The sequence below is a fragment of the Macaca thibetana genome, chromosome 8 (genome assembly GCF_024542745.1).
Source record: "Macaca thibetana thibetana isolate TM-01 chromosome 8, ASM2454274v1, whole genome shotgun sequence".
NCBI classification, from domain to species: domain Eukaryota; kingdom Metazoa; phylum Chordata; class Mammalia; order Primates; family Cercopithecidae; genus Macaca; species Macaca thibetana.
In genome coordinates, this window is record NC_065585.1 from 64,616,365 (window position 1) to 64,688,453 (window position 72,089).

A 72,089-nucleotide genomic window follows, 5' to 3' on the forward strand; every position below is an offset into this window, starting at 1 on the left:
AGAGTGTAAAATTACTTCGTTCCTTTAGTGACAGTTACACTCCTTACAAGCTGGCTGATATATACTGAATTCACTGAGTGTGAAACGGGCCTCTGTGGGTCAGTGGGGCAAAGGAAAACCGCAGAGTGATTTATTGCCCTGAACACTCTATTCACAGATAACAGAGAGGAGGGTGCTTGTTCCAGACCCAGGAGGGGTGGCCTTCTGTCTCACGACTAGGTAGTGCGAAACCAAGATGACTTAACCAGTCCTTCTATGACATTTATATTTCTTGTTAATACCTATGAAGCAAATTTCTGTCTGGAATTTAAAAATTGTGTCCTGTCAAAAGATGCAAAATATGAGTATAGTGGTCAGTGATGTGGAATTTGGAGTCAAACATTCATACCCTGGCCGACTCTGTCATTTGCTTTCTGTGTGACCACGGAAAAATGACTTAGATGTGGCTTCCTCCTCCATAAAGTTAGGATAACAATAGTATCCATTTCGCAGGGTTATTGTGAGGATCAAATGAAATATTGCTTGCAGCTCATACACACAATCTATCTGTAAGTTTGCTAGCTTGCTGGCCTCATTAACTTTGCAGAGAAAAATAACACAAAACAGGAAGGGGAAACTATGAACGATAAGTCTCTCTTCTTGAGTTCTTACTCTGTCCAACACTTTACATTTAATCTTAGAAGAGCCCTGTGAAGTAGCATCGCTCACCACCCCATTTTACAAAGGAAGTAACAGAAGATTTTGAGAGGTGAGAAGTAACTTACTCCTGTCACATAGTTACTGAGTGGCAGGTAAGGATTTTAAACCTAGTTTTGAATCCAGTGTCTTCACCACTGTTTGTTGTACTGTCTAAAAACATAATATGGGGCCAGGCCCAGTGGCTCACTCCCGTAATCTCAGCACTTTGGGAGGCTGAGGGAGGTGGATCACCTGAGGTCAGCAGTTCAAGACCAGCCTGGCCAACATGGTGAAACCCCGTCTCTACTAAAAATACAAAAATTAGGCTGGGTGTGGTGGCTCACGCCTGTAATCCCAACACTTTGGGAGGCCGAGGCAGGTGGATAACCTGAGGTCAGCAGTTCAAGATCAGCCTGATCATGGAGAAACCCTGTCTGTACTAAAAATACAAAATTAGCCGGGCATGGTGGTGCATGCCTGTAATCCCAGCTACTCGAGAGGCTAAGGCAGGAGAATCACTTGAACCTGGGAGGTGGAGGTTGTGGTGAGCCGAGATCGCACAATTGCACTGCAGCCTGGGCAACTAGAGTGAAACTCTGTCTCAAAAAAAAAAAATACAAAAATTAGCCGGCACCTGTAATCCCAGCTTAAAAAGAAAGAGAGAGGAAGGAAGGAAGGAAAGAAGGAAGGAAGGAAAGAAGGAAGGAAGGAAGGAGGGAGGGAGGGAAGGAGAGAAGGAAGAAAGGGAGGGAGGGAGGGAAGGATAATATGGTTCAAAATTGGCCAGCGTGACACTAGGAAGGCCCCGTCTCCGATTGCCGAAAGAAAGCGAACAGTAGTGTGATGTGGAGTCCAAGCCCTCCTGGTAGATGCTGCTTTTATTTATTTATTTTTAAGCTATCTCCCACAGGAAGGAAGGATAGATGCGTCTTAATACATGGGGCTTGGCCTGTTCTGTTGTGGGGCTCTTAATGAGCTAAGAAATGAAAAGGGGGAAAGGAGAATTTCCTGAAATTACTTGGGAATTTATACCTAAAGCATGGATATGCCTCAAGCCATAAGGAAATCCAAATAAAGAAAATTATTTTATGCCAAATGCTGAGAGCCGTGTCTAACATGGACTAAATGCTGCACAAATGACAAATATTGTTATGATTTATGTTAATAGAGCACAGGGTATGGGGAAGAGCCAGTGAAGGCAGAAAGGCGTTATGCACACTTCCCTTTGAAGATTTTTCCCTAAAGTCAATATATTATCTTGAGAATTTAATAAATTCAACCTAACCCAAAAGGGGACTTAGAATTCCTTTGCATTTCTACCTATAGGGTGAAATCCGACATTTACTACCACTTTATTAATTTCAGTTTGCAGGGACTTTTATCTGTGGATTTTCCCTAGAAGCAGGCCACACTGTCCCCAGATAATGCCTTGGGATGGCCTGCTAGAACAAAGAATTACATAGTAAGGATTATACCAGAGAAATTAGTCTTTTTCCCTCAGTCAGTTACCTTTTTTTTTAATCCTTGAATAAATGATGTAACTATTGATATTTAATTTAATTTTTTTTGATACATGGTCTCTCTTTATCACCCAGGTTAGAGGGCAGTGGCACCATCGTGGCTCACTGCAACCTCAACCCGCCAACCTCAAGCGACTCTCCCAACTCAGCCTCCCAAATAGCTGGGACTACAGACGCATGCCATCATGCCCAGCTAATTTTCTTGTATTTTTGTAGAGACAGGAAAATCAGAGCCATGTTGCCCAGGCTGATCTCTAACTCCTGGACTCAAGCCACCCGCCCACCACAGCCTCCCACAGTGTTAGGATGATAGGTGTGAGCCACCGTGCCTGGCTAGTGTAACTATCTAGTAAAGCAAACAGGTATAACTATTAAATAATATTAGTAAGTCCATTGTTTAAACAAATATAGAACTCTATTCTCAATTTCTCATATAATAAGAATTCAGATTAATTTAAACTTGGTTTCTTTTCCAGGCTTAAATCAAACACTTCTTTTTCCTCATCATAAATTTTTGCTTTTTTTGTTTAAGTATAATCGCTAGCTCAGGGCTATGTTGTTGGCTTTTTTCTTTTAGAGATGGGGTCTTGCTTTGTTCCTTAGGCTGGAGTATAGTGGTATGGTCATAGCTCACTGTAGCCTCGACTCCTGGGCTCAAAAGATCCTCCCACCTTAGCCTCCCGAGTAGTGGGGACTAGGGGCACACATCACCATGACCAGCTAATTTTTACCTTTAAGTATTAACAAGTCAGCAATTTTACTCTGATAAATAGCCAGTACGACTAAGTAGCCCAGAAAATAGTCCTACAACAGCTTCCTTAAAGGAGGAAAAGGAAATGTTTGATAGTCAGACAATAATTGTTTTATGGTCAAAGATTCATGTTTTACTCCGAGTACAAACTTTTTCAATTTCACAAATAAAAAGTCTTCCAAGAAAATCCATAAACTTCAGAGGCAACATAGTTAAAAATCCTTGACTTTGCTTCTCCCACTTCACCCCCTCAAGACAGAGTCTTGCTCTGTCGCCCAGGCTGGAGTGCAGTGGTATTTCGGCTCACTGCAACCTCCACCTCCCAGGTTCAAGCAATTCTCCTGTCTCAGCCTCCCAAGTAGCTGGGATTACAGGTGCGTGCCACGACACCTGGCTAGCTTTTTTTTTTTTTGGTATTTTTAGTAGAGATGGTGTTTCACCATGTTGGCAGGCTGGTCTCGAACTCCTGACCTAATGATCCACCCACCTCGGCCTCCCAAAGTGCTGAGATTATAGGTGTGCGCCACTGCACCCAGCCTTACTAGTCTTTTAAGACAGCCACCTGTTCACACTTAAGCAAAAGACACAAAGTAGGTTTGTAAGTGCTCTCTGTTTTTAGAATACCTGAGAGCAGGCCAGGCGCGGTGGCTCATGCCTATAATTCCAGCACTTGGGGGAGGCTGAGGCTGCGGATCATGAGGTCAGGAGATGGAGACCATCCCGGCCAACATAGTGAAACCCCATCTGTACTAAAAATACAAAAATTAACCAGACATAGTGGTGCATGCCTGTAATCCCAGCTACTCAGGAGGCGGAGGCAGGATCATCCCTTGAACCAGGGAGTTGGAGGTTGCAGTGAGCCGAGATGGCGCCACAGCACTCTAGCCTGGCGACAGAGCAAGACTCCTTCTCAAAAAAACAAACAAACAAAAGAATACCCAAGAGCAGTTTTGTCTTTCCCAAGGTCACCTCTGGTCTTCTAGTTTTCCTGACTCCTCATTCTATTTAGAAAGAGGAGAAAGGGAAAGCAGTTTTAAAACAAAAAATAAAAAATAAAAATAAATACACAAGTAGCTTCTCTATGATGAAAGCAGGTCATATATTTTCTTTCTTTCTTTCTTTTTTTTTTTTGGAGCCAGGGTCTTGCTCTGTGGCCCAGGCTGGAGTGCAGTGGCATAATCACTGCTCTTTGCAGCTTCAACCTCCTGGGCTCAAGCAATCCTCCCACTTCAGCCTCCTGAGTAGCTGGAATTACAGGCATGCACCACCACTCTTGGCTAATTTTTGAATGTTTTTGTACAGGCGGGGTCTCACTATGTTTCCCATGCTGGTCTTGAATTCCTGGGCTCAAGCTGTGTACTCCCAAAGTGCTGGGATTACAGGTATGAGCCACCATGCCATCTTTTTATTATTTATTTATTTATTTATTTTTCAGACAGAGTTTCACTCTTGTTGCTCAGGCTGGAGTGCAATGGCACAATCTTGGCTCACTGCAATCACCACCTCCCGGGTTCAAGTGATTCTCCTGCCTCAGCCTCCTAAGTAACTGAGACTACAGGCATGCACCACACCCAGCTAATTTTGTACTTTTAGTAGAGATGAGGTTTCACCATGTTGGTTAGGCTGTTCTCAAACTCCTGACCTCAGATGATCCACCCACTTTGGCCTCCCAAACTGCTGAAAATACAGGCGTGCGCCACTGCGCCCGGTCCCAATGTTTTATTTTCTAATGTCTTTCCACCTCACTATAGGTAGCCTTCTACTTTTATATACAATATATTTCTGTAAGTGTGTTTGAAGATCAAATGTGTGAAAATGGAAAATTAGATTAACATGTTATAGTAGGCTGAGTAATAAATTGCCCCCCAAAAAAGATGTCCACATCTTAATGCTCAGAATCTATGAATATGTTATCTTACACTGCCTAGGAAATTTTGCAGGTGTGATTCTATTAAGGCTTTGGAGGTTGGGAGATGATTCTGGATTATCCAGATGTGCCCAGTGTAATCACAGAGGTCCTTATAAAGAAAGAGTAGAGTCCCAGAGAAAACGCAAGGACGGAAGCAGAGGTCAGAGAGGAGAAAACATGGTACACTGCTGACTTCGAAGACTGAGAAAGGGGCCATAAGACAAGAAAAGTCGGTGGCCACTAGAAGCCAGAAAAGGCAAGAAAACAGATTCTTCCTTGAGCCTCTGGAAGGAACGCAGCCCAACAGACCTATTTCAGACTTCTGACCTCCAGAGCTATAAGCTAATACATCTGTCATATTTTAGCCATTCAGTTCATGGTAACTTGTTATGGCAGCAATAGGAAACTAATACTTATGTTTATGGGGGCCTAGGATCCCAGAGGAATGGTATATATTATAACATTTCTTAATTAAAATTTTCTCTGTTGCTGCTTTTTTTGGGAGCTGAAAGGTCCTGAACAGGTAAGAATCTTCACAGGTACCCAGATCCCAGGAAGCAGGAAGGCTGGGAGTGTGTCATGAAAGGAACCAAGTTAGGCTGCCTGCCTGTCACCCCAGGGCTTCAGGAAGTTAAGCTAGGTATTGCCAAACCCACCCCCAGTTCTGCTTCTCTCACGCCCACTGCCTTTCACCTACCCTGTTTAGACCACAGGCAATTCTGATTGTCAACCTGCCTCGTGCGGGTACCCTGGGGTGTGGACGTCAAAGGAGTTTGTCTTTCTCTGTCCCCACGCCAAGGGGTGCTCTGGCCTGAGATCCCCCATTGCACATAGCTGCCAGCAGAGCTACACCTGGTTAATTGCCCAGCAAACTGCCTTTGCTCCACGCCCATCTTTGAGGACTCTAAGGAGGGGAGAGAAGGGAAGGCAGGACTATGGGGTGATACCAGCCCTGCATGTGTTCCTTGTATGAGTCAGCAAGCTTGAGGGCCCCAGCACACCAGAGGCTTGGAGATGGGGGCAGCATGCAAAATACTGGTGGGCACAGGAGGCACAGGCAGGAACAGAGCACTGCCCTTCAAAGGTTTATAAACAAAGATACATACTTGTTTCCAGCCAGGTGCGGTGGCTCATGACTGTAATCCCAGCACTTTGGGAGGCCAAGGTGGGCGGATCACCTGAGGTCAGGAGTTTGAGACCAGCTTGGCCAACATGGTGAAACCCCATCTCTACTGAAAATACAAAAATTATTCTGATGTGGTGGTGGGCGCCTGTAGTCCCAGCAACTCGGGAGCCTGAGGTAGGAGAATTGCTTGAGCCGAGGTCACTCCGCTGCACTGTAGCCTGGGTGATGGAGTGAGACTCTGTCTCAAAAAAACAAAACAAAACAAAAAACAGATACATACTTGTTTCCATGCTCACCCTGAATTTCTGCTCAAAAAGTAATAGAAAGTGATCTAAACAACCAGCCCAGAATGCCTAGGGAACAAAGGCAGAATTCGGTTGATGGGGTTCGGTGTTGCCCCAGTCGGCTTCATAGCTAACCAATTTACTAAGTATGGCCTGAACACTTTAAATATAAAGATAAATTTGACAGCATTTTGTAAAGATGTGGTGTCAGGGTGTAGGCTGAATGATCTCTACCGTGAACTGGCTCAAACCGTAATCAAACCCTTTTTTCCCTAAATTTAATAATCCAGAAAGTCAGTTTCCTAATTCAAGTCATACTCTATTGGCATAAAGTTTTCATTTGTTTTGTGGTTGCTGACACTGGTATTAAATAGTTAATCCCTTTGTACTGAGCAGAGTGCTTTTGTTACATATTTTAGGCTCCTTATATTTTATTCTAAGAAACTCGGGTTTTTTTCCCAGTTGAGAAAAATGAGAATCTCAAATATTGAGACAAAACCTGGTTTTAGGAAAGGCAGAAGATAATAGGAAGAGCCCTGATTTTCTCATGGGAAGACCCCAGTTCTTCTCCCAGCTCTGCAGCTTCTTACACAGACACTGCTCAAACCAGTTAATCTTTCTAAGATCCTGTTTCCCCATCCATAAAGTGAAATAATCAGAGCCCTACCTCTTTTGGAATAAGTAAGGAGTACATGAAATATTCCATATGACATGCTCAGCATAATGCCTGCCACACACAAGTGTTCAAGTACTACTTAATTCTTGTTACTATATTTTTATCATTATTCGTATTTAACTATCTTGCTGAGTTGTTTGGAAGCCAAATGAGGTCATTGCCTCCAAACATTTATTAGAGTTATTGCTATGTGCTAAGCATTACAATAGGTGCAGGAGAATACAAATGTGAACGCCTGCAAGGAACTTACACAGAACTTACAAGGAAGTTACACAGAAAGGCACTAATTTGATAAAAATACAACTCTATAGCTCAAAATACAGATATAAATGTAAAATATAATTCCATAGCTCTACAGCGATAAGGAACTAATATCAACCTACCAGCAGTTCATCAAGCATAATTTGATTAACTACAGTAGGCGTCTTCCTAGGCTGCCTCATGGAGGAGATCTTATGAAAAATTAGAAGCCCGTGCTAATATAGTTTGTGTGAATATGGTCTTTAAGAGTTATTACGGCCAGGCGGGGCACCGTGGCTCAACCCTGTAATCCTAGCACTTTGGGAGGCCGAGGCAGGCAGATCACTTAAGGCCAGGAGTTCGAGACCAGCCTGGCCAACATAGTGAAGCCTCATCTCTATTAAAAATACAAAAAATTAGCCATGTGTGGTGGCAGTCGTCTGTAATTCCAGCTAAATGAGAGGCTAAGGCAGGAGAATCGCTTGAATATGGGAGGCAGAGGTTGCAGTGAGCCGAAATCTTGCAACTGCACTCCAGCCTGGGCAACAGCACAACACTCCGTCTCCAAAAAAAACAAAAAAATAAGTTCTTTATGGCCAGGCTGGGCACCATGGCTCACGCCTGTAATCCCAACACTTTGTGAGGCCGAGGCTGGCAGATCACTTGAGGCCAGGAGTTTGAGACCAGCCTAGTCAACATGGCAAGACCCCTGTCTCTACTAAAAAATACAAAAATTAGCTGAGTGTGGTGGCGGGTACCTGCAGTCCCAGCTACTCGGGACTGTAGCTGTAGTCCCTGCTACTCAGCTGAGGCAGGAGAATTGCCTGAACCTGGGAGGCAGAGGTTGCAGATCATGCCACTGCCCTCCAGCCTGGGCAACAGAGTGAGACCCTGTCTCAATAAATAAATAAACATAAAACCGCATAGATAATTAGCTAATTATTAGGAATCACAGGAAAAATCAACAGAAATACAAGCCATGACATGTTTATACACACATTTATAACCTAGTTAGCAAAATAATATTTCAGCACATGGGCGGTCCATGAGGAAATTTTTTAAAATATTTAAGCACATGAAACAACTAGACAACATTTCAAGAGAGTGTATAATTGGTGTGGTTTGTGTGTGGCATCAGAAGAGGGAGGTATCAATGGGAAGAGGGAGGTATCATCCACTGATCACCCTGGGTGCTTGGTTCTAAAATGACAGCAAAGCATATAAAGTGAGAATCATGATGCATAACTATGACTGATGATGAGTCATTTACTGTGGCCCTCCTAGAAATCCCCAAGCAAGCAAACTTGAAAACCTTTATTTAACCCTGCCTTCCATTCAAGCATTCATCCTACTTCTCTCCTTTAAAAAAAATAATAATAATAACAACATTGGGAGGGCACAGTGGCTCATGCCTGTAATCCCAGCACTTTGGGAGGCCGAGGTGGGCAGATCACCTGAGGTCAGGAGTTCGAGATGAGGCTGGCCAGCCTGGTGAAACCCTGTCTTTACTAGAAATACAAAAATTAGCCAGGCATGGTTTTGGGCGCCTGTAATCCCAGCTACTCAGGAGGCTGAGGCAGGAGAATCACTTGAACCCAGGAGGTGGAGGTTGCAATGAGCTGAGACTTCACCATTGCATTCTAGCCTGGGTGACAAGAGCAAAACTCTGCCTCAAAAAATAATAATAATAATAATTTTTTACTATAGGCGAGTGCCACTATGCCCAGCTTTACCTACTTATCTTTTTTAACTCACAGACTTTTCTTATAAAATAATGCATGCCCATTATATAAAATTCAGAAAACTCAGAAAAGTATCAAGAATAAAATATTGATAATTTAATATTATAGACATAAGTGCTACTAATATTTTGTGTTTTTTCTAGAGTTGTTTTTTTTTTTTTTTTCTTTTGAGATGGAGTCTCGCTCTGTCACCCAGGCTGCTCTGCCTCCTGGGTTCACGCCATTCTCCTCCCGAGTAGCTGGGACAACAGGTGCCTGCCACAATGCCCGGCTAATTTTTTTTTTTTTTTTTTTTTTTTTTTTTGTATTTTTAGTAGAGACGGGGTTTCACCACATTAGCCAGGATGGTCTGGATCTCCTGACTTTGGGATCCGCCCACCTTGGCCTCCCAAAGTGCTGGGATTACAGTCGTGAGCCACCGCGCCTGGCCTTTTCTAGAGATTTCTAAAAAATTTACAACTTCCACATAGGTAACTGATATGCCAACTGATATTTTACCCTGAACTTTAAGATTTAGAAAAGGTTGGCTTGAGCTTTCCCATATTTCACTGGGGTTGCAATTCATTCTCTAAGATTTCTTCAAATCCCCAGGGGTTTACAATCTCCTGGTCATTTCTGACTCTCGGTTCTGACTCCACTGAATTTAACTGTGTCTCATCTTTGCAAGTTGCTTTTTTCTCAACCAATCCAAAGGCAGAAGACCATTCTTTTTGCTTGGTGTTCCTCCCTTGAAACTGCTACAGAAGACATTTCTGTATTTAGCAGATCTTACTGAATGTCTGGGAAAATGGAGGTGATTTTTATATTGAATATATGAGACGTGAATATTAATATTCCTTTCCTAAAATATTTTGATTACTTCACCAAAAAGAGTTTCTTACCACTGCTCTCTACAGGATCCAGCCTTCTAACCTTACTGTTATTTAGAATTGGTCTGTCAAGTCACCACAAGAGTGAATTGGGATTTTGATTAGTTGTAGTAAACATTTAAATTAATTTGAGTCATTTTTTTAATAGTTTTTTTAAAAAACTTACATCTTTGGGGTACTTTGTTGGTAGAGGATAATATGATTTACAAAGAGTCAATGTTTTGCTTATTTGTTGTGTTTATTTTCAATAATTATACTCTTTCTTTTGTACTTAGGCGTTGAATTACAAGTTTCAAATCAATGTAAAATAATAGCAGTGATAATGGGCATCTTTGTCTTACATCCAAAATTTTTGTATAACAGCCGTCTCCATATCCTAATGCTACTTTTGGACTATCTTTAATTGGATGTCTTCCTCTGCCTTCCAACTAGAAATATATATCTTAAATTGCTATTGGATGCAATTGACAGCTCTTCCTTTCTTTGAACTCTCTCCTCCCTGGGCTTCCATGATGCCACATGGCCACAATTTTATTCTTTTCTCTCTTCATTCACACATCCAACTGTTTTCTTTCCTTTTCTCTCTCTCCTCCTTTCCTTCTTTCTTCTTCCATTTCTTCCTTCACTTATTCTGTTTATTGAACACATCTTCAACAAACATGCTTCCTCTTTTCTTTTCTCTAAGCCTTTACATTAAGGTACAGCTCTTTCTCATATCTACTGTATATACCTTTCCAGCTCTTGCCTTCTTGCCTATATTTAAATATTGTCGGCAACTCTGACTACTCTGTGAACAGCTCTGCTTGGACATTCCATAGGAAATGCTAATTCATGAGTCCAAAATTAAACTCTCCATTGTTCCTCAAGTCAGCTCATCTTCCAATTTCTCATTTCCCGCCCCCAAAAAATATTACATCTTAGAATCACTATTGACTTATTTTATCTACTTCTATGCTCATTCCTAACTCTACGCCTTGGTGCATGCTGCTGTGCCCAGCCTAGAATACCTTTTTGCTCCCTTCTATTTGTCCAAATTTTACTCATCCTAAAAGGTAGGTTCAGGCTGGGTGCAGTGGCTCACCCCTGTAATCCCAGCACTTTGGGAAGCTGAGGCGGGCGGATTATGAGGTCAGGAGCTCGAGACCAGCCTGACCAACATGGTGAAACACCATCTCTACTAAATATACAAAAATTAGCCAGACATGGTAGTGCGTGCCTGTAATCCCAGCTACTCAGGAGGCTGAGGCAGGAAAATTGCTTGAACCCGGGGGGCGGAGCTTGCAGTGAGCCGAGATCACACCACTGCACTCCAGCCTGGGTGACAGGGCAAGACTCCATCTCAAAAAAAAAACAAAAAAACTAGGTAGGTTCTTCCCTCCTCTGTGTGGCTGTGCATGATCCCTCCAGCCTGCATGCTTCTCCTCCTTTCTGCATTACCCCAGCACTGGCCTGTGTCAGTTGCCATGACCAGGGACACACCTAGGAACAGATGCAGGCTGAATTTGAAGCCAGGTCTGTTTGGCTCCAGAACCTGTGCCCTCAGCTTCCAGGCCTTGTCCAGCTCCCCTGACATATTCACTGCTTCCCATCCTTATGCCCAAAGAGGACTCAGGATAGGAGCCAAGTGCAGGTCCCTTGCAGTATTCTCCTTTCTGAACACCTTTAGAAGAACCACCACATTCAAAGAAATCATAGGGACTGGCTACGGTGACATCAAGGGCAATGCATGACCAGATAAATTCCTCTGGCAGTCATGAAAAAAGATGGAGCCAAAACCACCGGAGAAGAAGCTGTGATACAAGAGGCAGCACATGACGGAAGACAATCCTCTGGCAGCGAGGCCTGAGAGCTGTCTGCGTGAGCCAGGAAAAAGTTCCTGTCATGGTCAGAATCTAGTGTAACTAACTGTAAAATATGACCCAATGAAGAGGTGTGTCAGCAACAGACAGAGGCCTCCTTCATGCTGCCCTTGGAGCAATGAACAAAGCGATAAAATTACACTCCAGTGCAAGGGTGAAAATAATAACTACTTCATAACCTTGTTTTATTTATTTATTTAGACGGAGTCTTGCTCTGTCGCCCAGGCTGGAGTGCAATAGAGATTAGCAGCTGGAAAGTTGAAGAGTTATACAAATATAACTTATAAAGCTGAGAAGGAGTACAAACTGTGGGTGAGAGTTCACAGAAGTTCTTTAACTAAGTGATATTTAAGATAAAACCTGGCCGGGCGCGGTGGCTCAAGCCTGTAATCCCAGCACTTTGGGAGGCCGAGACGGGCGGATCACGAGGTCAGGAGATCGAGACCATCCTGGCTAATATGGTGAAACCCCGTCTCTACTAAAAATACAAAAATCTAGCCGGGCGAGGTGGTGGGCGCCTGTAGTCCCAGCTACTCGGGAGGCTGAGGCAGGAGAATGGCGTAAACCCGGGAGGCGGAGCTTGCAGTGAGCTGAGATCCGGCCACTGTACTCCAGCCTGGGCGACAAAGCGAGACTCCGTCTCAAAAAAAAAAAAAAAAAAAAAAAAAAAAAAAAAAAAAAAAAAAAAAGATAAAACCTAAAAAATAATTTATCTGGCCAGGTACGGTGGCTCATTCCTGTAATCTCAGCACTTTGGGAGGCTGAGGCAGGTGGATCACTTGAGGTCAGGAGTTCAAGACCACCCTGGCCAACATGGTGAAACCCCATCCCTACTAAAAACACAAAAATTAGGCCAGGCGTGGTGGCTCAAACCTGTAATCCCAACACTTTGGGAGGCTGAGGCGGGTGGACCACCTGAGGCCGGGAGATCGAGTCCAGCCTGGCCAACATGATGAAACGCTGTCTCTACTAATAATACAAAAATTAGTTGGGCATGGTGGTGTACGCTTGTAATCCCAGCTACTCAGGAGACTGAGGCACAAGAATCGCTTGCACCCAGGAGGTGGAGTTTGTGGTGAGCTGAGATTGCACTCCAGCCTGGGCAACAAGAACGAAACTCTGTCTCAAAAAAAAAAAAAAAAAATTAACTGGACATGGTGGTGTGTGCTTGTAGTTCCAGCTACTCAGACAGCTGAGGCAGAAGACTCGCTTAAACCCAGGAGGCGGAGGTTGCAGTGAACCAAGACTGTACTACTGCACTCCAGCCTGAGTGACGGAAGGAGACTGTCTCAAAAAAATAAAAGAATAACTTATCTATGTTCAAGCTGGTTAGGTTAAGCTAATATATTCCAGGTAAAATTCCAAGATGGAAGAAGAGTGGCTTCTTATTGGAAAGAACTGAGAGGACAATTTCTGGAACAGAAAGAATGGGATATGGAATAAGATATGTTGAACCTCAACAACTAGGCAGAGGGAGGATCACAAAGCATCTCATCAGTCTTAGGCTTTTACCGTAGAGGCAACAAGAAACCTTTCAAGAGTATAAGGAGAGATCGGGGGTGGTGGCTCACGCCTGTAACCCCAGCACTTCCGGAGGCCAAGACAAGTGGATCACTGAGGTCAGGAGTTCTAGACTAGCCTGGCCAACATGGTAAAACCCCGTCTCTACCAAAAATACAAAAATTAGCTGGGTGTGGTGGTGAGCAACTGTAATCCCAGCTACTTGGGAGGCTGAGGCATGAGAATCACTTGAACCCAGGAGGTAGAGGTTGCAGTGAGCCGAGATCACGCCACTGCACTCCAGCCTGGGCCACAAGAGCAAAACTCCATCTCAAAAAAAAAAGAGTGTAAGGAGAGAATCAATGCAATCAAATGTGCTTTAATGGGAGGGTAAGAAGTTTTCACAGCAGTCTGCTTGAGAGATGATGGTAACTTGCACTTGGTGTGGTGACGATGATACAGGGAGGCAAATGGGTTGAAGATGTATTTAGAAGATAGAATAGAAAAGACTTGGTGATTAATTAATGGGGAGGGGGCACCATAAGGAAAAGGAAGTCATCAAGTAGTCAAGGAAAAGTCAACAATGACTCCTAGGTTTCTGGCTTGAGCAGCTGAGGGGATGGTGATGCCCTTTACTACAATGGAGGACAGGCTGGGCGCGGTGGCTCACGCCTGTAATCCCAGCACTTTGGGAGGCCAAGACGGGCAGATCACATGAGGTCTGGAGTCGAGGCCAGCCTGGCCAACATGGCGAAACCCCGGCTCTACTAAAAATACAAAAATTAGCCTGGCGTGGTGGCGGGCACTCCTAATCCCAGCTACTCGGGAGTCTGAGGCAGGAGAATCACTTGAGCCCGAGAGGCAGAGGTTGCAGTGAGCCGAGATTGCGCCACTACACTCCAGCCTGGGCAACAGAGTAAGACTCCGTCTCAAAAAATAAATAAATAAAACAAAATAAAATGGAGGACACTGAAGAAAATAAGAATTTGGGGATAGGAAGTCACTGAAGAAAGTAAGAATTTCCATTTTAGAAAATATCAAGCTTCTTCCCATTTATTTGCTGCCATAGCCTCATAATGATACAAGCAGTTACATGCATGGGATAAAATAATATTGGGATATTGTAAATTGAAATGAAGTCACCCTTTTCATCTTTTCTGCATGGACAAGACACTGTTTTTGGTTAAAAAAAAAAAAAAAGAAAGAAGAAAAAAGAAAAAAGAAAAGAAAGAAACAAAAAGAAAATTCTGAGCTTTGCATGCCTATTATGACACATGACGTGGACATTCCAGTTGACCACTGGATAGACAGTGATGAAGTTCTAAGAAAAGTCTTTGCTGGAGTAATCAATTTAAGAATCACCAGCGTGAAGATGGTAATGGGAGTCTCAAGAGTAAATGGGATCACCTGAGAAGAATTTGCAGCGTGACAAGAACAGAGGAACTCAGGATGCAGCCCTTAGGAATCCCAGCATGTAAAAAACAGTGCAGGAGGAGACTGAGGAGATAAACCACAGTAGACAGGTCACCAGGAGGACCCACCACAAAACCAGGGACAGAAGAGAGGTCATGAAGGGATGATCGGTTGTGTCAAACATTACTAAGACATCGAGATTTAAATCCAGATTGAAGTGTACGTTAGATTTACTAGCATGGAAATCTTTTTAAATCTTAATACGAACATAGTACTCAAATAACTAAGTCAAAGTTCTCTCAGGTAGCCTCTTGATCCCAGTCCACTTGTTTTGGGAACCAGGCTATGCTTGCTTCCTGGGGTGGAATTAAAAGTCAGTATGGGTGGCACTTTGGGAGGCTGAGGCAGGCGGATCACCTGAAGTTGGGAGTTCAAGACCAGCCTGACCAACATGGAGAAACCCCGTTTATACTAAAAATACAAAATTGGGTGGGTGTGGTGGTGCAAGCCTGTAATCCCAGCTACTTGGGAGCCTGAGGCAGGAGAATTGCTTGAACCTGGGAGGCGGAGGTTGCGGTGAGCCGAGATCATGCCCTTACACTCCAGCCTGGGCAACAATAGCGAACTCCATCTTAAAAAAAAAAAAAAAATCAGTATGGGTGCTATGACCACAAGAAATCTACCCACAGGAAAAAGGCATGTGAGGGGAAATGGAGCATGTGAACAATTTATATAGAGGCATTACAGGCAGATTTTATATATCATTTTCTTTTATTATTTTTTTAATACTTTTTAAATGTTGAGGATTTGGAAACTCTTTTTTTCTTTTTTTTGAGATAGCATCTTGCACTGTTGCCCAGGCTGTAGTGCAGTGGCACAATGACTGTTCACTGCAGCCTCAATCTTAGAGGCACAACTGATCCTTCCACCACAGCCTCCCAAGTAGCTAGGACCACAGGCGTGCACCACCATGCCCCACTAATTTTTTTTTTTTTTTTTTGTAGAGTTAACATCTCCCTATGTTGCCCAGGCTAGTCTCAAACTCCTGGGCTCAAGTGATCCTCCCATCTCAGCCTCCCAAAGTGCTGAGATTACAGACATGAGCCACTGCACATAGCCAGAGTTTCTTTAAAAGTATGTAAAAATGTTTATGGATTATACTTTGGTGGGGGAAAACAATATTCTCAGGAAACAGAAATATGGAGGCTGAATTGGAAAGTGAAGGATGCAAAGGATGACAAAATACGACATTAGGAATAGAGTTCTTTGGACAGGACACATTTGGCCACAAGGGATAGAAAGAGTAAAGGCTGTGCTAGATGGAAACCTGTGACCAGGAGAAGTTGCGAAAGTGTTTAATGTTGATGCGAAAAGCTGGCAGAGAGGGCAAGACTGGAGTCACACAGAGTGCAGAAGACACAGTGAGCACAAAGTTCAGAACCCAGAATGGAGACACGCCCCCTTCATCGGTCCAGGGCGAAGGGAAGGCAGTTCAGGTGCAGCAATTTGGGCGCCGGAAGTTGACAGTGGCTCAGACAATCACTAGTTTATGAAGTTGAAGGCAAGATCCCTAGCAAGAATAAGAGGGCAGAGCAGGTAGTCAAGGAATAAAGAGGGTGGAGAAGTGTTGGAATATGTTTCTTTTTTTTTTTTTTTTTTTTGAGGCAGCTTCTCATTGTGTCACCCAGGCTGGAATGCAATGGCACAATCTCGACTCACTGCAACCTCTGCCTCCCAGGTTCAAGTCATCCTCCCACCTCAACTTCTTGAGTATCTGGGACTACAGGCACATGCCACCATGCCAGGCTAATTTTTGTATTTTTTTGTAGGGAGAGGGTCTCACTGTCCTACCCAGGCTGGTCTCGAACTCCTGGACTCAAGCTATCCACCTGACTCAGCCTCCCTAAGTGTTGGGATTACAGGCGTGAGCCACTGCACGCGGCCTGGAATATGTTTCAAAGAACTTTTTATTAATAAACATGGTTCGATTCTGAGGAGCTGTAGTTTTTACTATGCATACACTTTGCAATTAAGTAACACATATTCAGGAGCCTTAACATGGTTTACGTTAGACACTAGAGATCAATTAAGAAATTGTCCCAAAGGATTATAAATCATGCTGCTATAAAGACACATGCACACGTATGTTTATTGCGGCACTATTCACAATAGCAAAGACTTGGAATCAACCCAAATGTCCATCAGTGACAGACTGGATTAAGAAAATGTGGCACATATACACCATGGAATACTATGCAGCCATAAAAAAGGATGAGTTTGTGTCCTTTGTAGGGACATGGATGCAGCTGGAAACCATCATTCTCAGCAAACTACCGCAAGAACAGAAAACCAAACACCGCATGTTCTCACTCATAGGTGGGAACTGAACAATGAGATCACTTGGACTTGGGAAGGGGAACATCACACACCGGGGCCTATCACGCGGAGGGGGGAGCGGGGAGGGATTGCATTGGGAGTTATACCTGATGTAAATGACGAGTTGATGGGTGCTGACGAATTGATGGGTGCAGCACACCAACATGGCACAAGTATACATATGTAACAAACCTGCACGTTATGCACATGTACCCCAGAACTTAAAGTATAATTAAAAAAAAAAGAAATTGTATCAGTATTAGGAGAGAATTAATGATTGTAATGAAATACATAAGACATTAATTACTGTTATGATAACTTTTGATTCATATATAATTACGTTTTTAATACTTGAAATTATATTTTTTAAACTTCACATAAAACTGTCACAATTTTATGTTGGACCTATACTAAAAATGCTCTTTTTATCAAGAAAATTTCGGTGGGTTTTGCTTCCTGTCTTTTTGCAGTATTTGATTAACTTTTCTTCCATTTTCTGATCTACCTAATACAATAAACATTTTTGTATATCCATTCCTTAAAATATAGACATTTTCTACACCTTCTATCCTTCTGAATAAACTACTATTAAAACAATAGTACTTTCTCCTCCCAACACTAATTTTCTCTTTGTTTAACAATAACAACTAATAATGTGCATTGTCTTCACTTTTTCAAAGTGCATTCACAGACATGATCCTATTTATCACCATAACAACACTATAACTTATGTATTATGGTCATAATTTCATACGTAAAGAAACCAAGATTACTTCCTCAAAATCACCTGACTAGGAAAAAGCAAAGCTTGAAACCATAAAAAAGAACAAGATCATGTCCTTTGTAGGGACATGGATGGAGCTGAAGGCCATTATCCTTAGCAAACTAACACAGGAACAGAGAACCAAATACAGTATGTTCTCACTTATAAGTGGGAGCTAAATGATGAGAACACATGGGCACATAGAGGGGAACAACACACACGGGGGCCTTTTGGAGGATGAAGTGGGAAAGGAGGGAGAGGCTCAGGAAAAAATAACTAATGGGTACAAGGTTTAACACCTGGGTGATGAAATAATCTTTGCAACAAACCCCCATGACACAAGTTTACCTATGCAACAAGCCTGCACTTGTACCCCTGACCTTAAAATAAAAGTTAAAAAAAAAAAGCTATGATTTAAATCCAAATCTTCTGATTCTTCAACTCAAATGCATTTATTTCCACTATCCCAGTGTTTCCTAGGTGGCCTATGAAGAAATATATTTTATTTAAATTGTTACAGATTTTAGTGTAACTTCACACAAATCATTTAAATAATATGGTGATCAGTTTAACTACAGCCATATATCCCGTAATTATGGGGATATGTTCTGAGAAATGTGCCTTTAGGCAACTTTGCCATTGTGTGAGCATCATAGAATGTACTTACACAAACCTAGATAGTAGAGGCTATTACACACCTCGGCTGTATGGTATAGCCCAGGCGTCCCCAACCCCTGTATCGCAGACAGGTACTGGTCCATGGCCTGTTAGGAACTGGGCCGCACAGCAGGGAGTGAGCAGCAAGTGAGCACGTGAGGCTTCATCTGTCTTTGCGGCCTCTCCCCATTGCTTGCATTACCTCCTGAGCTCCAGCTCCTGTCAGATCAGCAGCAGCATTGGATTCTCATAGGTGTGCAAACCCTCTTGTGAACTGTGCATGCGAGGAATCTAGGTTGTGCGATCCTTACGAGCCTGATGATCTGAGGTGGAACAGTTTCATCCCAAAACCATCCCCTTACCCCACCCCATCTGTGGAAAAATTGTCTCCTGTGAAAGTGGTCCCTGGTGCCAAAAATGTTAGGGCTGCTGGTATACCCTATAGCTTCTTTTTTTTTTTTTTTTTTGAGACGGAGTCTCGCTCTGTCACCCAGGCTGGAGTGCAGTGGCGCGATCTCGGCTCACTGCAAGCTCCGCCTCCCGGGTTCACGCCATTCTCCTGCCTCAGCCTCCCGAGTAGCTGGGACTACAGGCGCCCACAACCGCGCCCGGCTAATTTTTTGTATTTTTAGTAGAGACGGGGTTTCACCGTGGTCTCGATCTCCTGACCTTGTGATCCGCCCGCCTCGGCCTCCCAAAGTGCTGGGATTACAGGCGTGAGCCACCGCGCCCGGCCTACCCTATAGCTTCTAAACTACAAACCTATACAGCACGTTACTGTACTGACTGTAGGCAATTGTCACATGATGGTAAGTACTTGTGTATCTAAACTTATCTAAACATGAAAAAGGTACAATAAAAATACAGTATGGGCTGGGCGCAGTGGCTCACACCTGTAATCTCAGCACTTTGGGAAGCTGAGGCAGGTGGATCACCTGAGGTCAGGAGTTCAAGACTGACCTGGCCAACATGGTCAGGTCATCTCTACTAAAAATACAAAAATCAGCAGGGCCTGGTGGTGCACGCCTGTGATCCCAGCCACTCAGGAGGCTGAGGCAGAAGAACTGCTTGAACCCGGGAGGTGAAGGTTGCAGTGAGCCGAGATTGTGCCACTGCACTCCAGCCTGAGTGACAGAGCAAGATTCCATCTCAAAAAACAAAAACAAACAAACAAACAAACAAACAAAAAACACAGTATAAAAGATAAAAAATGGTAGACTTCTATAGGGCACTTACTATGAATGGAGCTTGAAGGACTAGAAGTTTCTCTGGGTGAGTCAGTGAGTGAATGGTGAGTGACTGTGAAGGCCTAGGACATTACTGTACACTCTTGTGGACTGTATAAACACTGTACATTTAGGCTACACTAAATTTATAAAAATATATTTTCTTTCTTCAGTAAAAAGTTAACCTTAGCTTACTGAAACTTTTTACTTGATAAACTTTTTAATTAACTTTTTTATTCTTTTATAATAACTCTTAGCTTCAAACACATTGTACAGCTATACAAAAATATTTTCTTTATATTCTTATTCTATAAGCTTCTTTCTATTTTTAAAGTGTTTTTACTTTGTACATTTTTTGTTAAAAATGAAGGCACAAACATACCTACTGGCCTAGGCCTACACAGGGGCAGGATCATCAATATCACTGTCTTCCACCTCCACATCCTGTCCCACTGGAAAGTTTTCAGGGGCAGTATCATGCATGGAGCTGTCATCTCCTAGGATAACAATGCCTTATTCAGGAATACCTCTGAAGACCTGCCTGAGGCCCTTTTACAATTAACTTTCTAAAGATATATGTAGGAGAACTACCTCTAAAACAATTATTAAAAGTATAGGCCAGGCATGGTGGCTCATGACTGTAATCCCAGCAATTTAGGAGGCCGAGGTGGGAGGACTGCTTGAGACCAGGACTTCGAGATCAGTCTGGGCAACATAACAAGACCCCATCTCTAAAAAAAATTTTTTTAAATTAGCTATAGTCCCAGCTGCTTGGGAGGCTGAGGTGGGAAGCTTGCTTGAACCTTTAAGCAGTGAGTTCAAGGTTGCAGTGAGCATGCTTGTGACACTGCACTCCAGCCTGAGTAACAGGACAAGACCGTGTCTCTTAAAAATAAAAAAAATTATATACATACACATACATATATATATATATATATAAAATTTAACACTGCAGCTAAAAAAATAAAAAAAAAACTTAAAGAAAATTTAGGCCAGGTGTGGTGGCTCACGCCTGTAATCCCAGCACTTGGGAGGTCAAGGCAGATGGATCTCCTAAGGTCAGAAGTTTGAGACCAGCCTGGCTAACAGGGTGAAACCCCATCTCTACTAAAAATACAAAAATTAGCTGGGTATGGTGGTGTGCACCTGTAGTCCCAGCTACTCTGGAGGCTGAGGCAGGAGAATAGCTTGAACCTGGGAGTCGGAGGTTGCAGTGAGCCAAGATCGTGCCATTGCACTCTAGCCTTGGCAACAAGAGTGAAACTCCATCTCAAAAAAACAAAAAAACTCTATTTGGGACCACCATCATATATGTGATCCATCATTGATGAAAACATCATTATGTGTCATGTGGCTATAAAAGTAGTAAGTAAATAATAATAGAGATAATACGTAGATTTGGCAAAATTCATGAATTTAGATATGTATGAATGACATTTTCATACCCTTCTTAATCAAATCTTCATATTCACTGAAAGATGGGCAAAAACCAGGGGTAATTGTCCCATTTTAAGATAAAGAACAAGGCAATGGATGGCTGTGACATTAGCTAGGCTAAGTCTTCCTTTAACAAAATTTGATATTTAAATCCAACTCCCTCCCTCCCTAAAAAAAAAAAAGAGGAGGGGGGAGGAATTATATTACTATATGAAATAAACTTTCAGTGGCTGGGAACGGTGGCTCACACCTGTAATCCCAGAACTTTGGGAGACTGAGATGGGAGGATTGCTTGAGCCCAGAAGTTCAAGACCAGCCTGGGCAACATGGCAAAACCCATGTCTCTACCAAAAATACAAAAACTAGCCAGTCTCATAACTCGGTCAATACATTTTAAAATGACCCAAAAGATCATTTCTTTAATTTCACTTGTTAATTTTTATCTATTTAAAATGTTATCAAATTTTAAATTTTATCTATTTGCTCTCAGACAAATCTTAAACTCTAGAAATTAATTTTCTAAATCTATAAAGTAAAGGCCAGGTGCAGTGGCTCACACCTGTAATCCAGCTACTTGGGAGGCTGAGGGACAAGAATCACTTGAACCCGGGAGGTGGAGGCAGCAGTGAGCCAAGATTGCACCACTGCACTCCAGCCTGGGTGACACAGCAAGACCCTGTCCAAAGAGAAAAAAGAAAAAAAAAGGAAATCTAAAAAATAAAAAGTTTTGACTTTGTCATCCCCAATGTCCTCTTCATTTCTAAAAACAGATACTTTTATTCTTCAAGATGCTAATAATATTTATATGTATGTCAGTGATATATAGATTGCATAAATTAGATATATTGTTAAGGACCTAATGCTAAGATCAAGAATTGTTTCCAATTGTTCTTTTTTTCTTTTGAGACAGGGTCTCATTCCATCACCCAGGCCGGAGTGCAGTGGCACGATCACAGCTCACTGCAGCCTCGACTTCCCAGGTTTAGGTGATCCTCCCAATTCAGCCTCCCAAGTAGCGGGACCATCAGTGTTCACCACCACGCCCTGCTAATTTTTTTGTATTATTTTGTAGACATGGGATTTTGCCATGTTGCCCAGGCTGGTCTTGAACTCCTAGACTCAAGTAATCTGCCTGCCTCAGCCTCCCAAATGTTCCCAATTGTTCTAATTCAGCACAAGCATTTCAATTTGTAGTCTTTGTTCTAAAAGAAACTGGCTTAATCGACCTATTTCAAATAATAGGAAGGGAGCAATTATTAATGTATAGCACTTTAAATGGTAACCCAGAAAATCAACATACATTTCTGGAGCAACTATTCTAGCGGGATATTCTTGGGGGGATACAAAGAGATCGTCTTGTGTTTAATAAACTCAAGGACAATTGGAGAAACAATACCAAACCCACGAAAATGTAAATTGCTGATTCAAGTGTAGAGTTGGAAAGGAAGGCCCTTTGATCTCATCTAGTCACAGATTGACAGAATATTAGATCTGAAAAGGACCTAGGGGAGGGATCTATCCCATCCCTTCCCAGTACCACTCCTAATTTGTGGGTGAGCAGACCAAGAGCCAGAAGGAAGAGATCATTTGTCAGACAGGGAGTTAATGACAGAGCAGGGATTAGAACTCTGTTCGAGAGGCCGGGCGCGGTGGCTCAAGCCTGTAATCTCAGCACTTTGGGAGGCCGAGAGGGGCGGATCACGAGGTCAGGAGATCGAGACCATCCTGGCTAACACAGTGAAACCCCGTCTCTACTAAAAAATACAAAAACTAGCCGGGCGAGGTGGTGGGCGCCTGTAGTCCCAGCTACTCGGGAGGCTGAGGCAGGAGAATGGCGTAAACCTGAGGAGCTTGCAGTGAGCTGAGATCTGGCCACTGCACTCCATCCTGGGCGACAGAGCGAGACTCCGTCTCCAAAAAAAAAAAAAAAAAAAAAAAAAAAAGAACTCTGTTGGAGAGCCCCAGTAGGTGAGTTAATTGGAGTGGAGAATTCAGGTTAAAGAATAGTAGCAGATGTGGGACATGGTTGTGGAGACCTTTCTGCATCATACCTGAGCACTGAGAAGCTACAGAAGGTCTTTATGGTACTGCAGGTACACAATTAAGATTAAATAAGGCCGGGCGTGATGACTCCTGCTCATGCCTGTAATCCCAGGACTTTGGGAGGCTGCAGTGGGCAGATCACCTGAGGTCAGGAGTTTGAGACCAACCTGACCAACATGGAGAAACCCCGTCTCTACTAAAAATACAAAAATTAGTCGGGCATGGCAGCGCTACCTGTAGTTTCAGCTACGCGGGAGGCTGAGGTAGGAGAATCACTTGAACCCAGGAGGCAGAGGCTGCAGTGAGCCGAGGTCCCACCACTGCACTCCAGCCTGGGCGACAAAGCCAGACTCTGTCTTAAATAAATAAATAAATAAAAATTAAATTTATTGTTTATAAGGTTTTATTAAAAATTGAGTTTAACATTAAAAGTACACTAATACAAAGGAAAATTTTTTGTTTTCTATTTTGAACAAGACTGTCATGCAATATTGAGAGATAGTGAAAGATTTTTGTTTGCCTTTTGAGTAAATGGAAAGAAAAAAGGGAAAAGCGGGAAGAAAGAAGAGACGGATTCAGCTGGCCTCATGGTGTCTTTCTTGGGTTTTGTTTGAAAAGCTGAGTCCCGTCTCTATCAGAGTAAAGGTTTTTCCCTTTTGAAATGTTTTGAGTTATCACTTTGGCTAAATGAATGACCTGTGATCCCATTTTGGGAAAAGTGTGTGAAATCTTTGAGATTTGACAAACTTTCCAAAAATCAAAATTTCAAATTCTAAATTCAGCCCTATTGTACTCATTAAGCTTTTAGATACTAAGTCCCCTGAAGTCCAAAGAGACATTTGGCTTATTTGGTGTGTTAAAATTATATAAAGGAAGGATCGAAGATGGCAGAGTGAGGCATGCCGCTGTAAACCAGCCTCCAGGCTGGAGGCAGGCCAGCCCCCCGAGAGGCCTCGCGCATCTGTTGGACCATGCCCGGAGAAGAAAAAAAGAGATGGGCCAGGGGAAAGGAATTAAAGCAACATTCTTTCTGCCTCCCTTTCAGAGGGGAGTGATCATCTACACTTATAAAGCAAAGGTCTTAAGTTCCTTAATCACAGGAAGAATATTTTCCTTGACCTTTAGGTGCTTTTATATTCATCTCAAAAACAAAATTCTGATCTCAGGACTTGGCGAACCACTGCCAAGGAAGAAATTCTGATCTCAGGACTTGTCAAACCACTGCTGAAGCTTCACTTCTACACAGAGGCTTTCCTTACCGGAACCCCAGACCAGCTGAGCGATTATAAGGTGTTTGCAAAGAAGACAGCTCTATGGCAAGATGACGATGTTCATTCCCAGCACAAAGGAGAGTACAGGAATGCAGCAGGGGAGCAGCTTCCCCTTTCTTCCCAAACTACACCTTCCAGTATGGCTTTAGTATTTGGCTTTTTGTTACAATTTCGATAAGGAAGGTCAAACCAAGTATAAAGGACTATTGAACATCACACCAGTTCATCACCCCTAGTTCATTGGTACAAATTATCAAGAGTTGTCTATATTTAAAAAACCATACAACCATCAAAAAAATTATATACGAAGCACTGTCAAGTAGGAAATGGTGTTTGACTTTCTTTTTTTTTTTTTTAGACCAAGACTCACTCTGTCTGTTGCCCAGGCTGGAGTGAAGAGGCACGATTTCAACTCACTGAAACCTCCACCTCCCGGGTTCAAGCAATTTTTCTGCCTCAACCACCCAAGTAGCTGGGATGACAGGCACCCACCACCAAGCCCAGCTAATTTTTGTATTTTTAGTAGCGACAGGGTTTCACCTCGTTGACCACAGGCTGCTCTTGAACTTCTGAGCTCAGGTGATCCTCCCAGCTTGGCCTCCCAAAGTGCTGGGATTACAGGCATGAGCCACTATGTCCAGCCTGTTTGGTTTTCTTTAGGCTGTATTTGTATGAACACGTTATTGGTGTGTGTTCCAGAATTGGGCAAAACTCCTTTAATTCCGATATGACTTAGTGTATGTCATCAGTAATAATTATAATTGTAATGGTAAATGTCATATGTCACAAAAATAATCAAACTTCCTTGTCAATTGTGTTCTTAACCATGGCCATTCTGAGACTTATGTTATCACCAATTATTTTACTTTGATATAATGAGCACGATTTCGGCTCACTGAAACCTCAACTTCCCGGGTTCGAGTGATTCTTGTGCCTCAGCCCCCCGAGTAGTTGGGATTACAGTTGTGTGCCACCATGCCCAGCAAATTTTTGTACTTTTAGTAGAGACGAGGTTTCACCATGTTGGCCAGGCTAGTCTCAAACTCCTGACCTCAGGTGATCCACCTGCCTTGGCCTCCCAAAGTGCTGGGATTACAGGCGTGAGCCACCGTGCCCAGCCTGATACTTTTTAAAAACGTGGTTTTATAATCAGCTATAGGACTTTGACAGGCGCTTTTGAATGCAGACTTTTGGCCTTGTTTTTGTTTTTGTTTTTGTTTGAGACAGGGTCTCACTCTGTCGCCCAGCATGGAGTGTAGTGGTGCGATCTTGACTCGCTGCAGCCTCAACCCCCCAGGCTCAAGCAATCCTCCTACCACGGTCTCCTGAGTAACTGGAACTACAGGCACATACCACCATGCCTGGCTAATTTTTTGTGGGTTTTTGTGGGTTTTTTTGTAGAGACAAGATTTTGCCCTGCTGCCCAGGCTGGTCTTAAACTCCTGAGCTCAAGTAATCCTCCAGTCTCAGCCTCCCAGACTGCTGGGATTGCAGGCATGTGCCATTGTGCCCAGACACAGGTTCTTGATAACTTTGGAAATTGTGTTATTGGAATAGAAAAACAAAAACAAAAACAAAATTTCCAGGAATCTCATGGAAAGTTGATGTGTTCATGAGTATCAAGCAGAACAGAAGTTAATTGCATGGACTGAACTAGTAGGAGACTGAAATAATCGATTTTTTTTTTTTTTTTTGAGACAAAGTCTAGCTCTGTCGCCCAGGCTGGAGTGCAGTGGTGCAAGCTCTGCTCACTGGAACCTCCATCTCCCAGGTTCAAGCAATTCTCCTGCTTCAGCCTCCCAAGTAGCTGGGATTACAGGCGCCTGCGGCCAGGCCCAGCTAATTTTTGTATTTTTAGTAGAAACAGGGTTTCACTGTGTTGGACAAGCTAGTCTTGAACTCTTGACTTGGTGATCCGCCTGTCTTGGCCTCCCAAAGTGCTAGGATTATAAGCATGAGCCACCATGCCTGGCAATAATCTACTTTTATACCTGTTCTTCGATACCCGGTTAGTTAATACCTGTTATTGGATACCCAACCCATCGATTATTTTTGTTTCATTTTTCAAAGTCACAAAAACTTTCATTTTGTGCTATTTACAGCTTTTAATAATTTTTTTCTTTCACTTTGATGCTCAGGCTGGAGTGCCAAATAACCTGGACTGCAGGTGCCCACCACCGCACCGGCTAATTCTTGTGTTTTTAGTAAAGACAGGGTTTCACCATGTTGGCCAGGCTGGTTTCAAACTCCTGACCTCAGGTGATCCACCCAGCTCAGCCTCCCAAAGTACTGGGATTACAGGCATGAGGCACTGTGCCTGGCCAGCTGTTAACTATTGAGTAAAATTTACTCCTGTGAGCAAAATTTAGAGTGTATTTCTCTCTATGGAATCTCTCCAGAATTTGGAAACTCTGAGTATTCTTAACTTATAGCAACACAGTCATTTGCATAAGTTCAATAAGAATCAGTTTTCCTTATTGAGCAGAGTCCCATGAGGGGAAAAAAAGAATCAGTTTTCTTTTGTAACCGGACACAATTGGAGACTATGGCTATTTCACCAAGGTGTTGACTAGAAAAACATGTTTTCAGACTGTTTTGAGGAACTGAAGTTGACCTATAGAGATGATAAAAGCCTTTTTGGAAAACTGGCCTTGTACTATGTTTTGTACTGGATTTCTGACCTGTGGTAAATAAAAAATGTCACTTCTGACAGGCCCAGGAAGCCCAAGCTATTCTGAGACCTCGAGGAGAGGAATACACTCAATTCATACAGGTATCTGCAGGCAGAAATAAATCCTTAGCTGGCTCAAGAGGTTTTCAAAAGGTCTAATTTGAGATTTCTTATGAAAGAGTTCCTGCAAAGCCAATTTTTTTAAAAAGTGCCTATATGGCAAATAATTATTCCTTTTGTACTTTATACAAATAATTAGGCCAAGTATAGTAAGACTGAACTTTGTTTTGCAAATAAATTGGTCCTATTATGATTTGTCTTTAATTAAACATGGAGAACTAGGAGAGAAAAAATATGTTTTAGGAAAAACTACACTTTGTTACTAGATTTCAGCCTTGTTCATTGATTTTGAGTGTCTGCTGATGACTCCACATCTAATTAGTTATCAGGATCATTCACCCAGATCCCTTAAGACTTCAGGTCAAGCTGGGCACAGTGGCTCACTCCTGTAGTCTCATCACTTTGGGAAGCCAAGGCAGGAGGATTGCTTGGGCCTAGGAGTTCAAGACAAGCCTAGGCAACATAGTGAGACCCCTGTCTCTACAAAAAAACTGAAGATCTAGCCAAACTTGGCATGCATCTGTAGTCCCAGCTATTCAGGAGGCTGAAGATCCCTTGAGCCCAGGAAGCCAAGGCTGCAGTGAGCCATGACTGTGCCAGTGCGTTCCCACCTGAGCAACAGAGTGAGCCCTATCTCAAAAAAAAAAAAAAAAAAAAAAAAAGAAGAAGAAGAAGACTTCTAGCCAGTTCTACAGGGACTCCTGAAGCTAGGACTTTCACTCCTTATGTTAGGGCTTATTATTTGTCTTATAGTCACTAAAGCTGTGGATAACAGCACTAATGTTTTTGTTATGCGTACCTTGGGACCCAAACCAGGTACCCATGAATATATACAGACAACTGCAAGATGGTTTCATGCCTCCTACCCTGGGGCAACTCCTACCCCGACTAAACCCACTGCCCACTGTCAGGCAGGAAGAAGTTAGAGCAGTCATCAGCATTTTCCCATCTCTGCAGCTCACACCTCAGGACTGAGGTGTGCTGTAGCCCAATGGGTGATTTGAAATCGCCTTTGCAAAATTACGTCAGTAATAGAAATCTGACATAGTTGTCTCCATCTTGCTTCTGACCTCCACGCTGTCTTTGGTCATTCCCGGGCAAAGGCCAAGCTGACTTTGGGAGGAATTTAGTTTATAGTTTACTTGAAAGCAAGGATAATAATAGTCCCTTCCTAAAACTAACCCACTCTTTCTTTGCTCAGGGACTGAAGACTGCCTTTCTAAGACTAATGAAAGGTCATAAGGATAAGGTTATGGGAGGAGCCTGATCTCTGCTAAGATGTGGGCATAGTTTCCTTTTCTCTTCTTCTCTTCTTTTTTTTTTTTTAATAAAGATGAGGTCTCACTATATTGCCCAGACTGGTCTCAAACTACTGGGCTCAAGCAATCTTCCTGCCTTGGCCTCCCAAAGTGCTGGGATTTCAACTATGAGACCCAAACCCAGCCAAGGCATGATTTCCATACTTCCTTACTGCTCAGGGGTCATGTGGCCAGAGGTCACAAGATTTGTGACTTTCCCAATTGTTCCTATAGATAACATCACTATTGTAGAACCTAAGATGGGGTTTTTTTTTTGAGATGTTTTTCAGAATGACCCCACCTGGACTCATGACTCATGACTCAACTGGTCCTGTGGCCCCTCCCAAAGGTAGACTCAGTGCGTGAGGATAGGTTTCCACATTCCTTTATCCTCAACCAATTAGCAGCACCTATTCCTTAGCCCCCTACTCACCAAGTTGTCCATAAAAACCCTAACCTCTGAGCCTTCAGGGAGACTGATGTAAATGATCACTCCAGTTCTCCCGCATGAACTAGCCTCACATCGAACTCTTTCTCTACAGCAGAAGAAAGAAAGAAACTATTTCATGAAATACACCTATTAACAATTAAATTAGGCCCCTCTCTATGCACTAATGTGGAACAGCAGCATATCTTATTTAAAATACACACACAAAAGCCAACATTATGTAAGATATGCTACCAGGTGGGTTTTGAAAAAGAATGTGTGTTTATATGTAAATGCATAGAATGTCTCTGAACAGATAAACAAAAAATTGGTCACTGTGTTTGCCTCCAGGGAAGAGAATTGGATGACTGAGGTCATGAGGGTAGGAGTTAGGCGTATTTTTCATTATATATTCTCTTGAACATCTTATGTTTGGGACTTTTCGCATGCATTACTTATATAAAATCTTTTTTTTTTTTTTTTTTTTTTTGTAGAGACAAGGTTTTGATATGTTACCCAGGCTAGTCTTGAACTCCTGGGCTCAAGTGATCCTCTTGCCTTGGCCTCCCAAAGTGCTGAGATTACAGGCATGAGCCACCGTGCACAGATGATAATCATTATTTTAAGATTTTTTCTAGCCGAGACGGGCGGATCACGAGGTCAGGAGATCGAGACCATCCTGGCTAACACGGTGAAACCCCGTCTCTACTAAAAAATACAAAAAACTAGCCGGGCGCGGTGGCGGGCGCCTGTAGTCCCAGCTACTCGGGAGGCTGAGGCAGGAGAATGGCGTGAACCCGGGAGGCGGAGCTTGCAGTGAGCTGAGATCCGGCCACTGCACTCCAGCCTGGGCGGCAGAGCGAGACTCCGTCTCAAAAAAAAAAAAAAAAAAAAAAAAAAAAAAAAAAAAAAAAAGATTTTTTCTAGTCATATTTTTGAGATTTTTTCTAGTTTGGAAAGCTGTTTTTAAAAAAAAATAAATAAATAAACGTGTGTTACAGATAGAGCTTCTTGATAAAGCAATCATCTGACTATAAAGTGATAAGTTCAAGGTTAATTATACAATTACTGCCTCACTGATGTCCAAAAAAACATTAGAAAGGATGTGACATCCTGACATTAAAAGTTGATTTATTTCCTCCTGTGCTTTGCTCTCCAAGTAATGTTGGGAATTATGACTACAGTTATTGAAAATATGCCAGATACTGTCACACACAACTTGGAGGGAATCTAAACTAGCCATACCCTCCCACAGCTGGCTGAGGACTCAGTATTTGCTATAAGCAACAGCGGCAAATAAAATCAATCCTTCTTTTTTTTTTTTTCTTAGATGGAATCTCACTGTGTCGCCCAGGCTGGAGTGCAGTGGCACAATCTCAGCTCACTGCAACCTCCCGCTCCCAGATTCAAGCAATTCTCTGCCTCAGCCTCCCGAGTAGCTGGAATTACAGGCACCTGACACCGTGCTTGGCTAATTTTTAAATTTTTTTTAGTAGAGACGGGGTTTCACTATCTTGGCCAGGCTGGTCTTGAACTCCTGACTTTATGATCCACGTGCCTCGGCCTCCCAAAGTGTTGGGATTACAGGTGTGAGCCACCGCTCTGGTCAATCAATCCCATTTTTAAAATGCAATTCATGAGATATTTGCAAAAAAGGAAATTTGACAGTATGTTGGAATCTTTCTATAATGGAATTGGAAGAGAAGAGCAATAAATACCATTTGATCAGGCTTAGCCTTTCCTAGTTGTCAGTTTCTAGAACAGGATTCAACCCATAGCTCATCTGAGTCTGTTTAACAAACTCTGTTGCAACATCATTACACAGAATCTACAAACACGAACTTCTATTCCTCCAGAGAAAGACATTTTCAGCTGATTTTTTTATTATGAAGGAACCATCTGCTTCATCTGTAATATTCCAGAGCTTTTGTGAATGCATCCTCAGCCTCATGGTTGCTTCTTTTAGCTACGTTTATATTTTCTAGAAAGTAACAAGGTATTTACCCAGCGGTTGATCTGTAATTCACTCTTCAAGCCCTTTTGGGATAGCAGAAGGAACAGCAGTGAACTGCTATGCAAAGCCTGCCCCATGACTTGCCAGTTTGAAATTTTTCCTGGCCTGCTTTTTAAACCTAAGTCAAACTCTGATGCTATCATAAGAGCCTGGGATGCAAGTTTCAACTTGGCTCCATCTTCAGTCTAGCTACCTTTTCTTTCTTTCTTTTTTTTTTTTTTTTTTTTTGTGAGGCCGTCCCAAAAGGCAGAAGGCAGACAGGTTTATGGGCAGCAACAGGGAAAATCAGCGGTTGGACTTGGCCACACACTCCAGCTCGTCCTTCTTTTTGATGGCATAGGAGTTGGAGGAGCCCTTGGCAGCACTGATGAGCTCATCTGCCAGGCACTCGGCAATGGTCTTGATGTTCCGGAAGGCAGCCTCAAGAGCGCCTGTGCACCGCGGCCAGATGGCCTGATTCACACGGCGTAATGGGGACACGTCCACAGCCTGTCGTCTCACGGTCCTGGCTCGCCCAGTGCATGTGCAGTCCTCCCGGGGACCACTGTTGATGATGGCGTTCACCAGGACCTGCAGAGGGTTGTCGCCTGTGAGCAGCTGGATGATCTCGAAGGCGTGCTTGACGATGCGCACGATCATGAGCTTCTTGCGTTTGTTGCGGCCGTGCATCATCATGGAGTAAGTGAGGCGCTCTATGGGGCACTGAGCTTTGCGGAAGCGTTTGGTGGCATACTGCTCTGCACTGTGAGGCAGGTACTTGGCATACGTCTCCTTCACTGCAGTGTAATCCTGCAAGGAAGTGTCATAGATCTGCGCATCATCGGAGCTCCACTTCCCAAAGAGCTTGATGCCAGGGCTCTCTGCTACCACTGGTGCTGCTGCCTTCCACTCGGCCATCCTGAGGGCACAGCCTGAGCATCTCTGTGGCTCGGCATGCACCACATGCCGCCCTGGCACAGACAGGAAGAGCCTGTCTAGCTATTAATACGTTCAATCATAGTAGTGGTTCAGAACCACCTAAGGAACTTTGGGGAAAATTCAGGTACGTGGGTCTTCCCTAATTTCGTGAGATATGAGGAGCCATGAGCAGATCAATGACGTGGAGAAAGTGGGAGAATAGTGATGTGAAGTACAGGTTGAGACTGACCAGTTGGAGAGAGGCCAGTTCATTCATGGCCCCTGGGCAGGTGCAGATATTGATTTTCCATCTGAGAGCAAGGGGAAGCCACTGGAGTCTGGGAGGGAGAGGAAAGACCACTCAGATCTGTGCTCGCTTTTAAATCAACCTGGTCACTGTGTGGGGACTTGATTGGAGGGGGACAAAAGTGGATGGGGGTAGCCCAGTTGGAAAGATTTTGCAATAATCCAGGCAGTTTGGTCTAGGAAAGTAGTGGTAGAGTAAAAGAGGAGTGGACAGATTGGAGGGGCATTTAGGAAGTGAAACCAGTTGAGAGATGTTGGTAATTGACTGGATAAAGATGGGAGGGGAAAAGGAGGTATTGAAAATAATTCTGAGGATTCTGACAAAGGCAGAAATTTAAACATCTGACTAGCCCTTCTTGGGTGATTTCTAGTGCTGGCTAAACTTGCCCCGGGACTTGGATGACAGCCATTCCTGGCAGTGTGTCATGAATCAGTGGTTTACCAGCATGATGTGTCCCAAAGGGGTGGCTGCTCACATCACCACAGCCTGAATCCCCAAGAATAATACAGTCATGGAACACTTCATGCCTCTTATTAGTGAGCAAATACAGTTTACAATTGTTAGGAGGGCATCTTATTTAGAAGCTCAATTACCACATGAAGTTTTATAGAAATAAAATTGACAAGGGCAAGTATTTATTTATAGAAATATTTTGCCAATGCTTAAAAAAATAAAAGCTACTGGCTGGGCACAGTGACTCACGCCCATAATCCCAGCACTTTGGGAGGCCGAGGCGGATCACGAGGTCAGGAGATTGAGACCATCCTGGCTAACACGGTGAAACCCTGTCTCTACTAAAAATACAAAAAATTAGCCGGGTGTTGTGGCGGGCACCTGTATTCCCAGCTACTCAGGAGGCTGAGGCAGGAGAATGGCATGAACCCGGGAGGCAGAGCTTGCAGTGAGCCCAGATCGCGCCACTGCACTCCAGCCTGGGCGATGGAGACTCCATCTCAAAAAAAATGAAAAAATAAGTAAATAAATAAATAACAGCTGCTTAGAAGTGCATCCTGGCTGGGTGCGGTCGCTCACGCCTGTAATCCCAGCATTTTGGGAGGCCAAGGCAGATGGATTACGAGGTCAGGAGTTCAAGACCAGCCTGCCCAAGATGGTGAAACCCCATCTCTACTAAAAAAATACAAAAATTAGCTGGGTGTGGTGGCGGATATCTGTAATCCCAGCTACTTGGGAGGCTGAGACAGAGAACTGCTTGAACCCAGGAGGCTGAGGTTGCAGTGAGCCGAGATTACACCACTACATTCCAGCCTGGATGACAGGGCAGGACTCTGTCTCAAAAAAAAAAAAAGTTCAGTTATTTTACCATATACAGTGCAAATATATATATACAGTGAGTGTAGGTTTATGTGCTTGGGTAAAGTGTATGTGCATCACAGACTTTTTAAATTTCTTTAAATAGAGACAGGGTCTTGCTATGTTGCCCAGGCTGGTCTTGAACTCCTGACCCCAAGCAATCCTCCCACCTCAGCCTCCCAAAGTGCTGAGATTACAGGCATGAGCCATGGCACCCAGGCAGGTGCAGGCAATTTTGAGAATCTAATTGCTTTCTCCATGTTTTTCCTTCTTAATCCCTTAAAAGCAACATAATATCACTATGATGTATACAGTTAATAAAATGGTTCTGACCCAGTGCGGAGGCTTATGCCTGCAATCCCAGCACTTTGGGAGACTGAGGCGGGCGGATCATCTGGGGTCAGAAGTTTGAAACCAGCCTAACCAACATGGTGAAACCCCGTCTCTACTAAATATACAAAAATTAGCCGGGCGTGGTGGTGCATGCCTATAATCCCAGCTACTTGGGAGGCTGAGGCAAGAGAATCACTTGAACCTGGGAGGCAGAGATTGCAGTGAGCCGAGTTTGCGCCACTGTACTCCAGCCTGTGCAACAAGAAACTCTGTCTCAAAAAAAAAAAAAAAGAAAATGGTTCTATCTTTACAAAATAAGTAGTGTCATTTTTTTCTTTTTCTTTTTTTGAAACTATGAATATAAGTGTGACTTTTAATGTGCAAATCTACACTCAATGATCAGTTGATCCTATGTAGACTGGTACAGGATCTTCATTCTCTTGTTTACATGACTGATAAAAAAGTTCTGAGAAAGTCAAGCAGTTCGGTTGGTGATCTCTCAGTAGCGATCAAGTGACAGGTCCAAACTCCAGAGGCTCTCCTCTGAACCAGCACCTTGATCTCAGCAGGTGTTGGATAAATGTACATATGCCCTGTCTTCCAAGCCAGCACTCCTGAAAAGAATGTTCCTTTTCAGAGGAGGCCACTGGAAAGAACTTGACAAAGAATTTGAGTCTTCCATCTTTCCTCCTCTTCTTTTCTTCTTGTTGAAATGGCCTTACCAGTAAACTGCTGCTAACGAGGTGGTTTATCTGGTTTTATTGCCCTTAATTTTATTACCTGCCCAATATAATCTTGGCTGGAGCTCCCCTGCTTAGAGGCATGGTAAAGCTTTATGTCTAGGAAAGCCCCACCCAAGGAGTGTTTTTGCTTTCTTGGGTGTAGGCTCTAGGCCAGGCCTTCAGGCTGAGGTGCTGGCCCCGCTAACAGCCTAATTTAGAAGCTCTAAACCATTCTATAATATTTTCTGGCCCAGGCGGAGGTAGACACAACCCAAAGAACCAAGATTAAATGAATAACCAGAGGAAAGAGGCAAAGATCAAAGATCTGTTTCTCCACCTCCCAAGGTCATGAGAATCTCTACCCCAGGTTTTACTTGCCTTAGCATCCAACCACTAAGAAGCCTGTGTCTGGGGAGAGACGTCAGTCATCTGGAGCCTTAGCTGAGGACTGAGCTCTAGCTACAGCCCCTCACAAAAGTGAAGTCCAGCAATCGGGCTGAGAGTGGTGAGGTGGGAGGAGAAACAAGCAGGTGGGAAATGGAGGAAGTGGGGTTTAGTTTTCAGTGAGGAAGGGCAGAGCATTCCTTTGTCCTTCATCTGGTACTGGGCCCAATCTTGTTATTTCACTTCTCTGAGGAAATCTCTCTCTTTCCCCCTCGCCCCTCCCCTGCAACCCTAGCTCACTGCATTTCTAGGAAGCAGGTTTGTCCCTTGCGACCCCAAGCCCTTTCTCACTGCCCACATCCACCAATCATGATCTCAGATGCAGAAGTCACTACCAGTTCAAAAGCCTGATGTTCCCACACCCACTGTCTTCTAAAACATTCTTCCTGATACCTTTTGTGTAAACGCCTGTAATAAAACACTTTCGGTGCTATGCCTTATATGTCGGGGGCCTGACTCGTGCAGCTCTTTCTCAACTACTCTTGGAAGATGTGCTTTCTCTTCCTTCTTTCCTCCCCCACCCTCCCTTTCTGCTGCTGGTTTGACCACAGCTGGTTGCAGGCCAAGAAAATGTGGGTGGGCAGGTGCCAGGCCCTGGCTGCTGGAAGCCGCGGGAGGCCAGGGTGCGGAGTGCGGGGGCTGCAAGGGAAGGAGGGTGTAGCCCATAAACCTTCTCCAAGAGTTTGAGAGTATTTTGGTGGTGGTGGTGGTGGTGGTGGTGGTGGTGGTGGTGTTTAATTGTGTGTTGAGAAAATGTAAAAATACTCATTCTGAGTAAGAACAAGATATGTTCCTTTTGGACTGCTCTCCAATATACATTATGAAGTGAAAATGCTCTGTGATAACGATTGGCAGTGTCTAATTCTTTGTGCTGTTTGTTTTCTTTTTTCTTTTAAGTTCTGGGATACATGTGCTGAACATGCAGGTTTGTTACACAGGTATACGTGTGCGATGATGGTTTGCTGTACCTATCAACCTGTCATCTAGGTTTTAAGCCCCGCATGCATTAGGTATTTGTCCTAATGCTCTCCCTCCCCTTTCCCCCCACCCCTTGACAGGCCCCGGTGTGTGATGTTCCCCTCCCTGTGTCCACGTGTTCTCATTGTTCAATTCCCACTTATGAGTGAGAACATGCGGTGTTTGGCTTTCGGTTCCTGTGTTAGTTTGCTGAGAATGATAGTTTCCAGCTTCATCCATGTCCCTGCAAAGGACATGAAAGTGCTGTTTGTTTTCTAAGGATATGCATATATATATATACACACACACACTTTTATATGCATAAGACTTTTCTAGGAGGAGAAACAGACTTGTTTACAGTGATTGCCCCTGAAGAATGAGTTGGGTGTGTGCTGTGGGTGGGGGAATTTGTACTTTTTCATGTATATGCTTCTGTACTGTTTATTTTTTAGTCTATCACATGTAGTGCCTTTATAATAAACAAGTCTAAAGATTTTAAAAAGAAATATTAATTCCCTGTCTTTCAGTGATTTACTCAGAATCATTAATAAGGTACTAAGAGGGAGGTGAGGCTGAATAATACAGTATAATTCCATCTTACCTTGTAGGTTAAACAACGTATAATAATACCATTCTGAATATTTATTACGCAAAATAGTAGTTGCCCTTGCTTTGTGTACTTTACTTAATACTTGTCAAAATCAAATAAGGTAGCTACTTTACAATCTTCATCTTACAAATCAGAAAACAGGCTTAGAGGAAGTCACATACCATTCACAAGGTCACACAGCTAGTTCGTGAGGGGTTTGGGAACTGAGCACTTCATAAGGGCAGAGAACACACTGACCTCCTCCACCACTAAATCTCCAAGTCTTAGCAAAACCTCTGATACTTGGCAAGGGACACAAACATACTTGTTGAATAAATGAATAATAAGTATATTATTAAACGTATACATATGCCCCTAACTACTATATTAAATTCAAAAACTGTACTTGGGCTGGTGCAGTGGCACACACCTGTAGTCCCTGCTACTCAGGAGGCTGAGGCAGGAGAATCACTTAAGCCCAGGATTTCCAGGCTGCAGTGAGCTATCATTGCATCAGCGCACTCCAGCCTGGGCAACGAATGATACCCCATCTCAAAAAAAAAAAAAAAAAAAAATTAGGCCGGGCGCGATGGCTCACGCCTGTAATCCCAGCACTTTAGGAGGCCGTGGCAGGTGGATCACCTGAGGTCAGGAGTTCGAGACAAGCCTCCTAACATGGCGAAACCCTATCTCTACTAAAAATACAGACACTAGCCAGGCGTGGTGGCAGGTGCCTGTAATCCCAGCTACCTGGGGAGCCGAGACAGGAGAATCGCTTGAACCCAGGAGGCAGAGGTTGCAGTGAGCCGAGATGGTGCCATCACACTTCAGCCTGGGGGACAAGAGTGAGACTTCGTCTCAAAACAAAAAACAAAAAGAAAAAAAAAATTTTAAATTTTAAAAAATGAAAAAAAGAAAGAGAAAATATTAAGTTATACTTAGGGCAGCCAAAAAGCACTTTCTCAGCAAGAGGTCCTGAATCTCAGTGGCATGAAAAAAGACCCAAAACCCAAGGTAAGCCTCACCTATTGGTTTCTGCTCTAAAATCTTGGCTTCGTACTCCCCACTCACCTACAGGAGTGACTGTTCTACCAACTGACTTACTACCCTAGCACTTTATTCATTCATTAGATATACAGTGAGCATCTCCTAGGTACCTGACATTGAAGGTACTGCAGTGGTAAACATAGACAAGGTTACATTTTTTAACATTTTTCCTCTAGTTTTTGTCCAAATGGGAAAGACAATAAATAAATAAATAAATAAATAAGAAAACTATCAGGTTGTATTAGTACTTTAAAAAAACTAGGCTGGGTGCAGTGGCTCATGCCTGTAATCCCAGCACTTTGGGATGCCAAGGCAGGCGGATCACCTGTGGTCAGGAGTTCAAGACTAGCCTAGCCAACATGGTGAACCTCCATCTCTACTAAAAAAACTACAAAAAAATTAGGCGTGGTGGTGGGTCCCTATAATCCTAGCTACTCAGGAGGTTGAGGCAGGGGAATCACTCGAACCCGAGAGGCAGAGGTTGCAGTGAGCTGAGAATGCACCATTGCACTACAGCCTGGGCAACAAGAGTGAAGCTCCATCTCAAAAAACAAAACAAAACAAAAAAACTACTTAAAATAGATGTCTTGTAGGGCATTGGTAAGGGGTTGTAGCCCCAGATGCTGGTATTAGTACTTAAAACAAAACAAAAAAACAAGAACAAAAAAAAAATGGTGCCACAAATACCAATTATTTTTATGAAAAAATGTAATTTTTTTTTTTTTTTTTTTTTTTTTTTGAGGCAAAGTCTCACTCTCTTGCCCAGGCTGGAGTGCAGTGGTACAATCTCAGCTTACTGCAGCCTCTGCCTCCCAGGTTCAAGTGACTCTCCTGCCTCAACCTCCCAAGTAGCTGGGATTACAGGTGCCCACCAACACACTTGGCCAGTTTTTGTGTTTTTAGTAGAGATGGGGTTTCACCGTGTTGGTCAGGCTGGTCTGGCACTTCTGACCTCAGGTGATCCACCAGCCTCGGCCTCCCAAAGTACTGAGATTACAGGCATGACCCACCACTTGAACCTGGGAGGCAGAGGTTGCAGTGAGCCAAGATCACACCATGCACTCCAGCCTGGGCAACAAGAGTGAAACTCTGTCTCAAAAAAAAAAAAAAAAAAAAAATTCCTTTTAAATAAGTTACTGAATGCAAAAAGACTGATTCAGACCCTTACCTCACATCATAACCAAAAAGTTAACTCAAAATAAATCAGAGGCCTAAATGTAAGAGCTAAAAATATACAACTTTTAGAAGAAAATGTAGGAGAAAAATCTTTGTGAACTTGTGTTGGGCAGAAATTTTTGAGATACAACACCAAAAGCATAACCCTTGAAGAAGAAAAAAAACAAAACTGATAAATTGGACTTCATCAAAATTTCAAACTTGTGCTATAAAAGGCATCATTAAGAAAGGGAAAAGAGGCCAAGTACAGTGGCTCACACCTGTAATCCCAGCACTTTGGGAGGCTAAGGCAGAAGAATCAGTTGAGCTCAGGAGTTCAAACCAGCCTGGACAACATGGTAAGACCCTGTCTCTAAAAAAAAAATCAAAATGATAAAGATGAACTTTTTAGAAGGTAAAAAGACAAGCCATAGGCTGTGAGAAAATATTTTCAAATCATATATATGATCAAGAACCTGTATCCATATTATATATAGAACCCTTACAGTTCAATAAGAGAAACATCCAATTTTTTTTTTTTTTTTTTTTTTGAGACGGAGTCTCGCTCTGTCACCCAGGCTGGAGTGCAGTGGCCAGATCTCAGCTCACTGCAAGCTCCGCCTCCCGGGTTTACGCCATTCTCCTGTCTCAGCCTCCCGAGTAGCTGGGACTACAGGCGCACCCACCTCGGCTAGTTTTTTGGAGTGCACTGTGGCCTCGATCTCAGTCTCACCCAAAGTGCTGGGATTAAGGCTTGAGCCTCCGCCCGGCCTGAAACATCCAATTAAAACAGATAAAATCCTTCTCCACTCCCACTGTTTCATTTGACTAGCCTAAAAAAAATAGGCAAAAGATTTGCATATGTATTTTGCTGAATTACATAAATAGATAATAAGCACATTAAAAAGATGCTTAACATTATTAATCTTTAGGGAAATTCACATTAAAACCATGTAAGATACTATTCACAACCACTAGAATGGCTATAATTTCAAAGTCATGCAGTAACATAAATTAACAAGGATATGGAGAAAGACACATACATTGTTGTGCCTTCATATATTTTAAGTGGTAAGATAAAACGATGCAGCCACTTTGGAAAACATGGCAGTTTCTTAAAATGTTAAACATAAGTTTACTGCATTATCTGGCAATTCCATTCCCAGGTATCTAATGAGGGAAAATGGAAACATGATCACACAAATACTTGAATGAACACCAATGTTCACAGTGGCATTATTCATAAGAATTGAAAAAGTGGGAACAATCCCATCAGCTGATAAATAAACAAAAAGCATATATCCACACATCAAAATACTGTTTCACAATAAAAGAATGGAATAGCCGGGCGCGGTGGCTCAAGCCTGTAATCCCAGCACTTTGGGAGGCCGAGACGGGCGGATCACGAGGTCAGGAGATCGAGACCATCCTGGCTAACACGGTGAAACCCCGTCTCTACTAAAAAATACAAAAAACTAGCCGGGCGAAGTGGCGGGCGCCTGTAGTCCCAGCTACTTGGGAGGCTGAGGCAGGAGAATGGCGTGAACCCGGGAGGCGGAGCTTGCAGTGAGCTGAGATCCGGCCACTGCACTCCAGCTTGGGCGACAGACCATGACTCCGTCTCAAAAAAAAAAAAAAAAAAAAAAAAAAGAATGGAATAGTGGTACTTGCCACAATATAAATTAACCTCAAAACCATTTGCAATTGAAAGAAGCCAGTCACAAAAGACCACATAATGATGTGAGTTCATTTATATGAAATGCCCAGAATAGTCAAAATTATGGAGACAGAAAGGAAGTCAGTGGTCTCCTGGGGTTTGGAATAGGAACGAGGATTAACTGCAAGTGATTAAGAGAGATCTTCTTGGGGTGAAGGCAAAGTTCTAAAACTGGATTATGGACACAGAGGGAAGACCAGTGAAGATACAAGGAGAAGACAGCCAGCTACAAGCCAAGGAGAGAGGCCTTGAAAGAAACCAACCCTTCTGACACCTTGATCTCAGACTTTCTGGCCTCCAGAATGTGAAGAAATAAATTTCAGTTGTTTAAACCAAAAATTAAAAATAAAATTTAAAACTGGATTATGGTGATGGTTGTACAACTGGGTAAATTATTGAATTGTGTATTTAAAACTGGTGAAAGTTACAGTATGTTATTCTACCTCACTAAAGTCATTAAGAAAAAAGGAGGCTGAGCACAATGGCTCATGCCTGTAATCCCAGCACTTTGGGAGGCTGAGGTGGGAGGACAGCTTGAGCCCAGGAGTTCAAAACCAGCCTGGGCAGCATGGTGAAACCCCGTTTCTACAAAAATTAGCCAGGTGTGGTGGCTAGAACCTGTAGTCCCAGCTACTTGGGAGGTTGAGGAGGGAGGATCACTTGAGCCCAGGAAGCTGAGGCTGCAGTGAGCTGTGTTTGCACCACTGTACTCCAGCCTGGGTGAGAGTGACCCTGTCTCAAAATAAGAAAAGAAACAAGAGAAAAAAGAGAAAAAAGAAAGGAAAGAAAAAGAAAAGATGTTTGGGGGTTTTTGGCTTGATGTCTGATCTGCTTTTTCTATCGTCCTCCCCAGTGTATTTGAGTCATCTTCCCCCCTGGTTTGAGTTTCTCTGTCCCTGCCTCTGCCTCATCCTTCCACTCTCCCCATGGTTTACTTTGTCCTTTGTTTTCCAGGCCCACTACTTTTTCTAGTCTGCCTCCTGGACTCTTCATTTCTTCCTGGACCTTCTTCCTAAGAGCAGAAATAGAGATAAAGATTCTCATTAGTTCCCTTTGGAGTCGTGTGTAGCTGCCCAGGCCAGTGGAAGGTGTTGGAATGTGACTTCAGCACATTCCAGTCAACCCGAACCCTGTTAGGGAAGAATGAGCCCTTGCTCAATTAGGGGGAGTGTTTTATGGCCTGTTATTGTTACTCTTACATTGTCAGACTTTTGGAGGAAACAGAGGATCAATTATTTACAAAGTTGTGATGAAACTTCCACTAAAATACTTTCACACCTAGGGGGAAAGACCTATATATAACCAAAGCGTTTCACGGAATTTAAAAAAAATCATCTTCTATTTTAATTGTCATTTCTCTCAAACATTCTAATATTGGAGGGAAGAAAAGCTGTGTGAGAGGGAATTATTGGAACTTTTTAAAGAGTACTTAAATGGTATTTGATTATTTTTATCATTTTTTCTAGCTACAAATAGAAACATAAATGAAGAATACATTTATTTTAGTCTGTTTTTTTTTTTAGCAGCCTATGGAAGGACTTTCATGAACAATCATAAATTTCCTTCAGTTTCAGAGCCCCTGCGTGAAAAGAACATTCCAGTCAGAGAGATTATAAGTGTTGGTGGTAATTACTTGAAACCCTGAGTCATTAGGCGCTATTAATTGTCTGAAATATAACCAGAAGAAAAATAAACATCAGAGAGGAAATCTAGCATGACTACAATTAACTTCAATTACAATCCTTCCAATCTATAGGAAAATCTCAGTGTTTCAAAATTGATTTCATTAACTTTTAAGTAACTTTTTAGGAATCTTTTAAGTAACTTTTTAGTTTAACCAGCTAGCAATCTTTGTTCTTTATTTAACTGGATGTGAGTCCAAAACTCCTTTTACTAGTGTTTTCAGATACCTTTTTTTTTTTTTTTTTTTTTTTTTAAGTGAATAGTGTTTATGCAGTTAACCTTTAATGGGAAGCCACTCACGCAGAACACCTGCACAGGAGCCAGCGACTCCAACCATCACTCCAACCATCACTCCCAGGCAGAGGGCTGCGAAATCAGAGCCCACCACCAGGACCTCCCGTCTCATCTCAAAAACTTCTGAGTTTTCATCTGCTTGATGAACCTCTTCATCTCTTCGGATCACCTTGAACTCCACACACCCATACCCCAGGTTCTCAGTTCTTCCTGCGCAAGGTAAACACACACATATCCCTTTGTTTTGGATTCTTTCCAAATTTGAGACAATGGTAATGATCACATTCTTCCTCTCCTCCATGCCACCACCCCACATCAACTAGAGTCCTGTGGGTCCCATCTCTGACACATCTCTCATCCCTGCTCTTTGTTTCTTCCTCTCTGCCACTGCCCTATTTCTGGCAGTTGCTTCTTAAGCAGTCATTGGCTTCACTTCCATCCACTGGACACGCTGCAAGATGGGGTCACCTTCACTGCACTGCTCAGACCATTTCACTCCTTGCCTTAAAATCTTCATGGAAGGTCTTTTGCCACTTGGTAAACAGGGTAAACCCCTGACATCCAAGATCTTCTTCAGAAGGGCGATGGACACAACCTGTTATGTTCTAGGGTTACCTTACATTAATCCACAGTATCTTTATAGTCCAATCAAGGTAGACAACATTCCATTTCCCAAGCAAGCCCCTGTGCATTTCTACATCCTGACTCTGCCTCTCCTACTCTGTCAACCACGTATATCTGCCAGCATTTACCTGCTTTGAATACCCTCCCCCAGGAAGCATTCCAGAGGAGTCTTTCTTGAGCAGGAAGTATATTCTAACCTCTCCTTTGTTCTTTTAGCAATGCGCAATGGGCTTAAAACTCCCTTAGGCAATAGCATAATTTTCTATCTTTAAAGTTGTACCTTTTCTTCCTACAGAGACTGAAACCTCAAGAAGGGCAAACAACATGTTTTCTTCCTCTTTTGACATTACAGTCAATAACATATCGTGAAATGTGTATTTTAGTGCCGGCAGGTTTGAATCCTCACTCTGCTACTTACTTGCTGAGTTACCTTGAGGAAACGACTTAACCTCTCTGAGCCTGTTTTTCTCATCTGTAAAATGGGAATACTATTAGCATTAGCCTTTAGAGGGAATTAAATTATTTAAGTTCCTTGAATAATATACATTAAAGATATGCCCTTCAAAAGGCACTTGTGGCCAAGAGCAGTGGCTCACATCTATAATCCCAGTACCCTGGGCTCAAGTGAGGAGGAGGGCTCAAGAGACCCTCGCACTTCAGCCTCCCAAGTAGCTGAGACTACAGCTGCACACCACCACACCTGGTTATTTTATTTTATTTTTTGAGATGGGGTCTCACTCTGTCACCCAGACTGGAGTGCAATGGCGTGATCTTGGCTCACTGCAACCCCTGCCTCCCAGGCTCAAGAGATTCTCCGACCTCAGTCTCCTGAGTAGCTGAGACCGCAGGCATGTGCCACCATGCCTGGCTAATTTTTGTATTTGTAGTAGAGACAGGGTTTGCCATGTTGCTCAGGCTGGCCTCGAACTCCTGAGATCAAGTGATCCGTCTGCCTCGGCATCCCAAAGTGTTAGGATTACAAACGTGAGCCACCTCGCCTGGCCAAAAAAAAATTTTTTTTTTGTAGAGATGGGGCCTCACTATGTAGCCCAGGCTTATCTTAAACTCCTATCCTCAAGCAGTCTTCCTGCCTTGGCTTCCCAAATGCTGGGATCACAAGTGTGAGTCACCAAAGCTTGCTTTGTTTCATATTTTTAATAAGTGGGCCTCATGGTCATTGACTTGCAGCCATTGAAGTAACACCTGCCACAAAATTGACTGCAGTAGATGACATATATAGATATATATGTCCTTTTTCCTGTACTCACTCAGTTTTCCTTTTGAAACAGTCAGGATTTGACCAGAACGAAGGGGAGAAGTGAGACCAAAAAGGAAGTGTGGGTTAAGCTGCTCTTCAACTGTACAACACAGAAGAATCACCTACAACCCTTTTCACCATGCTGAAGACCCAATGATGAGCATTGGAAATATTTGAGAAGTTCAGGGGTATGGAGCTGAAAAAAAAAAAAATAAGTTAGCCGGGCGCGGTGGCTCACGCCTGTAATCTCAGCACTTTGGGAGGCTGAGGAGGCAGATCACGAGGTCAGGAGATCGAGACCAGCCTGGCTAACACGGTGAAACCCCATCTCTACTAAAAATACAAAAAATTAGCCATGCATGGTGGCGGGCTCCTGCAGTCCCAGCTACGCAGGAGGCTGAGGCAGGAGAATGGCGTGAACCCGGGAGGCAGAGCTTGCAGTGAGCCGAGATCGCCACTGCACTCCAGCCTGGGCGACAGAGCCAGACTCTGTCTCAAAAAAAATAAATAAACAAACAAATAAACAGTTCAGTAGAGTAGTGGGAGTAACAGCCTATATGTGATAGCTGAAATTACAGTACCACTCCAAAATGATAAAGGAAAAAGAAGCCCATAAACAATAGAGAATAGAAGGCATCTATCACCAAATTAGTAGAAGTAATAAAGAATTTCCAAAACCAGGAGCAGTGGCTCACATCTCTAATCCCAGCACTTTGGGAAGCTGAGGCGGGCGGACCATGAGGTCGGGAGTTCGAGACCAGCCTGACCAACATGGTGAAACTGTCTCCACTAAAGATACAAAAAATTACCCAGACACCGGCGTGGTGGCATGCACCTGTAATCCCAACTACTCCGGAGACTGAGGCAGGAGAATCACTTGAGCCCGGCGGAGGTTGCAGTGAACTGAGATCGAGCCATTGCACTCCAGCCTGGGCAACAGGGCGAGACTCCATCTCAAAAAAAAAAAAAAAAAAAAAGAATTTCCAGATAATAATGCTAAAAATGCAGATCCAGAAAATGTGACATGCAGCCCAGAAATCCACACTTTTCACAATGTGCCTGAACATGATGTAGATCCATTTTAAGAAATAATAGTATATCTTTGTCTTGTTGTTTTGTTTGAGATGGAGTCTCGCTCTGTTGCCCAGGCTGGAGTGCAGTGGTGCAATCTCGGCTCACTGCAGCCTCCGTCTCCCAGGTTCAAGCAATTCTTCTGCCTCAGCCTCCCGAGTAGCTGGGACAATAGGCGTGCGCTGCCACACCCGGCTAACTTTTGTATTTTTAGTAGAGATGGGGTTTCACCATGTTGGCCAGGATGGTCTTGACCTCTTGACCTCATGATCCGCCTGCCTCGGCCTCCCAAAGTGCTGGGATTACAGGTGTGAGCCACCACACCCAGCCCCTGTATATCTTGTTTTATAAGCAAGCAAAACCTCAAAGAATGAAATGCTCTACTGAAGGTCTTTTGATATTCAGTTTCTCTTTTATGTTTCTAGTAATGACCTTATTACATGAGAGGCAAGAAATTATCCTCTATTTCCTATTGTCTAACGACGGAGCTAACGCTAGAAGAAAGTCATGTTAATTAAATTAAACATCAGGATAATTTTAACTTATCCTTCTTTCATCACATCTGCACAATTCAAAACACAGCTCCAGGACAGGTGCAATGGCTCACGCCTATAATCCTAGCACTTTGGGAGGCCAAGGCGGGTGGATCACTTGAGGTCAGGAGTTGGAGACCAGCCTGGCCAACCTGGTGAAATCCCATCTCTACTAAAAATACAAAAATTAACCAGGCTGGTGGTATGCACCTATAATCCCAACTACTCGGGAGGCTGAGGCAGGAGAATTGTTTGAGCCTAGGAGGCTGAGGTTGCAGTGAGCCAAGATCATGTCACTACAGTCCAGCCTGGCCAGCAGAGCGAGACTCCATCTCAAAAAAAGAAGTGTATCCTAATTCAGTTATTTTACCATACACAGTGTAAACATACATATACAGTGAGTGTAGGTTTATGTGCTTGGGTAAATCACAGACTTTTTTTTTTTTTTTTTTAATAGAGACAGGTCTTGCTATGTTGCCCAGGCTAATCTTGAACTGTTGACCCCAAGCAATCCTCCCACTTCAGCCTCCCAAAGTGCTGAGATTGCAGGCATGAGCCATGGCACCCAGGCAGGTGCAGGCAACATTGTGCCACTGCAGTCTAGCCTGGCCAGCAGAGCCAGACTCCATCTCAAAAAAACAAAACAAAAAACAAAACCAAGGCCAGGTGCGGTGGCTCACGCCTATAATCCCAGAATTTTGGGAGGCCTAGGCAGTCGGATCACCTGAGGTCAGGACCAGCCTGACGAACATGGAGAAACCCAGTCAACAACAACAACAAAAATTAGCCAGGCATGGTAGCGTATGCCTGTAATCCCAGCTACTCGAGGGGCTGAGGCAGGAGAATCGCTTGCACCCAGGAGGCGGAGGTTGTGGTGAACTGAGATCGCACCACTGCACTCCAGCCTCAGCAACAACTTCTTTGAGAAGGAGTTTCACTTCTTCTCAAAACAAAGAAACAAACAAAAAACATAGGTCTTTGAGTGAAAGAGTGACAGGACAAGGCTTGTGTTTTAGAAAATTACCCGCAGACAGGTAAGTCAATTAAGAAGCAATTATAATAGTCCAAGACATGGATAATGAAGGTCAGAGCTAGGATCGTGACACTGACAATGAAGTAACGGGTTAAATTCAAGACTTTCAGAGGGAGAGATTACAAGATATCTAAGAGAAAGGACACAGGAGGAGAGGTGGAGGGAATGGAAATTTACAAGACTTAGTTTGGGTGGTTGTATATGTGGGGATCTTATTAGCCATGCTAGCAAACAGGAGAGGAGAGCTCAGTTTGAGGTATGGGAATGAGGGTAGTAGAAATAATGACCTGTTCTACTTGCAGAACTATGAAATATCCAGCTGGAGTGTTTGCGAGCAGTTGAGGATACAGACCAGGCGGTCAGGAGCAAAGTTGAAGCTGCATGTGGAGATAACAGTCAATAAGAGCTGAAATTATAGGAGAAAAATAGATGTCCAAGGGGTGGCTAGGGTAAAAGAAATCAGTGAAAGAGATCATAAAGCGTCTATCACCAAAGTAGCAGAAGAGGTAAAAGACGATGGTACACTTGGAATCACGGAGATGCAGTCATCCCTTCATATCTGTGACAGTTGGTTCCAGGACCCCTGCAGATAGCAACATCCACAGATGCTCAAATGGTGTTAGGGACAGGCACAGTGGCTCACGCCTGTAATCCCAGCACTTTGGGAGGCTGAGGTGGGAGTGTCACTTGAGCCTAGGAGTTTGAGACCAGCTTGGGCAACATAGCAAGACTTTGGCTCTACTAAAAAGCAAAAACATTAGCTGGGCATGGTGTCATATGCCTGTAGTCCCAGCTACTAGGAAGGCTGAGGTGAGAGGATTAGCTTGAGTCCAGGAGGTCAAGGCTGCAGTGAGTTATGATCGTGCCACTGCACTGCAGCCCAGGCAACAGAGGGAGACTCTGTCTCAAAAAAGAATAAAAAATAATTTTCAAAATAATGTAGTATTTATATATAACTGGCCCATCGTCTCTTGTATACTTTAAATCTTCTCTAGATTACTTATCATACCTAATGAAATGTAAATGCTACGTAAGTAGTTACACTAGATTGGTTTTCAAATTTGTGTGATTTTTATTGTTGTACTGGTTTTTTTTATTGTTTGTTTCTTAATACTTTTGTTCCAGGATTGGTTAAATTCCTGGATGCAGAATGCTCAGATAAGGAGAATTGATTGGACTGCAGTTTCCAAAAAACATTAAGTCTCAAAAAGTGAAAGGGGTGGCTCCCCTTGGTGCCAGCCCAGAGAGCAGCCCCGGCCTTTGGTGATGGCCTCCTTCTGACATCTGCACAGACAGTGAGAAGTAGAGCTGCAGGCTGAAGCTTCAAAGTAATGGATGAAGCCCTAACATTAATTAAAGGTGCTAGCTGTGGGCTTTGAAAAAAGTTATGTGAAAACCTGTCATCTTAAGATAGGGGGTGTAAAGATCTTCATGATAAAATGTCTGTAAATGGTTATCTCCCAGTGATGCCAAATGGGACCAGGATAGCCCTGCCTCTGCTGCTCACTGTTAAGGCCTATAAAATAATCTTGGCCGGGCGTGGTGGCTCACGCCTGTAATCCCAGCACTTCGGGAGGCCAAGGCGGGCAGATCACTTGCGGTCAGGAGTTCGAGATCAGCCCGATCAACATGCCGAAACTCCGTCTCTACCAAAAATACAAGAATTAGCCGGGTACGATGGCAGGCGCCTGTAATCCCAACTACTCGGGAGGCTGAGGCAAAAGAACTGCTTGAACCTGGGAGGTGGAGGTTGCAGTGAGTAGAGATCGTGCCACTGCACTCCAGCCTGGGAGACAGAGCAAGACTCTGTCTTAAAAAAACAAACAAACAAAAAAAAAAACAAAAACTCCTCAAAAGAGGGGGAAAAAGACGAGAGGTTGTGTGTGAAGCCTCATTGATCTCATCTCTCTCCTATTTAAACACCATCCAGATGTAGATGGCTTCCTAGTCTGTATCTGTCATCCAGATCCTTCCTCCAAATTTAACTCAGTCACTCATCAATCTAAACAAAACGTGTAGACAGCCCTTCTACGTGCAGACACTGTGCTGAGAAGACAACACTCCCCAAGATCAGCAGCCTGAACTCCAGGAGCTCCAACACAGAGCTGTACAGACACATACCAGAAAGTTCTACGGGATATGATACACGGGAGGGGCTCCTCACCCACCCCCAGGCTTGGGGGGTAAAGGAAAGCTTCCTAGAGTAGTGACATCTTAGCGAGACATGAATGAGGAAGAAGGTTAAACAGAAAACAGGGGGAAGGTAGATGTTTTCAAGCCTGGAGGTGAGAGAAGGCCATGTGTTCAGTGAACTGAGGGGTTAGTGCAAGTGAGAGGAATGACGATGGGTGAGTCTAGGATGTGGGCAGAAGGTAGATGATAGCGGGCTTTGAAAGTCATATTAAAAATAAAAACTGAAAAATGAAAAAAGAATGGTATTATTTATACAATCATAAGTATAATAGCAAACACACACATGGCAATTACTATGTTCACTTGGTATGTTTTAAGTTTTCAATCTGCATTAACTAAGTGTTACAAGAATCCTATGAGGTAAGTACTATTAGAATCCTATTTATCTGATAGTTATAGAGATATATTGACAGGTTTTGAACTGGTAATTGGCCGCTACAACCTCCTCCTCTCTGGCTCCTGGCCTCCTCCAGGCTTGTTTCTCTCCTTTAAATCTACCTCTCCCCAAAATGCAAACACACAGCAGCTTATCTCAGTTGATTGTTCACAGAAAACAATAAAATAAAAAAATTTTAAAGTTAATAAAGGAAAAAATATTTTAAAAATAATAATTATAATAAAATGCAAACACAGCACATAAGGCCTCAGCTTTAAACATGGCAAGCCCTCTTGTAGCTAGTGAGCATGTTTTGGGTCAAGTGACTCTCCTCATTACCCATGGCTCGCTTTCATGGCAAGGACACACGTCCAGGAGAGGGGTCTGCAGTGACAAGTGTGGCCAGGCTCTGCCCTCAGCCCTTTGCATGAACTGACTCAATTCCTGCAATAATCACACATTACACAGTTTCAGAAACTGAGGAATGAGGATGTCAGGTAACCTATCAAAAGACACAAAGTTGTGAATGGATGGACACCCTGGCTCCAGATGTGCATCCCTAGCCTGGGGAGGGAACAGAAAGGCATGTCCACTGAGGTTTGGGAGAAAATAAAATGAAACCAAACTTCACTGAAGCTTTGAGATGATTCTGCTGAGAAGTACCACCATCTCCCCTCACACAGTGGGATTGTCACAAATGTGCAAACCTAGATCCTCCATGTGGCTCTTGCCTGCCCCTCCAGGACTGCTCCGCACTCTCCCTGACACATGGTAGTGGTGGCCCTGCAGTTTTGCTACCCTGTCTTCTGCTGTCAGCTTCTGCCTGCCCGCACCTTGTGATGTGGCCTTCCCTTTTTCAGTTTCTCCTCTAGGTTTCTGAGGGCAGGAGTCATGTTCCTTCCTCATCCACCCGCTGCCTTGCCCAGTATCTAGGTCAAGGTGGCACCAGCCCCTGCAATCCCACATAGATAATGCTGAATATAGGCCATCAGGTTGGGCCTGCTGTTTCTAACTTACCTTGAATTTTCCCCCCCTCTATTCAATTTTACATTGTCATATAATATTGTGACTCTGGGTGTTTTGTTTTGGTTTGGTTTGGTTTTGAGATGGAGTCTCGCTGTGTCACCTAGGCTGGAGTGCAGTGGCATAATCTCAGCTCACTGGAACTTTCACCTCCCGGGTTCAAACGATTCTTCTGCCTCAGCCTCCTGAGTAGCTGGAATTACAGGTGTGCGCCACCACACCCAGCTAATTTTTTGTATTATTAGTAGAGATGGGGTTTCACCATATTGGCCAGGCTGGTCTCAAACTCCTGACCTCAAGTGATTTGCATGCCTCGGCCTCCCAAAGTGCTGGGATTACAGGCATGAGCCACTGTGCCTGGCTTTGTTTTTTTCTTGAAACTCACAGAGAAAAGGTCTAAATTAGTTTCATTCACTCATTCAACAAGTATTTATTCAACTCCTTCTATATAGTAGGCATGGTGCTAGGTGCTGGAACAAATTTGTAGTATATCCCAGAAAAAGAGGCAGTGTAAATTTTAAAAATATATATGGGCTGGGCACGGTGACTCACATCTGTAACCTCAGCACTTTGGGAGGCCAAGGCAGGTGGATCGCTTGATCCCAGGAGTTCTAGACCAGCCTGGCCAACATGGCGAAACCCTGTCGCTACTAAAAATACAAAAATTATCCAGGTGTGATAGCGCGCGCCTGTAGTCCCAACTCATGCCCAGGCTGAGGCATGAGAATTGTTTGAACCCAGGAAGCAGAGGTTGCAGTGAGTTGAGATAATGCCACTGTACTCCAGCCTGGGCAACAGAACTAGACTTGGCCTCAAAAAATAAACAAATAAACAAATGAAAATTAAATAAATTAAAAAAATAAACAAACATAAGTTTTAAAAGGACATATATCATATATGTATAATATGATATCATATATGTATATGATGTCATATATGTGTAATATATGATATCTTATATGTATGATATATATGTATGATACATATTTTTAAACTTTATTTTATAGTATATATTATATATGTATAGATATATATTTATAATATATAATATATGTATCGATATATATGTATAATATATGTATATATGATATATATGTATAAATGTATATATATGATATATATAGATTGCATAGACTACCTTAAAAGATGGCCCCTGGCCAGGCATGGTGGCTCACGCCTGTAATCCCAACACTCTGGGAGGCTCAGGCGGGCAGATCACCTGAGGTTGGGAGTTCAAGACCAGCCTGACCAACGTGCAGAAACCCCGTCTCTACTAAAAATACAAAATTAGCTGGGCGTGGTGGCACATACCTGTAATCCCAGCTACTTGGGAGGCTGAGGCAGGAGAAGTGCTTGAACCCGGGAGGCAGAGGTTGCAGTGAGCTGAGATCGCACCACTGCACTCCAGCCTGGGCAACAAGAGTAAAACTCTGTCTCAAAAAAAAAAAAAAAAAAAGGAAGAAGATGGTCCCTTCCATTTGCCACATTAAGATAAGAACACAAAGAAACCCAGCTCGTGCTCCCTTGCCACTTCCCACAGCCCCCTGGGTACCACACTTTGTTCACTGCATCACACTTCTCTATTGGTCTGTCTTCACCTCCAGGCCAAGTTCCCAGAAGGCTCCTTATATCCTAAAGTCTAATGTGTTATCTGTGGAGTGGAAATGAATTTGAGTGCTTTTCAATAATACATCTCTCATGAGATCTAAGTTCTAATGTGCGTTAATAATGGGCCAGGCTGGGCACGGTGACTCATGCCTGTAATACCAGCACGTTGGGAGGCCAAGGTGGGAGGATCCCTTGAGTCTGGGAGTTTGAGACCAGCCCTGGCAACACAGACACTATTTCAATTTAAAAAAAAAAAAAAAGGAAGAAAAGAAATTATGGGCCAAATATTCTCCCAAAGCCTTCCCACAGATGATCTCAATCCTCACAAGTAAAGGAGGCAGGTATTATTACCATCACCACTTTTCAAATGAGGAAACTGAGGCTTAAAGAGGTTGTAACTTATCCTAAGACACTCTTCAATGTGGAACAGCATATTCCTTAGGTTCAGCCATTGGTCTTTTTTTAAGTCTTAGTTTAGGTATAATGTAAAACTCCCTAATCCTATTAAACTGCCCGTATCTCTGTATCTGTCTCTGGCATGTAGTATGTGCTTGTTTGGAAAAAAGATTCCAGGCGCGTTTTCATTAGAATTGCTATTCCGGGAAACACACACACACACACACACACACACAAAGAATTGTTATTTCCAACAGAAGTCAGGAATATAACAGCAGTTTTAAAAGGGAGGTGTGTGGGTACTATGAGGGATGGGGCCGGGGGAAGTGTTTTTCAAAGCAAAATCAAATTTCTCCCTTACTTTTGGAGGCAGATAAATTTTTGAAGAATTTAAATATCAGCAAGAGAGAAAGCTTTTGTTATGTGAGCAGTTTTGTTTGTCCTCTCCCTTTAAAGAAAGAAACCCCATTCCCTCCCACCCCCCCAAGACTGGATTTAGATAAGCCTAGAGCCAAAACCACCCTGTGGATTGCAGAACAATTGGCCTTCAGGTGGGGCTTGATGAAAGGCTTTTGCACTCTCAGGGGTCACCTGAGTGCAGTTTTGCGGAGCCTCCCTCTGTTCTCCCTGGGGGGGGTTTTCTCCCCTCTCCCCACCCTCATTTATCTATGTAAAGGTGCTGCAAGAGTGTTTGCTGACTCCCCAGCCCTCCTTCAGTCCCCACCCCTCCTGACCTCACCCGGGGCACCCAGATGAGTCCCCGCTGGGCCTGTTACTGATACGCTGAGCACAAAGGCAGGGCGGGGTGGGGTGACGCTCCGAGCCCCTTCGGGGAAATCCCAGGTGTCCCTCACCACATACCTGCCTTTCTGGATCCCCTTCTCTAGAAATAAGGAAGCACAGCCTCGGCCGCCTCTGACTTTGTTCCCTGGTCTCCCTCTACCCCCACCTGGTCCCAGTTTCTCCCTGTTCTCTGTGCCACCAAGGACCAAAGTATGCCTGCCACAACATTTCCATACCTGACTTTTAGAGACACCCAAAATAAAGCTGAAGCAAACCTTAATTTACTAAAGGTCCAATATTTTCCAAAGACAAGCATCAGTTACTTTATTAGTATTAACTTGAAATATAATAGCATATATATATATTTGTTTATATTTGTTAATTCACCAAACTCTTTTATTGAGCATCTATTATATGCCTGCCTGATTGGTGTTAGGTATTGATAAAAGTCAAATAAGACGAGGCTTCTTTCTCAAGGAGCAGGAAGTCCCTTGGGGAAGACAAACAAGTCATACATAGACATCTTCAGTGCAAAGTTAGTGGCGCCATGGCTACTTGGTGCAGGGGATGAAGGCATCCATGGACGGGCTTCCAAGGTCCACTTGCCCAGGTTCTTGCATTTGTCACTTGTCCCCTACCTAAGACAAAGACAGCAAACACTGACTTTCCCTTCAGGCTTCCCTCTTCACGTGTTTTTTCCTGGGACATTCCTTGTTCCACTCACTCGTCCACACTTTCATTTGGCAAATGTTCTCTGAGCCCTGGCCGCATGTCAAGGCCCTGTTGGAGGCAGTGGGGAAATAGTGGTGAACAAGATCCTGCCCTGCTGACATCCCCATGGAGGGGAGTCAGAGAGGAAATATGCACACAAGTAAACATAAAACAATTTCAGATCATAGTCAGAGAGAATAATAATAAAAGAGCCATAGCCATAGCCCGGAGGTCACAGTGGATACTTTCCTCAGAAAGCCTTGGAATGCCAGAAAAGACTCCAGTACAAAGGTCTAGGAAGACGGTGTCAGGCTGAAAAACCAGGCTGGGGCAAGGCCTGAAGATGGAAATGAACTTGGATGCTTAAGGGACAGATGAAGGTCAGTGAGCGAGGGGAGCATTTGATCCCAGGGGGAGCAACCCTGCAGGGGATGAGGTGGCAGACAGGAGGGGCCAGTCCATGCTGAGCCTTGTGGTGACAAGAGGCATGGAATTGTTTTATAAACAAATGAATGTACCAGGCCCTGGTCTAAGTACTTTGTACATGTTCAAGCATATGACCCTGAGCAATCGTGTGAGGCAGTCATTTTTTTTTTTTTTTTTTTTTTGAGATGGAGTTTCACTCTTGTTGCCCAGGTGCGAGCTCGGCTCACTGCAACCTGGAGGCAGCCATTCTAGTATATTTGCGGAAGGAGGAATCCAGGCCTACATTGATGGTGTAGCTTGTCCAAGGTGGTTCTGGGGATAGTGTCAGGATGTGAAATGCGGCATCCTGTGTCAGAATATTCCAGGTCTATGGAGAAGGTCAAAGAACCAGATACTGAGTGCTGTGTTTAAATAGAAAAGAACAGGCCGGGCGCAGTGGCTCAAGCCTGTAATCCCAGCACTTTGGGAGGCCGAGACGGGCGGATCACGAGGTCAGGAGATCGAGACCATCCTGGCTAACACGGTGAAACCCTGTCTCTACTAAAAATACAAAAAACTAGCCGGGCGAGGTGGCGGGCGCCTGTAGTCCCAGCTACTCCGGAGGCTGAGGCAGGAGAATGGCGTAAACCCGGGAGGCAGAGCTTGCAGTGAGCTGAGATCTGGCCACTGCACTCCAGCCCGGGCTACAGAGCAAGACTCCGTCTCAAAAAAATAAATAAATAAATAAAATAAATAAATAGAAAAGAACAGCCTGGGCAAGATAAGGAGATCCCATCTCCATCAAGAATTTTAAAAATTAGGCTGGATGCGGTGGCTCACGCCTGTAATCCCAGCCAAAGAGAGTGGATCACCTGAGGTCAGGAGTTCGAGACCAGCCTGGCCAATGTGCTGAAACCTGTCTCTACTGAAAATACAAAAAATTAGCTGGACATGGTGGTGGGCGCCTGTAATTCCAGCTCCTCGGTAGGCGGAGGCAGGAGAATCACTTGAACCCGGGAAGTGGAGGTTGCAGTGAGCCGAGATCGTGCCATCGCACTCCATCCTGGGCAACAAGAGCAAAACTTTGTCTCAAATAAATAAATAAATAAATAAAAATTAGCTGGGTGTGGTGGAGCGCACTTGTATTTGGGAACTACTCAGGAGGCTGAGGAGGGAGGATTGCTTGAGCCCAGGAGTGGGGAGGATTACTTGAGCTGGGAGGTGGAAGCTGCAATGAGCCGTGGTCGTGTCACCGTACCCTCGCCTGGGTGACAGAGTGAGACCCCCGTCTCAAAATTAAAAAAAAAAAAAGAAGAAAAGAAAAACAACTAGTCTCCACCCCCCATCCCCTGCCCTTTTTTTTTTTTTTTTTCAACTCCTCAAAACGGGTATTGTCCAAAAGCCAAAGAAATCTTTAAACTCATTCACATCATCTTTCAACAGTTTTTTTGAGAGGCAAAGTTTTGAAGCAACTTGCTGGGGGCCCAGGGCACGCGCTCCACCAGCTGTGTTTTGTTTTGTTTTCAATACCCTCAGTGAAATGCACATAAGACTAGAAACCTTTCTTTGTCCTACTCTAGGCCTTTTACAAAGGTAACTTCAGGGCCTGATATCTCCTTTGAAATCCTGAGAAACTCCAGAGTAATTAATCAGTATTCATGGTTCTCCTGTAGAACCTGGGCTTTTTCTGAAGGAGGAGCAAATCCCCAATCCACGTGCTAGCCCAGTGCTTCTCAAACTTTAATATGCACAGGAATAACTTGGGGGTCTTGTTTAAAATGCACATCCTGCCCAGTTGTCTGCTTTTCTTTCTGCTTTTCTTTTTTTCTTTCTCTCTTTCTTCCTTTCTCTCTCTCTTTCTCTCTCTCTTTCTCTCTCTCTTTCTCTCTCTCTCTCCTCCCTCCCTCCCTCTCTCTCTCTCTCTTTCTTTCATTCCTTCTTTCTTTCTTTCAAGAGGGTCTTGCTCTGTCACCCAGGCTCGAGTGCAGAGGCATGATCACGGTTCACTGCAGTCTCGACCTTCTGGACTTAAGGGATTCTGCCACCTGTGCCTCGCAAGTAGCTGGGACTACAGGCGCATGCCACCACGCCCAGCTAGTGTGTGTGTGTATATGTGTGTGTGTGTGTTTGAGACGGAGTTTCACTCTTGTCACCCAGGCTGCAGTGCAGTGGCACGATCTTGGCTCACTGCAACCTCCGCCTCCTGGGTTCAAGCATTTCTCCTGTCTCAGCCTCCTGAGTAGCTGGGGTTACAGGGGTGCACCACCAGGCCCAGCTAATTTTTGTATTTTTAGTAGAGACAGGGTTTCACCATGTTGGCCAGGCTGGCCTCAAACTCCTGACCTCTGGGGATCCACCTGCCTTGGCCTCCCAAAGTACTGGGATTACAGGTGTGAGCCACCACGCCTAGTTGAATGTTTGCTTTCATCTATATTTGGCTTGTGTTACAGGAATATTAAGTATTTTGAATTTATAAGCTACGAAGTTTCTCAGTATAAATCAAGTCTCAGAGCAGATACAAGTTTATTTGTTACATTATTTTATGCACTCGGAATTTTAAAAAATAAAAAAATTGATAATATCCCCTCTCTACCTACCCCCATGCCAGTCAGTTGTTAACTGTGCATCAAGTTATCCTTCCCCATTCCCACAGCATCTGTGCTAATGAGTTACGCACAGTGTCATCACCTCTGCTGTACACTAATGCAATACCTTCCAAACTGATTTAACTTCATCTTTTCTTTTTTTTTTTTTTTTTTTTTTTGAGACAGAGTCTCGCTCTGTCGCCCAGGCTGGAGTGCAGTGGCCAGATCTCAGCTCACTGCAAGCTCCGCCTCCCAGGTTTAAGCCATTCTCCTGCCTCAGCCTCCCAAGTAGCTGGTACTACAGGTGCCTGCCACCTCGCCCGGCCAGTTTTTTGTACTTTTTAGTAGAGACGGGGTCTCACCGTGTTAGCCAGGATGGTCTCGATCTCCTGACCTCATGATCCGCCCGTCTCGGCCTCCCAAAGTGCTGGGATTACAGGCTTGAGCCACCGCGCCCGGCTAACTTCATCTTTTCTTTTCCACCTCAGATAAAGCACAACTTTAGGTCAGGCGCAGTCGCTCACACCTGTAATCCCAGCACTTTGGGCCGAGCTGGGCAGATCACCTGAGGTCAGGAGTTCGAGACCAGTCTGGTCAACATGGTGAAACCCCATCTCCACTAAAAATACGAAAATTAGCTGGACATGATGGCACACACCTGTAGTCCCAGTTACTCAGGAGGCTGAGGCATGAGAATGGCTTGAACCTGGGAGGTGGAAGTTGCAGTGAGCTGAGACCATACTACTGCATTCCGGCCTGGGTGACAGAGATCCTGCCTCCAGAAGAAAAAAAAAAGCACAACTTTGATCACACCATGCCTCTGCTCAGGAGGCTTCAGCAGCTCCTCCACTGTCCAAAGAAAACCCAAACTCTGATGTCAGGCACTGATGGTCTTTTTCCTGAACCCTCCTAGGTTTCTAGTTTGGTGCAAATTACTTAATCTCTCTGAGCTTCAATTATTTGTTTAAAAACTATGGATGATAGTACCAACCTCTCAGATGTGTTGTAAGGATTAGGCCAGGTGCAGTGGCTCACGTCTGTGATCTCTGCACTTTGTGGGGCCAAGGTGGAAGGATTGCTTGAGCCCAGAAGTTAGAGACCAGCTGGGGCAGCATGGTAAGACCCCGTCTCTACAAAAAATACAAAAAAATTAGCCAAGCGTGGTGGCATGCACTTGTAGTCTCAGCTACTTGGGAGGCTGAGGCTGGAGGATTGCCTAGGTCCAGGAGGCTGAGGCTGCAGTGAGCCGTGATTGTGCCTCTGCACTCTAGCCTGGGAGACAGTGAGACCCTGTTTCAAAAACAAACAACAAATAAATACATTTCAGTGAATACAAGCCCAGGTGACATATCAGCTTTTTCCTAATCATTTCCATTTTTCCCAATCTACCTCAGCTGCTAGTCTTTTTTTTTTTTTTTTTTTAACACAACTCTTGTCTTATTTTGTGTTTTTTTGTGAATAAATAGTACCCTCTTAAAATGATATTGAGGCCAGGCGCAGTGGCTTACACCTGTAATCCCAGCACTTTGGGAGGCCAAGGCAGGCGGATCACTTAAGCTCAGCAGTTCAAGACCAGCCTGACCAACAAGGTAAAACCCCCTCTGTACTAAAACTACAAAAATTAGCTGGGCATTGTGGTGTGCACCTGTAATCCCACCTACTGGGGAGGCTGAGGCAGGAGAACCACTTGAATCCAGAGGCAGAGGTTGCAGTGAGCTGAGATTGCACCACTGCACTCTAGCCTGGGCAACAGAGTGAGACTCCACCTCAAAAAATAGGTGATATTACATATGTGCAGTGTGAACTTATGTGGATTATAAGGAATAAATCAGAAGAGGGAGAGAAAGAATAAAGGAAGCATTTTGTTACTCATTACTCAAGGTAATGAATGACAATGATGCTCCCAAGCAATGAGGCAAACAAGTCACTCCATGTTATGATCTGAATGACGACAAGTGAATTTAGAGATCATAGAGCCAGACAAGTGCATAGCACCTCCAAGCAATTAAAAAATTGAGGACCCTAGAAAACCAATATAGAGTTAGTAGCCTCTTCTTTGATCATAAATGCAATCATATGGTATGCCCATATATACTAGATTTGGAGGTGATTTAAGTATTTTCAGGGATCATTGTGACTTGACACAATTTTTACCTTCAAAACCTAATCACTACCAACCTCATAAAACTAAACACTAAACTATAAGCCCTTTGAGGAAAAATCTGGGCTTTATGCACCTTGGCATAGTCATGGCATAAAGATGGGGAATAACTTAGAAATCAGAGTATATTCTGATGATAATCAGCCAAGTAATTTTTTTGGCTATATATAAAAACTGACTGAATTAACACATAGTGTCAAAAATTCAGCCAGGTGCACTGGCTCATGCCTGAAATCTCAACACTTCGGGAGGCTGAGGCGGGAAGATCACTTGAGCCCAGGAATTTGATACCAACTTGTGCAACATGGCAAGAACCTGTCTCTACAGAAAATACAAAAATTAGCTGGGCATGATGGCACGAGCCTTGAGTGCCCGCTAATCAGGAGGCTGTGGTGGAAGGATCGCCTGAATCCTGGAGGTGGAGGCTGCAGGTACCTGTGATTGTGCCACTGCACTCCAGCCTGGGTAACATACTGAGACCCCATCTCTAAATAAATAAACGAACCAAACATTTTTTTAAAAAAAGAAGGAAAATATCTAGCTATAATTATGCTAGATTTTGCCAAGCACTGACATTTTTGACACAGTTTCAGAACTAAATAGAACTATATGTTACCTAAATTATGTAAGCTATTCATGTTGTTAAAAATAAAGATGAGAAAGAAAGAGGAAAAAAGAAAAGGTATATACTTAAGCAAAAAGAAGAAAAGATAAATACGACCCAATTACCCAAAGATACCAATTACTAACATTTTTAATTTATAATTGTTCATATTTTTTTTCAGTGTGTGTCTATCTGCTTAATGTACACTTTTAAATCATACTGATGGTTATAAAAATGAATCATAGAATCTTAACACTGAGTGACTGTAGCCCAAGCCCCTCATTTGACAGTTGTGGAATCTGCAAGACTCTTTCCTGAGGGTGGAACACAGCTGGACTATAATTATAGCATCTTTGAAAATATGAGGCCTTTGGGTCACAGAAGTAACTTCATGTTCTTGCTTGTTCAAATCACAGTGGCACAGACTCTGGATACTTATTATGTTCTAGAACAAAAAAATGGGCAACAGAGGGTTAAAACATACCAAAAAAAAGGTGAAATTAGATTATTGAAGGTTAAAATCAGAATGTTCTTATAAGATTGATCATTAAGTCACTTAGTCATGCTAGAAAAGTGCTTTTGACTGAGTCAGAAAAACTATGCTGCAATTTCCAAACTGCTGTTTATAAGACATGTGACTTTGGTCACTTCTCTGTGCCTATTTCCTCATCTGTAACATGGGAATTATCATTGTTCATTTGTATTTTCATTAAATCAAATGAAACACAGACTGTGAAAGTATCTGTTAACTGTGGGTGTTGTGCAAAGTGAGGTGTTGTTCAAAGCAAGAAAGAGGAATACTGAATGCATAGACTAAATTCTAACAAATCATGCATTTCCGTGTTTCCCCTTAGGCTGCAATGTTCTTCCCTGTCTTGGTGTCTCTTCCAATTTGATGTTTCGTGTGTGTTTTCAGATCACCATGTGTCTATCTCCTTCATACAACTATCAGACTTTTTTTTTTTTCTGAGATGGAGTTTCGCTCTTGTTGCCCAGGCTAGAGTGCAACGGCGCAATCTCATCTCACCGCAACCTCCACCTCCCAGGCTCAAGCGATTCTCCTGCCTTAGCCTCCCGAGTAGCTGGGATTACAGGCATGTGCCACCACTCCCAGTCAATTTTGTAATTTTGGTAGAGACAGGGTTTCTCCATGTTGGTCAGGCTGGTCTTGAACTCCCAACCTCAGGTGATCTGCCCGCCTCAGCCTCCCAAAGTGCTGGGATTACAGGCATGAGCCACCATGCTGGCCACAACTATCACATTCTTATTGTCATTCTTGATTTCTATTTCCGTCTCCCCCACTAGATAACACACTCTTAAAGATGGAAATTGGGTCTTTTTTGAGGGATGCTTGAGGGCCTCCCCTTTCCTTGTTCCTGCTCTCTATCAGCGCTCCCCAAGACAAGATTCCTCCAACCCCTCAGCCAGGATTTGCCAACCACCGTGTCCCTAACCTCAAATCTCCTCCCCACCAGGAAACATTTTTAGAAGCGCCATTAACCCTCTTGTTTTTATATCCCCAGCATGGGAAACAATGCCTAGCAGCCAAACTGCAGTCAGTGAAAGTTGGCTGAAGGATGAATGAATGAGACAACTGAATTATCATATCTGTCTTCAAGAATGCTCTCTTTCTGCCAATCAAGGCCTCCTCTGTGTAAATCTCTGACATCCGACGGTTTGACAATTTTGGTTTGATTATTCAAGGAGGGCCATGACTTGTATTAACTTGTGATTTTGCTGAAGAAAGAATGTGAATGAACACAGGGCCAGGCCTGGGGTCAGGATCCGGGCCCTCTTAGCCGTGTTAGGCTCCCCAGCCTCCAGCTCCTCCATGTGGCTTTGTCATTGCTGACTCTGTCACATGCTCAGTGAATCCAGAAATCCAGACCTTTTGACTCCGAAGTTCAAGTTCGTTTTTTTCCTTCTCTCTCTCTTATTTATTTAATTTTTTTTTTTTTTTTTTTTTTTTTTGAGACCGAGTCTTGCTCTGTCGCCCAGGCTGGAGTGCAGTGGCACAATCTCGGCTCACTGCAATCTCTGCCTCTCAGGTTCAAGGGATTCTCCTGCCTCAGCCTCCAAGTAGCTGGGATTATAGGCATGCGCCACTACACCAGGCTACTTTTGTATTTTTAGTAGAGACGGGGGTTTCTCCATGTTGGTCAGGCTGGTCTCAAACTCCCAACCTCAGGGAATTTGCCGCCTCGGCCTCCCAAAGTGCTAGGATTACAGGTGTGAGCCACTGAGCCCAGCCAATTTTTTTTTTTTTTTTTTTTTTTTTTTTTGATGCGGTCTCACTGTGTTGCCCAGGATGATCTTGAACTCCTTCCTAGGCTCAAGCAATCCTCCTGGCTCAGCCTTCCAAAGTGTTGGGATTACAGGCATAAGCCAGCACGCCCGGCCCTTTTCTTACAGGGTCTCACTCTGTTGCCAGGCTAGAGTGCAGTAGTGTGATCTTGGCTCATGCAGCCTCAGCCTCCCACACTCAAGTTAGCCTCCTACCTCAGTCTCTTGAGTAATTGGGACTACAGGTGAGTGCTACCACGCCTGGCTAATTTTTTTTTTTTTTTTTTTAGATGGAGTCTTGCTCTGTCACCCAGGCTAGAATGTAATGGCGTGATCTCAGCTCACTGCAACCTCCACCTCCCAGGTTCAAGCAATTTTCCTGCCTCACCCTCCCAAGTAGCTAGGACTACAGATGTGTGCCACCATGCCCGGCTGAATTTTGTGTTTTTGGTAGAGATGGGGTTTCACCATATTGGCCAGGCTGGTCTTGAACTCCTGACCTTGTGATCCACCCGCCTCGGCCTCCCAAAGTGCTGGGATTACAGGCGTGAGCCACCTCACCTGGCCTGTTTTTGTATCTTTTGTAGAGACAGGGTTTTGCCATGTTGCCCAGGCTGGTCTCAAACTCCTGGGCGCAAGCAATTTGCCCACTTCGGCCTCTCAAAGTGCTGGGACTAGAGGTGTGAGCCACCACGCCCAGCCCCAAGTTCTTTCTTTTATAGCTCTCAAAAACATTAGAATGTTCTCTCTTCTTCTTTTTTTTTTCTTTTTTTTCTTTTTTTTTTTTCTGAGATGGAGTTTCACTCTTGTTGCCCAGGCTGGAGTGCAATGGCACAATCTCGGCTCACAGCAGCCTCTGCCTCCCGGGTTCAAGCTATTTTCCTGCCTCAGCCTCCCGAGTAGCTGGGATTATAGGCATGTACCACCATGCCCGACTAATTTTGTATTTTTAGTAGACATGAGGTTTCTCCATGTTGGTCAGGCTGGTCTCAAACTCCTGACCTCAGGTGATCCGCTCGCCTCGGCCTCCCAAAGTGCTGGGATTACAGGCGTGAGCCACCGTGCCCGGCCCTCTCCTCTTTTTAAAGAATCTTTTTTTTTTTTTTTTTTTTGAGACAGAGTCTCTCTCTGTCGCCCAGGCTGGAGTGCAGTGGCGCAATCTCGGCTCACTGCAAGCTCTGCCTCCCGGGTTCTCGCCATTCTCCTGCCTCAGCCTCCAGAGTAGCTGGGACCACAGGCACCCGCCACAACACCCGGCTAATTTTTTGTATTTTTAGTAGAGACGGGGTTTCACAGTGTTAGCCAGGATGGTCTCGATCTCCTGACCTCGTGATCCGCCAGCCTCGGCCTCCCAAAGTGCTGGGATTACAGGGGTGAGCCACCGCGCCCAGCCAGCCTAAAGATTCTTTAGTATTATTATTATTTTAATTTATTTGGAGTGACAGGGTCTATGTTGCCCTGGCTGGTCTCGAACTCCTGGGCTCAAGCGATCCTCTCATCTTGACCTTCAAAGTGCTGGGATTACAAGTGTGAGCCACTGTGCCTGGCCAAGGTTAGAATTTTCAAAGCATTTTGTTATCTCATTTGATTTCCACAACAACTCAATGTGGATACAATTAGTATTTGTCCTTTACAGATTTGCAAAGAGGCTCAGAGAGTTTAACTTACTTGCTGAAGGTCACTCAGCTGATAAGCAACAAAGAGGACCCTAGAAGTCAAGATTCCTGAGTCTACATAAACGCTGTCTTCTTTTTTATCATAATACTATCATTTTGGACAAGAAACCACCCAATGCATTTATTAAATATATAAAGGAAAATAAAAGATAGCATTCTTTTAAGAAAAAAAGACATTTAAAAAAAAAGAAGGCTGATTCAGTAGCTCACACCTGTAATCCCAGCAATTTGGCAGGCTGAGGTGGGAGGATCACTTGAGCACAGGAGTTCAAGGCCAGCCTGGGCAACATAGTGAGACCCTGTCTCTCCAAATAAATTAAAATAATAATAATACTAAAGAAAAAAAAAGTTCCCAGAAGGAGGGGCAAAGAGGGCATTGGGGTCAATCATATGTGTAAAATTTGGTCTACACTGAAACTTTTTAGAGATTCAGTAAATATTAGTTGATGATAGTACTTTTTGATAGCAGCTATTATATATATTGTGTGTATTCTTATGGAGTCTAACATATGGAGTCTTATGGAGTTTCCACAGTAGGGTTCAGTAAATTTGGGTGTACCAGGAGGAGACCATTAGCTAAATTTATCAGATTATGTTCCTGCCACGGCAGGTAATTGAGAATTGGGTATATTAGTAAAGGCATGATGAGGGCTGGGCATGGTGGCCCATGGCTGTAATACCAGCCCTTTGGGAAACCGAGGCAGGAGGATCACTTGAGGCCAGGATGTTGAGACCAGTCAGAGCAACATAACGAGATTCTGTATCTACAAAAAAAAAAAAAGTTTTAATTAGCTGGGCATGGTGGTACACACCTGTAGTCCTAGCTATTCTGGAGGCTGAGGCTGGAGTATTGCTTGAGCAGAGGAGTTCAAGACTGCAGTGGGGCTGTGATCACCCCACTGCACTCCAGCCTGGGCAACAGAGCTAGATCCTGTCTCTAAAAAAGAAATTTAAAAAAAAATGTTAGGGATATAATTTGGTGAGTGATGCAGAGAGCCAAAAGAATGGGATGCAATTCCCTGGAAGCACAACTGCTACCTGTGGGAATCATCCTGGGAACTCCCCTATTATCTGGAGATGTCAAAGGGTGGCAGTGTCCAAACTGAGGGAGCACCCAAGTGCAGGGAGACAGAATGGGCGAATGGCAAACACTCGAGCCTCCAATGCTAGGACCCTGGCTCTGCTCCCATGCTTTCTAAGATCTCTTACATAGCTGGGCATGGAGGCATGCCTATAATCCCAGCTACTCGGGAGGCTAAAGAAGGAGGTTCACTTGAGTCCAGGACTTCAAGACCAGCCTGAACAACATGTGTGTGTATTATTTTATTATTTATTTATTTTTGAGACGGAGTTTCGTTCTTGTTGCCCAGGATGGAGTGCAACGGCACGATCTCGGCTCACCGCAATATCCACCTTCCGGATTCAAGCCTTTCTCCTCCCTCAGCCTCCTAAGTAGCTGGGATTACAGGCATGTGCCACCATAACCGACTCATTTTTTTTTTTCTTTTTTTTTTTTTTACAGGCGCCTGCCACCATGCCCGGCTAGTGTTTGTATTTTTAGTAGAGACGGGGTTTCACCATGTTGGACAGGCTGGTCTCAAACTCCTGACCTCAGGCGATCCTCCCGCCTCAGCTTCCCAAAGTGCTGGGATTACAGCCGTGAGCCACCGCACCCGGCCTAATTTTGTATTGTTAGTAGAGAAGGGATTTCACCGTGTCAGCCAGACTGGTCTCGAAATCCTGACCTCAGGTAATCCACCTACCTCGGCCTCCCAAAGTGCTGGGATTACAGGCATGAGCCACCGGGCCCGGCCCTTAATACTATTTTTAAGTGACAACACATGTCATAGAAGTATTAACTATTGTTACTAGTACCAGTGCCTGTGCCTGTGACACTTTCCTTATCTGCTAATGATTAGAAAAATAAAAAGATGTGCTTTCCCAGGCGGTTGCCGAAGATGGCGGAGGTGCAGGTCCTAGTCCTCGATGGTCGAGGCCATCTCCTGGGCCTCCTGGTAGCCATCGTGGCTAAGGAGGTAATGCTGGGCTGGAAGGTGGTGGTCGTACGCTGCGAGGGCATCAACATTTCTGGCAATGTCTACAGAAACAAGTTGAAGTACTTGGCTTTCCTCCGCAAGCGGATGAACACCAACCCCTCACGAGGCCTCTACCACCTCCGGGCCCCAAGCTGCATCTTCTGGCGGACCGTGGGAGGCATGCGGCCCCACAAGGCCAGGGAGGCCAGGCCTCTCTGGACCGCCTCCAGGTGTTTGACCATGTCGGACCGCCTCGAGGTGTTTGACAGCATCCCACCACCCTACGACAAGAAAAAGTGGATGATGGTTCTTGCTGCTGTCAAGGTCGTGCGTCTGAAGCCTACAAGAAAGTTTCCCTATCTGGGGCGCCTGGTACATGAGGTTGGCTGGAAGTACCAGGCAGTGGCAGCTACCTTGGAGAAGAGGAAGGAAAAGGCCTAGATCCACTACCGGAAGAAGAAACAAGGCATGAGGCTACGGAAACAGGCCGAGAAGAACATGGAGAAGAAAACTGACAAATGCAGAAGTCCACAAGACCCATGGACTCCTGGTCTGAGCCCAATAAAGAATGTTAAATTCCAAAAAAAAAAAAAAAGAAAAAAGAAAGAAAGAAAAAAAAAGATATGGCTGGGCTCAAAGCCTCCAACCCCTGGGCTCAAGTGATCTACCCAGCCTCTGAAAGTATTGGGATTACAGGTGTGAGCCACCATGCCCAGCCATTATAAAACTTTTAAACCTAGTTTTTAAAATGTTTTAATTTTTAAGTTTTTTTTGAGATTAGGTTTAAAAGTTTTATAAGTGGTGTGATCACAGCTTACGGCAGCCTCGACCTCCTGGGCTCAAGAGATCCTCTAACTTAAGCCTCCTGAGTCGCTGGGACCACAGACAGGCACCACCACACACAGCTACTTTTTACATTTTTTTGTGGAGATGGGTTTTACTAAGTCTCCAGGCTGGTCTCGAACTCATGGACTCAAGCAATCCTCCTGCGTTGGCTCCCCAAAGTGTTGAGATTACAGGCATGAGCCACCATGCCCAGCCTAAAATTCGTTTTAACTAATAAAAAGGTTTTAGTGGGGAAAAAGTCAGTAATATAGCTGAGCATGGTGGTGTGCATCCCTGTGGTCTCAACTACTTGAAGGCTGAGGTGGACCAGGAGATCAAAGCTGCACCACTGTACTCCAGCCTGGGCAATAGAAAAAGACTCCATGTCAAAAAAAAAAAAAAAAAGTCAGTGAGATACCACTATATATCAACAAGAATGGATATAAATTAAAAAGACTGACAATACCAAGTGTTGACAAAGATGTGGAGCCACTAGAACTCTTATTCATTGCTAGTGGGAATGCAAAAGGGGACAGCCACTTGTACGACAGTTGGAGTACCTTATAGTTAAACATACATTTAGCATATGGCCCAGTAATCCTTCTCCTAGATAATTATCCAAGTGAAATGAAAATATATGTCCACATAAACGTTCATACAGTAATGTTCATAATAGTTAAAAACTAGAAACAATCCACATGTTCATTAAGAGAAGGGTATAGAAACAAACTGTGCTCTATTTACAAAACTAAATATTATGCAGCAATAAAAAGAAGTAAACTCTGACACATGCAACAACACAAAGGAATCTCAAAAAACATCATGCTGAGTGAAAGAAGCATAACACCAAAAAGCCCATGCTATGTGATTCTATTTTTGTGAAGTTCTAGAACTTGACAAACTGATGGTGGAAATATTTGAAATACTGTTTGCTTCTGCAGTGATGGGAAGGAGAAAAAAAAGTCCAGGAGATTGAGGTAAAAAATTCCATGAAGATAGTTGGGCATAATGGCAAGTACCTGTAATCCTAGCACTTTGAGAGGCTGAGGTGGATGAATCACTAGAGCCCAGGAGTTCCAGACCAGCCTGGGTAACATAGGCAGACCCAATCTCTATAACAATTAAAATTTAAAAATCAACCTTGTGTGGTGGTGCATGCCTGAGGTGGGAGGATCCCTTGAGTCCAGGAGTTTGAGGCTGCAGTGAGCCATGATCGTGCCACTGCACTCCAGCCTGGGTGACAGAGCAAGACCCTGTCTCAAAAAAAAAAAAACAAAAAGAAGAATAAAAATGAACAAAAAATTATACAAATATTTTATAGGCTTATTTAAGGGAAGAAGAAAATGTTTTCAAAAGAGAAAAAAATTCTATGAAGAAGTAAACTCTTCCCCACTTCTCTTACCTAGTTCTCAAATAGCTTTGTTTGTTATTCAGTTTCTTCAAGTAGCTCTTGTTCCCATCTCAGCAAATTTTACCTAATTTACTGGCATTTTGATCTCAGAGAGTTGACAGTTTGACAAATGAGCTGAAGAATCCATCAGAGAAACACAGTGTGGAATAATATATCTTGCTAGCCTTCCAGATGTGTCCTAGGGGACAGAAATCAACTGGTTGCTTTTAGAGAAGAGTACTAATAAACTAGATTTATAACTAATAACACGGACCAACCTCAAGATCTCAAAAGTTAAAATACAACACATAGGTCATGCGTGGTGGCTCAAGCCTGTAATCCCAGCACTTGGGGAGCTAGATTCCATCAAAAAAAAAAAAAAAGTCAGGCTTCAAGACCAGCATCAGTTTCCAACCAAATCTACTACCAGGGTCAGCATTCACTGATACGATTTCAGATTAGATTAGGGTTCATAATGAAATATGTGACTTGGATAGTCCCCTAAACTTCTCTTAATTTTTTTTCCCCAGGAGACATACCACATTTCAATACACCATGTAATTGACTTATTTAATGTGCCTATTGTCTGTCTCCCTGCTCCAGAATTCAGCTCCAGAAGAGCAGAGATCTGGGTCACTGTGTTCACTGATGCGCACTAAGGGCCCAAAAATGATGCCTGTTGACATAGATGGTGTTCAATAACTAGTTGTTGAATAAATCAGTGAACTTCTGCCATCGAATAATTCCTATCTGCCAAATAATAATCCTATAAGATAAGAAGAGCTACCAGGGTTTACTGCATGCCAGTCCCTGGGCTGAGCACTACATACATTATCTTATTTAAGCTTGCAATTTGGGAGACTGAGGTGGGTGGATTACTTGAGGTCAGGAGTTTGAGACCAGCCTGGTCAACATGGTGGAAGCCTGTCTATCCTAGAAAAAAAAAAAAAAAAAAAAATTAGCCAGGTATGGTGGCAGGCGCCTGTAATCCCAGCTGTTTGGGAGGCTGAGGCAGGAGAATTGCTTGAACATGGAAGGCGGAGGTTGCAGTGAGCCAGGATTGCACCACTGCACTCCAGCCCTGGGCAACAAAGTGAGACTCAAACAATAAAAATAATTAAAAAAACAGAAATAAAAAATAAACTTTCAACAGCCCCATAACCTAGCTATCAGACCCACTTTGCAAACAGGAGGCTTAGAAAGGCTAAGCAAACTGTTTAAGATTGCACAGCTGCTAGGAAGCAAAGCGGGAATTTGAATTTGGACTCTGCAAAACTCCTAAGTCTGCGCTTAAACACTGTCTCACGTGACCACTAGCTAGGAGGGCTACATGTACAACACCGGAAAAGAAAAGAACAGATTTCTCTGCACTTCAATTAGAACTGGTGGCTTCTCAGCATCCAGTAACTTCATCAGCCCCTAAAGGTTTCTCTTGTTTGTTTGTTTGTTTGTTTGTTTGAAGATGTCTCACTCTTCAAACAGGCTGGAGGGCAGTGGCATGATCACAGCTCACTGCAGTCTCAACCTCCGAGCTCAGATGATCCTCCCACCTCAGCCTCCTGAGTAGCTGGTACTACCAAGTGCATGCCACCACACCCAGCTAATTTTTTATTTTTTCTAGAGATGAAGTCTCACTATGTTACTCAGGCTGGTCTTGAACTCCTGGACATCAGCGATCCTCCCACCTTGGCCTCCCAAAGTGCTGTGATTACAGGCATGAGCCACTGCTCCAAGTCTCACACTCACTTCTGGAAGTTGAGGTGCAATCATGAGCTTGGATTTGTGGTTTAGGGGGAAAAGCTTGAGCTTTGAAATCTTACAGTTGTGGGTTCAAATGTTATTTCTCTGCTTGCTACCTGTGTGACCTTCAAAAGTTATTTACTCCTTCTGGGCTTAGATTTTTCACTAGTACGGTGGAAATACTGATGCCTCCCTCATGAAGGTTGAGAAGTTAAAGAAAATATTTGCAATAGTTATGAAGGCCCCTTCTCCTTCACATGGTCACATAAAAGAAAAACCAAGGTCAGGTGTGGTGGCTCATCCCTGTAATCCCAGCACTTTGGGAGGCTGAGGCACGCAGATCACTTGAGACCAGGAGTTTGAGACCAGCTTGGTCAACATGGTGAAACCCCATCTCTGCTAAAAATACAAAAATTAGCTGAGTGTGGCAGTGTGTGCCTGTAATCCCAGCTACTTGGAAGGCTGAGGCAGGAGAATCACTTGAACCCAGGAGGTGGAGGTTTCAGTGAGCCAAGATCGTGCCACTTCACTCCAACCTGGGTGACAGAGGGAGACTCTATCTCCAAAAAAAAAAAGATAAACCGAGCATGTTTTTTCCTGTTAGAAAACAAATGGGAAAAGAGAAAAAAGAGGAGGTGTTTCAGATCTCCAAGGTACCTTTTCTCATCTTGTTTGAGTTTTGTTAGAGGAGGATTGGGAGCAGGTCAAGGAGAAAAAAACTGGGAGAGTTTCTCTTCAAGACTCCTCTTCCCTGCTCATGTTCCTCACATCTGCCTAACTGTGAATTTCTGTTGGGAGCAGCAGAGAGGGAGTGAGAGGACAGGAGAGGGAAGGGGAAGGCTCAGAGTCCTCCAAATTTGTGGTTGCTACAAAGCAACCAGAATGGTTTGTCTCTTTCTTATTGATCTTGATAGAGACTGGAGGCAGAGAAATTCTACGCAGATGGGGCAGGTCCCCAGCAAAACCCCACCTTTGAGCCAAAAAGCCTGAAACCTGAAGCCCAAAGTGAGAACTTCCATCTCTGTTTGCCCACTCTCTTCCGATTGGTTCTTTCTGAATAATGTCCTTTTACCAATCATATGTTGCCTTTTCCAAAACTACCTATAGCCCACCCTACCCCGCATCCTGTGCCCATAAAGACCCCAGACTCAGTCGTAGAGGGGTAGAAGTGGCTTGACTAGAGAGAGGTGACTTGACTTCAGGGAAGAGCTGGCTGGAGATGGCTGGACTTCAGGGGATTACCTGCCTATTCCACCCCCTCTCCAGCTCCCCTCTCCACTGAAAGCCATTTCCATCGCTAAATAAAATTCTCCACCTCCACCATCCTTCAAGTGTCCATGCAACCTTATTCTTTCTGGATGCGGACAAGAGTTTGAGGCCCACCAAGAGGGGGTACCAAAAAAAGGCTGTCATCCGGGCCTTCTGCCCCCGCTGGCAGAGGGCAGCCATCTCACACGGATGGCTGGGGCTCACTGAGCTGATAACACACTGCTGTCCACAGACAGTGAAGCTAAGAGGGCATCGTAACATGTCCTCTGGAGCTTTGGGGGTCACAGGCACCCCCACCTGGGCAACACCACAGGGTCTGCACAGAGCCTGTTCCTGCAGGCACCCAAGGTGGCCACGCTCCTGTTGAAAGTCTGATGAGGGGGTCGAGAAAAATCCTGCATCAACTCATAGAGTTATTTATGTATTCTGGATGATAATTTTTTTTTTTTTTTTTTTTTTTTTTTTTGAGACGGAGTCTCGCTGTGTCTCCCAGGCTGGAGTGCAGTGGCGTGATCTCGGCTCACTGCAAGCTCCGCCTCCTGGGTTCACGCCATTCTCCCGCCTCAGCCTCCCAAGTAGCTGAGACTACAGGCGCCCACAACCGCGCCCGGCTAGTTTTTTGTATTTTTAGTAGAGACGGGGTTTCACCATGTTAGCCAGGATAGTCTCGATCTCCTGACCTCGTGATCCACCCGCCTCGGCCTCCCAAAGTGCTGGGATTACAGGCTTGAGCCACCGCGCCCGGCCGATAATTCTTTTATCTGTCATAAGCATGCAAATATCTCTCTACAGTTTGTGGCTTGTCTTCTAATATTTTTCTTGATGTTATTTCTTGTTAAGTTGTATAATTATTTATTGCTTTAAAAGCTTTAAAAAGGCAAGTAAAGCACAATGTTAGAATTTCTTTCCTTTTTTTCTTTTTCTTTTTTTTTTTTTTTTTGAGACAGAGTCTTGCTCTGTAACCCATGCTGGAGTGTAGTGGTGCGATCTCGGATCACTGCAACTTCCACCCCCCCGGTTCAAGCGATTCTCCTGCATCAGCATCCCGAGTAGTTGGGATTAAGTTGCATGCCACCGCATCCGTCTGATGCTTTTGTATTTTCAGTAGAGACAGGGTTTCACCTTGTTGGCCAGGCTGGTCTCGAACTCCTGACCTCAAGTGATCTGTCCATCTTGACCT

General features: G+C 43.8%; 2 protein-coding genes and 1 non-coding gene across 3 annotated transcripts; 2 read left to right on the forward strand and 1 right to left on the reverse strand.

The window, feature by feature from the left end:
* The first annotated feature begins 14,199 nt into the window (after positions 1-14,199).
* LOC126961920 (small nucleolar RNA SNORA20) lies at positions 14,200-14,330 on the forward strand. The gene has a single exon (XR_007728500.1). It is a non-coding gene; the product is annotated as a small nucleolar RNA SNORA20 (small nucleolar RNA).
* Positions 14,331-31,064: 16,734 nt separating this feature from the next.
* Positions 31,065-32,359, reverse strand: LOC126961666 (40S ribosomal protein S5-like). Its single transcript, XM_050802245.1, has one exon. The coding sequence runs from the start codon at positions 31,765-31,767 to the stop codon at positions 31,156-31,158; it is 612 nt and encodes a 203-aa protein (XP_050658202.1). The 5' UTR covers positions 31,768-32,359; the 3' UTR covers positions 31,065-31,155.
* Positions 32,360-65,464: 33,105 nt separating this feature from the next.
* LOC126961668 (60S ribosomal protein L13a-like) lies at positions 65,465-66,211 on the forward strand. Its single transcript, XM_050802246.1, has one exon. The coding sequence runs from the start codon at positions 65,581-65,583 to the stop codon at positions 66,124-66,126; it is 546 nt and encodes a 181-aa protein (XP_050658203.1). The 5' UTR covers positions 65,465-65,580; the 3' UTR covers positions 66,127-66,211.
* Positions 66,212-72,089: the final 5,878 nt, after the last annotated feature.

Coding starts and splice junctions, on each gene's coding strand:
- LOC126961666 (XM_050802245.1), bottom strand. CDS start 31,767: ATGGCCGAGTGGAAGGCAGCAGCACCAGTGGTAGCAGAGAGCCCTGGC.
- LOC126961668 (XM_050802246.1), top strand. CDS start 65,581: ATGTGCTTTCCCAGGCGGTTGCCGAAGATGGCGGAGGTGCAGGTCCTA.